Here is a 72,089-nt window from a genome sequence, read left to right as displayed (position 1 = left end):
ATGTACTTCTGTACTCATTAGTCACTTACATTAATATATAACTGTGTCTTCACACTCTGTTCCATATTGAGTTTGCCTGTGGCAGCAAAGTTGCTGGATTTTTTGGCTATGCTTGTGCTGATAAAACTGCTATTTTCACCAGCAGAGGTAGGAGAAGGATGGGGTTGGCTCCATGCATGAAAGCCTCATACTTCCACTAGTCTTATACAAAGCTATAGGATCTTTTCAAGAATAAATGCTTCTAAGCTTTTATTCTTTGGTCAGTTTTCTGAATTCCTAAAGGTTATTATTATTTTTTAAAAATTTGTCTAGTTTCATACATGTTATATGGAAAGCATGCTCTGATCTCTTCACAAGGTCAAGTTGGAACTCCCTTCTAAGACTGATTTTTAGGGGAAAGAATATCCTTGGCGAACCTCACCTATAGGAATTGTTTGAAACTGTATTATAAGGTAATTGAAATATCTGAGTCTGTATAGAAGATTGAATCTCCATGTTTATGTTCTGCTCCCTGCAGAATGTCACCAAAATAGCAGTAATGGAATAAAAAATAATAATAATCTACAAAGACAGAAAAGAGAAGAAGCAACAGAAAAGTGACTATAGATAACCCAGCTCAGTGAATACAAAAAGATCCATATTAAGGTCGTGTCACCAAAATTTCAAAACATAACATATAAAGAAATACTCCTAAAAGTTTCCAGAGAGGGGAAAAAAATATTCTGTAGGAAGTATAGAGAAATTGAATAACATCAAAAATTTTAACACCACCAGAAGAAACTAGAAGAAAATAGAACATTTTTGCACCACAGGTTGAAACCTACTTTCAACCTGGGATTCCATACCTAGCCAAAATATTACATAATTTCGAGATAGAATTATTGTGTTTTCAGAAGTACAAGATCTCAGAAACATATCTATAGCTCCAGCTCTATAGGAAATTAATAGAGAACATGTTACAGTAAAATGAGAAGTGAAAACTGAGAAGAAAAACAAAACAAAACAATGATGAAACCAAGAAAAAAAAAAGATGTGGATATAGAAAAAGGACTTGGAACACAGATATCTAGTCAATGGTGAAGACATATTCCAGTTGAATAGCTCTATCAAAAGCCAATAGAATATCCAAACCAGATGGAGTAAGAAGCGTGAGGGCTCCAGAAGAGGTATTTCTCAGAAAAGCAATGAAACTAATAGAATATTTTACATTTTCCGCAGAACTGACAAATCTCAAAGAATTAGTAGTTATTGTGGGATTGGTACATAGAACACTGTGCAAAAGAAAACAACCCAATTACTAAATCTTGTGAAAACAAAATTAGTACAAGCAACAAAATGTAATCATAATGCACCACATGATTGAGCTATGAATAACTGTTACAGAGTCATTATGATATAAACATTGAATATTGTATTAGTGATAATATTACTAAATTATAAAGATAAAGAAAGGAAATGTGTGTTGAGGGGGATGTAGGATTAAGAATGAAAGAGAAAGAAATCTCCGTGTTCCAAATTAAGAAGACAATGAACATCCAAATTGAATCAAATAAAAATCAAAAACATTAACATAAATTTATTTTAGAATACAGAAGAGATAAAAGAAGCAGCACTAAAATTATTAAAATAATTTCCCTCTGGAAGTAAGAATCAAGAATGGGGCAAGAACAGCAGGAGGCTTCTACTTAATCTCAGAAGCTTGTTAAAATCATTTTAAAAAAATATGCTTTTATAAATGTGAAATTTCAAAAGCAAACAATAATAAAATAATTTTATGACTGTGTTTGCTAGCATGTTGTTTTCTAATTATATGTCATTTTAAAATCTGTTCTACTAATTCCTATTTTTTACAAACTGCATTCAATTAACTCAAAAGAGAGGTTAATCCAAAAAGATACTTTTGTGAATGGACAAATACAAAACCAGGTCCAAACCTGAGGTTTATCAATTTGTCAGGAAATTCCTTCAGGAGAGGAGATTGTCATTTTGTTGCTATCCTTTTTCAACTAGTAAATCGTTCCTGCCTTATGATGTGCTGGTTTCATATCCTGTATTTTATCTCCCTCCAGATCATATAAGCTGAATGCATGATAATTAAAATGTACAAGAACAGATGTTGCTCAGTCTCTGTCGGGCACTGAGTAAATGTTTTGATGTGTCATTCCTTCCAGTAACTGTAGATGGATATCACAAGAATGGTGCCTTAATTTCCTAGGGTTGCTGTAACAAATTACCACAACGTGGTGGCTTAAAAATGAGAAAACCTTATTAATACGGTTCTGAAAACCAGATGTAGGAAATCAGGGGGTCAGGAGAGCTGAGTTCCTTGTGAAGACTCTAGAGGAGGGCTTCTCTTAACCCTGCTAGTTTCTGGCAGTTCCAGATGTTCTTAGCTTACAGCTGTAGAACTTCAACCTTTGTCTTCACACGGCCTTCTCCTTTTGTCCCTGTGCTTCTCCTTCGAGAGTCTCCTAAGGACACTTGTTCCTGTCACCCAGATAATCCAAGATTCTTTCATCTGAGATCCTTAGCTCAATTACATCTGCAAAGACCCTTTTGTCAAAGAAGATCATATTACAGGCTTTGGGGATTAGCAGGTGGACATATCTTTTATGCGCCTACCATTCGGCCCATGAAAAATGGGTAAAAGAATAACAGGGGAGAAATACCATGTATTATTCACTTTAGTGGCATGTCATATGTAGACAAGCACAAAACCAAGCCTGAAATTTCAGTGCCTCAGGAAATGGAAGACAAAAACATTTAAGAAAAGGTGGAATCACAGAGAGAGTTTCATAAGCCAGTCACTGATTTCTGTCTTGTTAGAATTACCATTAACTTCTTCCAATTTTATACCTGCTGAAAATTTGATTGGCTCATTGTCTATTCCCAAACCACATTTTAAAGAAAAAAGCAGTGTCACTTGTAGTTCTCAATGACCTTTGTTCTAAATAACTGAGAGTGGGTTGTTTTAAATCTCAATAAAAATCTTTTGGGACACTAGATATAATCACACACTAAGAAGAGTACGCTTAACAAAATTTGATCCCTTCCTTTCATGTATCCAATCATCTGTCTTATTTTAAAACTTAGGTCATTATTTATTCCACTCCTTATGTATTGGGTTATCAAGGGACCTACACAAAGTTCTTAAATAATAGCATCAGTATCATGATTTTGGTCCATATACATAACTTCTTCAATGATTCAGATAGGGTCCTATTAATACCTTCTTTACATTAATTTTCTTTTCTTCCATCAACAAGTTTTGGAAACTTAGTCTAGATTCCATTGCCTCACATGCCATCTCATTCCATTTTAACTGCACTCTTGTTTAAACACTGTTTAGAAACATTAAGAAAAAAACATACATTCTTAGGTGCTGAGAGTAAGAGAAAGTTGGGTCAATAAACACAAGCATTAGTATTATTGTTGTTTTCATTACTATGATTGTTCAACAATGACTTTCCCAGTGGTCATGGGACTCTGTCACTCTTTTCCTTTCATCTTTATGAAATCTCTTTTACTTATAAGGTTCTATTTGTAGAATCCCTCATTTTATGGTTCCATGCATTAATTGCCCTGGTTATATGTTTAAACTTCCTTGTCTTTTGGCTTCCATGACATTTTGCTCCCTCTCTGATTTATTTGTTAGCTTCTCCTCCTTCAGGTCCCTGAATATAGACTCTGACATTTATACTCTTGAACTTTACTCACTCAACATTCTACTTTCATCTATAATCTCCATACCTTGTAACTTTAAACCTGAAATCTCAAATTCTAGATTATCTCTTAGCATCAAGACCTGCATTCCAAACTGCCTGCCTACTATCTCCATCCTGTTATTTTCCTGACCCTTAAACTCACCCAGCTTCATTATTGTCCTCTCGAAACTAGTTCTTTTCTTAACCAAAGTCTCTTAGTGGCAATAGTGTTTTTCCAGTCACCCAGATTGTAACTGAAAAGAGATTTTTAAGATCACATTTCTTAGTAAATCCTAGCTAAAAGTAGAGCAGTTCTGTCCGGTTTATGAAAATATTCTTCTTCAAATATCCACCTCATTACAAGCTCCTCATATTTATCAGTCAGGGAAAAAGGGAACTATAATGTTTAAGGAGAAGAAAATATAACTACAATATATGAGATACTGTTTAAAAATTTCTCCTTTTATGTTGCTCTCAACATTCAGTGAGTTACCAAGCCACATACATTAGTCTTCTTCAATGTTCAAAAGGAATAGGCACGTAGATTGAGCTCTATGGGGTGCCAGGATAGCTCAGTCAGTTAAGTATCTGACTCTTGATTTCTGCTCAAGTTATGATCTCAGGATCCTGAGATTGAGCCCCACTTAGCACAGAATCTGCTTGAGATTCCCTCTTCCTCTCCCCCACTCATATAATCTCTCTCTCCCTCTCAAATAAATAAATAAAAATCTTTAAAAATGTTCTTTACAGTGTTACTTATATTAATAATATTAGAAACGTTTACTTTCCAACAGTAGAGCATTGGTTGGATATATAGTACTTTACATACAAAATGTGTGATGAATAATCGGTAGTAATTTGAATCTTAGTATAATGGTCTATTCATTCATATAGAAATATATTTATATGCATTTGTAAACGTTTTTTAGATCCCAGTTAGTTAACATACAATGTAATACTAGTTTCAGGTATGCAATAGAGTGATTTAACACTTTCATACATCACCTGGTGCTCATCACAAGTGTACCCCTTAATGCCCATCACCTATTTAACCCATCTCCCCCTCTTCACTACACCCCTTTTTATCTCAGTTTGTTCTCCATAGTTAAGAATCTATTTCTTGGTTTGCCTCTCTCTCTCTCTTCCCCCCCCCATGCTCATTTATTTTGTTATTTAAATTCCACATATAAGTGAAATCATATGGTATTTGTATTTCTCTGACTGATTTATTTCACATAGCATTATATCCTCTAGATCCATTTATGCTGTTGTAAATGGCAAGAGCTCATCCTTTTTCATGGCTAGAAAAATTTATATATATAATATATATGTATAAAGTGTTATATACATATATTATATATTATTTTGATGTAGTCTCAATAGTTTATTTTTGCTTCTATTCTCCTTGCCTCAGGAGCTATATCTAGAAAAATGTTGCTATAGCTGATGTCAGAGAAATTACTATCTGTGTTCTTTTCTGAGATTTTTTTCACATCGTCTTTATCCATTCATCAATCAGTGGACATTTGGGCTGCTTTCATAATTTGGTTATTGTAAATACTGCTGCAATAAACATAGAAAGGCATATATCTTTTTGAATTAGTGTTTTCATATTCTTTGGGTAAATACCCAGTAGTGGAATTACTGGATCATAGAGTAATTCTATTTTGAATTTTTTGAGGAACATCCATGCTATTTTCCTTTTTTTTTTTTTTTAATTTTTAAAATTTCTTTTCAGCATAACAGAATTCATTGTTTTTGCACCACACCCAGTGCTCCATGCAATCTCTGCCCTCCTTAATACCCACCACCTGGCGCCCCCAACCTCCCACCCCCTCATCCCTTCAAAACCCTCAGATTGTTTTTCAGAGTCCATAGTGTCTCATGGTTCACCTCCCCTTCCAATTTCCCTCAACTCCCATGTGGTTGTACCATTTTACATTCCCATGAACAGTGCACAAATGTTCCTTTTTCTCTACATCCTTACCAAAACTAGTTTTTTGTGTTTTTGTTTTTAGCCATTCTGACCAGGTATGAAGTGATATCCCATTGTGATTTTAATTTGCTTTTTCCTGATGATGAGGAATGTTGAGTATCTTTTCATGTGTCTATCGGCCACCTAAATTCCTTCTTTGGAGAAATGTTCATGTCTGTTCATGTCTTCTGCCCATTTTTAGACTGGATTATTTGTTTTGGTTTAGGTTTTTTTTTTTTTTATCTAACTTAGTTTTTTTTTTTTTATGCAACAACTGCTTTAATATACATTAAATCCTTGGTTCTCCCAGATTTTTATTTTTATTTTATTTTTTAAATTAATTTATTTATTTTCAGAATAACAGTATTCATTATTTTTTCACCACACCCAGAGTGCTCCATGCAATCCGTGCCCTCTATAATACCCACCATCTGGTACCCCAACCTCCCACCCCCCCGCCACTTCAAACCCCTCAGATTGTTTTTCAGAGTCCACAGTCTCTCATGATTCACCTCCCCTTCCAATTTATCCCAACTCCCTTCTCCTCTCTAACACCCCTTGTCCTCCATAATATTTGTTATGCTCCACAAATAAGTGAAACCATATGATAACTGACTCTCTCTGTTTGACTTATTTCACTCAGCATAATCTCTTCCAGTCCCGTCCATGTTGCTACAAAAGTTGGGTATTCATCCTTTCTGATGGAGGCATAATACTCCATAGTGTATATGGACCACATCTTCCTTATCCATTCGTCCGTTGAAGGGCATCTTGGTTCTTTCCATAGTTTGGCGATTGTGGCCATTGCTGCTATAAACATTGGGGTACAGATGGCCCTTCTTTTCACGACATCTGTGTCTTTGGGGTAAATACCCAGGAGTGCAATTGCAGGGTCATAGGGAAGCTCTATTTTTAATTTCTTGAGGAGTCTCCACACTGTTCTCCAAAGAGGCTGCACCAACTTGCATTCCCACCAACAGTGTAAAAGGGTTCCCCTTTCTCCACATCTTCTCCAACACATGTTATTTCCTGTTTTGTTAATTTTGGCCATTCTAACTGGTGTAAGGTGATATCTCAATGTGGTTTTAATTTGAATCTCCCCGAGGGCTAGTGATGATGAGCATTTTTTCATGTGTCTGATAGCCATTTGTATTTCTTGATTGGAGAAGTGTCTGTTCATATCTTCTGCCCATTTTTATATGTGTTGGTCTGTTTAGTGTAGATTGACTTTGAGGAGTTCATTATGGATCCTGGATATCAACCTTTTGTCTGTACTGTCATTTGCAAATATCTTCTCTCAAGTCTAACTTAGTTTTTTTTTTTTGTTTTTGTGTTCATTTGTACTAGTCATTTATATATTTTGGATACTAACCTCCCGTAGGGGTACAGCTAAGTGGTAGAGAGCTTGACTGGATACTAAACCTTTATCAGATTTGTCATTTGCAAATATCTTCTCCTATTTATTAGGTTGTCTTTTTGTTTTGGTGATTGTTTCCTTTGTTGAGCAGAAGCTTCTTATTTTTATGTAGTACCAATAGTTTATTTTTTGTTTTATTTCCCTTGCTTCAGGAACTGTATCTAGAAAAATGTTGCTATGGCCTATGTCAGAGAAATTACTTCCTATGTTCTCTTCTAGGATTTTTATGGCTTCAAGTCTCACATTCAGGTCCTTAATCCATTTTGAGTTTATTTTTGTGTATAGTGTAAGAAAGTTGTCCAGTTCAATCTTTTGCATGTAGCTGTCCAGTGTTCCCAACATCATTTATTGAAAAGATTGTATTTTTCTCATTGCATATTCTTGCCTCTTTTGTCAAAGATTAATTGACCATATAACTATGGATTTCTGTCTGGGCTCTCATCCTGTTCCATTGATCTAAGAGACTAAAAGGGGTGTCTGGGTGGCTCAGTTCATGAAACATCTGCCTTCAGCTCTGGTCATGCTCTTAGGGTCCTGAGATTGAGCACCAAGTCGGCCCCCCTGCTTAGTGGGGCATCTGCTTCTCCTTCTCCTTCTTCCCCTCCCTCACATTTGTGCATTTCTCTCTCTCTCTTGCTCACGCTCTCTCCCAAATAAATAAATAAAATCTTTTTTTTTTCTTTAAAGACTTTATTTATTTATTTGAGAGAGAGACAGTGAGAGAGAGCATGAGCGAGGAGAAGGTCAGAGAGCGAAGCAGACTCCCCATGGAGCTGGGAGCCCGAGAGCAAGCATTATCTACATGTTGCCTGCAAGAAACGTATTTCCAACACATACAGATTCAAAGTGAAGGGATGGAAGTGAATTTATTATACAAATAGAAGTGAAGAGAAGGCTGAGGTAGCAATACTTTGTCAGACAAAATAGACTTTAAGATGAAAACTGTAACAAGAGACAAAGAAGGACACACCATAATCATAAAAGGAACAATCCAACAAAAAGATAATAACAATTTTATGCATCCAACACGGGAGCACCGAAATAAATAAAGCACCTAACAACAAGTATAAACTGATAACAATGCAATAATAGTAGGGGACTATAACTCTCTATTTATATCAATGGATAGATCATCCAAACAGAAAATCAACAAGGAAACGGTGGCTTTGAATGACATATTGGACCAGATGGAATTAAAAGATGTATTCAGAATACTCCATCCTAAAATAGTAAAATTCACATTCTTTTCAAGTGCACATGGTAACATTCTTCAGAATAGATCACATATTAGGACACAAGAAGTCTCAATAAGAATCATAACAAGCATATTTTCCATCCACAATGGTATGAAATGAATAATCAACTTCAAGGAAAAAATCTGGAAAGAACACAAATACATGGAGGTTAAGTTACATGCTCCTAATCAACGGATAGGTCAACCAAGAAATGAGAAAGGAAATCCAAAAATACACACACACACACAAATGAAAATAAAAACACAATGTTTCAAAATCTCTGGGATGCAGCAAAAGCTGTTCTAAGAGGGAGAATTATAGCAATACAGACCTACCTCAAGAAGCAAGAAAAATCTCAAAAAAAACAAGCTAGACTTGCACTTAAAGAAGCTAGAAAAAGAAGAATAAAAAACAGAAAAGAAGGAAATAACAGGTTTAGAGCAGAAATAAATAACAGAAACTAACAACTAAAAATTTTAAAAGTTAAAAAAAAGAAATAGATCAATGAAACCAAGAACTGGCACTTTGAAAAGATCAACAAATTGATAAATCTTTACCTAGACTCATCAAAGAAGAAAAAGAGAGGGAGAGAGAGAACTCAAAATCAGACATGAAAGAGGAAGCATAACAATGGACACCACAGAAATATAGATTATAAGAGAATATTATGAAATATTACATGTCAACAAATTAGACAACCTAGATGAAATGGATAAATTCCTAAAAACATATAAGCTCCAAACTGAATCAGAAATAAAAAATTTGAACAAACTGATTACCAGCAATACAATTGAACCAGTTCTCAAAAAGCTCCCACCAAATTCCAGAATTATATGACTTCATAAGTAAATTCTACTAAAACCCTGCTTTCCATTACTCTGTCCTCCAGGTTGCTGATTCACTCTTCATCTTCCTCTAGTCTGTTATTTATTCCATTTAGTGTATTTTAAATTTCAGTTATTGTGTTCTTCATTTCTGTTAGTTCTTTTTCATGTTTTCTATTTGTTTGTTAAGGGTCTCACTAAGTCCCTCCACATTTTTCTCAAGTCCAGTGAGTGTCTGATGACCATTACTTTGAGTTCTTTATGAAGCATATTACTTACCTCCACTTCATTTAGGTCTCTTGCTTTGATTTTGTCCTGTTCTCCATTTGGGACATATTCTTGTCTCATTATGTTTAACTCTGTGTCTATTTCTATATGTTAAGAAAATCAGTTACATCTCCTGCTTTTGAAAGCAGTGGCCTTATGAGGCCACTTCCTATCTTCCTATCCTTTTCAATATAGCCTCTTCTCTACACTTAGCTGGAGAATCTGTTCTGCTAGTCTTTGGGTCATTTTTTGGGTTATTTTCATTGATGTCAGGGTTTACTAGGTGTATCTGTGGGGTAAGTGAATTTAAGGTCCTCCTATTCTGCTATCTTCCCTGGAAGTCTCTATACTTTGTTGAACTCAAAGAGAGAGAGAGAGAGAGAAGAAGAGAGAGAGAGAGAGAGAAAGAGGGAGAGACAGAGAAAGGTTAGAAAGAACAGGTATAGCATATCCCAAGGAAAAATACTAAGGACTATTATTTGCTTCAAATTTTCACCAGTGGATGTCTACATATAAATATAATGAATGTATTTCACTATGTGCCAGGGAATGCTTGAAAAGAAATGAAAGAAAGAAAATATATTTAGAATAATCTAAGCAACTTAAAAAATACCTATTTTAAAAGAATCTTAATTCAGAAAGTACATTAATTATCAAGTCTGAACTCACTTTATATGTCTTATGGCAATTGAAATTGAGTGATTTGCTCTGTATCATTTATCTGCTTACCATAGATGTAGAATTTGAGTTTCTCACACCATTCTGTGGATTCCTACTATTTTCCTATCACTGTTAATATGGCATATGCAACCATTTTGATGTTTTAAGAATGTGTGAAAATTAATGCATCTTCACAGCTTGAGCCTACTCACCTGTATGGAATATAAGTAGCATTTTATAACAGGAACTTTGGAAAAGAATTTACATTTGAATTTTTTTTGGGGGGGGGTCCCATTCTCAATTGGTGACTTTTAATCAGGGTTCTCCAAGGAAACAGACCATCAAGATATATCTATATTGATATCTGTATGTATCAATATCTATATCAAGAAAGAAAGATTTGGTAAAAGAAATTGGCTGACATGATTATGGAGGCCGAGAAGTCCCACAATCTGCCACTTGCATGGTGGAGGCCTTAAAAAGCTGGTGGCAAAGGCCTGAGAATCAGAGAAATAATGGTGTTAAGTTCAGTTCAAGTCCAAAGGCCCAAGAACCAGGGAGATGATGCCACAAACTCCCCAGTATTAGTGCAGGAAAAGGCCAATCTCAGCTCCACCAATGAGGCAGAGGAGGAATTCTTTTTTCTATATTTTCACTCTGATAAGCCTCTCAATGATTTCAGTGGGGTTCACCAAGATTGAGAAGGAAAATCTGTTTTACACAGTCTATAGATTCAAAAGCTAATCTCATCTGGAAACACTCTCATAAGCATGCCCAAAAATAATGTTTGGCCAAACATTTGGGCATCCCATAATCTAGTCAAGTTAACACATAAAATTAATGTTCACAGTGATGTTAAACAAATTGCTTAATTATTCTGAGCCTCAAGTTATTTGTCTGCAAAATGGGGGAGGTACTACTATCCATTCCAAGGGTTATATAAAGGCTTAAACAAGATACACTTAAGGGATCGATGCAATTTAGCACATGACTGTTCAATTAATGCCAGTTCCTTTTGCTTCCTCTCCCTGAATTGCTAATAAAAGGATCCAGTTACATCACCCTATAAGCCTGTTATGGGTTGAATCATATCTTCCCAGACCAAAAAAAAAAAAATAGCCTTCTAACTCTCACTACCTCATAATGTAACTGTATTTAGAGGTAAGTTGTTAAAAGGTTTTCTTTCTTTCTTTTTTTTAAATACAGTTTGGTTATTTATTTATTTTTAAAATTTTTATTGTGTTATGTTAGTCATCATACAATACATCATTAGCTTTTGATGTAGTGTTCCAAGATTCACTGTTTACATAATTAAAATTAGTTCATTAGTGGAGGGGTGCTAATCCATTATGAATGGTATCCTTATAAAAAGGGAAACATTTTGATGCAGAAAGACGGACAGACAGATACACACAGAGAGAATGCTGTGTGAAGATTAGAGCTGTGCTGTCATAAGCCAAGCAAATACCAGAAAGTAAGAAAGGGGTTTAGAACACATCCTTTCTTGGTGTCTTTAGAACAAGCATGGCTTTGCACCTTGATATTAGACTTCCAGCCTCCAGAATCATGAGACAATAAATGTTGGTTATTTAGGCCACCCCATTGGGGATATTTTGTTACAGCAGCCCTAGGAAACCCATACATCTGTATTTCTTAGATGGGCCATTACTTATAATGACATCTCATAGAAATAATTCTTCATTTGCCCTGATGAGGATATATAAGGTCTTTCTTTTCCAATCTCAAGGAGAGTACGTCTGAAACCTCTTCTGGCCTCTCAGTTAACATGCTTCTCAAGAGTAAAGAAGGTGTTCAAGCCCCGTGTTGGGCTCTTTGCTCAGCAGGGGGCCTGCTCCCCGCCCCCTCTGCCTGTCTTTCTGCCTACTTGTGGTCTCTGTCAAAAAAAAAAAATCTTAAAAAAAAGAGTAAAGAAGGTAAGGTAACTCCCTATTATATCTGATTTTAAAAAAAGATTGTATTTATTTATTTGAGAGACAGAAAGCATGAGAGATCATGAGTGGGGGAGGGTGGAGGGGTAGAGGGAGAAGCAGACTCCCCACTGAGCAGGGAGCCTGATGTGGGACTCAATCCCAGGATTCTGGGCTCATGACCTGAGCCAAAAGCAATCATTTAACTGCCTAGGCTATTCATACAGACCATGGGTTGATAGAATAGATAGGTGGATGGTTGGATGAATAGATGGATGGATGGAGAGAGAGATGATAGGTGATAGACAGATAGGTAAATAGAAGATAAAGGAAGAATAATCTGTATTTCTATCACTGTATATATGTCTGTATCTATATCTCTATTATCTATATCTATCCTACTTTTTAAGAAACATAATAATAGCATAAGCTTCTCTGCTCCATTTTGTCAAAACCTTGCTACAAATAAGCTTCTCTGCTCCATTTTGTCAAAACCTTGCTACAAATCTTAATAAAATTAATAAAATTTCCATGTCATACTCTCTCATATGTCTGTATTTACTATGATTTGCCAACCATAATGTGTTGTTAGACAATTAATGCCCCTTCCTCTTTTTGCCATATTTTCTCAAACAAAACTTTGTCCACATTTCAGAATATTTTCTTAAAATAGTGTACCAGAAAGACAATTACTAGACCAAGGTTATAAACACTTTTAATATTCTTGATACTTACTGCCAAATTGCTTTGCAGTAAAGCTGGTGTTCTTCCCTTTGGGGCTTAATCCCAAGACAATCCTTTGTAAAGAGAGAAGGAAATAAGTTAACACAGAGCAATAATGGGAGTGCTAGCATTCAGCTGCCACAAACAGTTAATGATTATTTCCTTACAAAAAAGCTCAAAGCCCTGCATAGTGTACCCATAACAGGCAGGTAATTTAAGCAATCTCTGGATCCATCTTTCTGGAACCCAACATAAAAATGCAATGTGGGATATGAAATTGTCAGCTCCTATACTGAACAGAAGTCATCTCTATCCCCTCCATTCTCTGGGTTGTTTCTCCTTGAGTGTTTAGCTCAGAGATAATTTTCAGTAAACTGTTGTCACTTGAAAATAAACAGTCTGGACAATGTATGGTCCATTTGGAATACTGAGAAAATAAACAACTTAAGATATGCTTCCTTCTTGTCTTTGCAGCCCTTTCTGGAATGTGTACTCCAGATACTTTACTTTCTTCCCTAAAGCAGAAGTTTTATTTAAAATAAAGCTACTTCTTTGGCACTTCTGGGTAATCCTTTTTTGAAGAACCACAGCAATGAACGGTTTTGGAGCCCTCCTTCGAAGAAACCAGTCCATCCTTCTGGTGCTCTTTCTTTTGCAAATTCAGAGTCTGGGTCTGGACATGGATAGTCGTCCTACCACTGAAGTTTGTGCCACACACACAATTGCACCAGGACCCAAAGGTGAGAAAAGCAAAGCAAAATGTTCATATATAATAAGTGAACTCTCTTCCCTCCTCCCTCAATCCTACTGTAACTCTGAATGACTTTCTCTTCTCCCTAGTGTTCTCCATCTTTCCTCCTATTTTGGAAAAACAATGGCCTATTATTTAGGTAAAAACCTTCCTGGATGTTAGGTAGGAGAATGTTGGCAGGGGGCGAACCTCACCCAGGGCAGGGGAAAACTCTCTCTTCCATGCTGTTCCAGGGGGAAGGTACACAAGCCAAGACCTTAGTGTCTCAGGAATGCTTTTCTTAAGACGCTCTCTATTCTTCAGCTGTTTTCATTCCAATGCCTTTCTAAGCACTGATTTTGGTAAAATTACCAGGCAAAATCCTCTGTACAGAGAAAATTAAATCTTTCATATATTTCATCAATTAGTGGGCTTCCTACAAGAAAGAAAATTTTTGTTGAGGATTGCAGATAGTGTATAAATGAAATTCCTTTATTGAAAGTGGAGTCTTTGAGGCCAAGTGCCTTCAGCTGAAGGATGATAGACTATTGCAGAATTTTTTCAAGTAGAGCCAAGGTCTAAATGTGCTTCAAGCAACTGGTTGATAAAAGATGCTGTTTTCCTGGTTTCAGTTCTGACCCTTTTGTTCTGAAAGTGGTCACTGCAGTGCACATTCGGTGCTCCCTTATTAGTAATTCATGCTATGTTTCTCCAGGCTATAGGATAGAAGAATTGCAGCTGCTTAAAATTTTAAGTAGAAAAAATGGGTCTTTCAGAAAAAAGTAGAAATACATCGCCCTATGCTTGTCAGTTATTTAAATGTGTATTGCTTAAAGTGCATTTTTCTTAATCAGTGAATTAATTTCCTCCAAAGATTGCAATCCAAGCTTTAACCTTTGATACCATAAAATAAATGCCAGGGATGAACAATGAGACCCTGGGGCTTCCAAATAATTTCTTGGGTGAATAAATGAATAATGTGAGGGCAAATGTTCAGAAAAGAGTTTTGATAAGAAATAAAAGTATTTACTTAAAACTATTACTGGACTTTCCAATAATATACCTGAAACTTTGTTATTCCTGGGATAGCAGGGAAAATGCTGAAAATTAAAGTTTTTCTTGTCCCTGCAAATGGGAGAGTCCATTTGAGAACTGCACCGTCAAAACAATTTTTCTTGCAGAGAAACTACAACTTTGAAGCTAGAAGAATGGACAAAGTATTGTCAAAATGACATCCCAAATATCCTGCATTCCAATACAACAAATCTATTTATTCCAATTCAGCCAACATATATTGAATACCTGCTAAGTACTGAGCATTATTTTAAACATAAGAGATGCATTAAATAACATATATTTAAAAAATAACATATATTATTGTCATGAGTAGTAGCGAAAGAAAAAATTTAGGAGGGAGGAGAGGGCAATTAATTTTTATTGGATACCAGCAGCCTGTTCATCATAAGTCTTCCTATCCTCATTTCTTAATGCAAAACTTCCCTCTTCCCGCTAGAAACCTTACTAAGATTTCAAATGATGTAAATCTTTCACTCTTTTCCTGAGCCTGTGTCCTCTAGAACTCTGGGGGTTCCAGAACGAAGTCTTCTGGGAATCTGGTATGATTTCTTCTTCCCCCAGAGTCAGAGGACTTTGCATCAAAATGAATTCTGAGTTCCCTTCTTCTTTTTATTTTATAAAATTATTTATTTATTTATTTGACAGAGAGATACAGCGAGAGAGAGGGAACACAAGCAGGGGGAGTGGGAGAGGGAGAAGCAGGCTTCCCGCTGAGCAGAGCGCCTGATGCTGGCCTTGATCCCAAAACCCTGGGATCATGACCTGAGCTGAAGGCAGATGCTTAATGACTGAGCCACCCAAGCGCCCCCTGAGTTCCCTTCTTAAAGAGATTCCACAATTCTGGAAAGGAATGTACAGAATACCTTCTACATCTCAGGCCTCATGTTAGGTGCTAAAATTAAAGCTCTTCTCCTAGAACTTGTCACATTTCAAACTGAGTATTAGATGGCAAACTCTTGGACACAGGGCTCTGATAACGCCCTTTTTTCCTGGCAAACTGCCGCTATTCGTGCGTATGGAGCGCCATGCGCATGCTCATTACCTCCCCTTTGCACCCCAGGCCTGGCGCGGGATGCCATGCCTACAAGTGAAAAACAAGACTTTGTATTCATCTCTACTCAAGGTAGAAACTGCCATCTACCCTACCTCGTTTGTTCATGAACGTGATAATAGCTGCTCCCTACCCCTGAACAAGGGAGATTTGTATATTTATTTCTACAAAAATAAAATGCTAATGATAAAGAAAAGGCAAAAAAGAAAAGAAAAAAAAAAAGCTTGATGGCCGAGAAAACATTTTAAAGAATGGAATCATTACTTCTGTTCAATGTATTTTTCCTAAGAGCAGGATGGTCTATATTTTTCTCTGTGGCTAATCATGTCAATACCATAGTTCCCGGCACTGTGCTCAGAAACTTCTAGAAGCTCTGAGAAACAATAAAAGGAGTTTCCCCTGAATTCATTTGGGAGGCTGGGAACTAAAGAAACTATTTAGAGTTGCCGGTGGAAAACAAGTAATGTTAACCTGTCCTATAATATGTTGCCCAAGATAGACTCACCATTTTCTTACTGCATTATTTCCCAGGCATGACTTGGTGGAAGAAAGATATTGAATTAAATCTGTTTGATCTTCAGTATGCTATTACATCTACTTGTGCTTTAGTTTCTTTATTTGAAAAGTGAGCTTCATTAGAGAACTGTTTTAAGAATAATATAAGCTAACAAATGTAAACTTTAAGCCGTGTAGACATCATAAATAGATAATCAAATTCTATTTATCTTTCCTTCTTCTCTCTATTTATCTAAGTCTGCTGAGTAACAATTATGGGAGTAAGCAATGTTCCAATTATCAAAACTTCTTTGTTGAAAGCCGTCTTTATTTTTCTCTCTATGCTTTAAATTTATTATTTTATTGCTGTTTAGTACAAAAATGTTCTTTTCCCACCTGCATCGACTCTTGAAACAATTCGTGTAAAATTCTGACCTCTAGTGGTATCCCTTGAAAACAGCAGTGGCAAGAAATTTTAGCAAGAAATGTAAATTTTAGCAAGAAAAGAAATGTAAGAGCAATAAGAAATATTTGAGTGATGATTCACAATTTCCAAAGCATTTTCAAGTACATTACCTTGTTTAATGTTCACAGTTGCCCTATGTGGTAGCAATTACTTTAAACTTCAAAGATAAGGAAATAATCTCAACAAGGCCAAGTGGAACTCTCAAGGTCTCTCACATACTTATAGAACAGATATGCAACTTGAAATTTAGCCCCGGCCTTCCGGCTCTGGGTCCAGTGCCATTCCATGACATCCACTGGTTTCTAGGAGAATGAGGTTTGAAAATATAGTCCACTGACCTTTATGTGACAGGAAATGGATACGACAATTAAGAACACAACGTTCAGGCCGCCTCATAGCTCAACATTGTACTGGATACTAAAATATGCTGAAGGTAATGAGATGCCCCCTCTCTGATAATCAACTCCACTATTTCATTAGTTTGTTTGGAAATTAAAGATATGTTGCCTTATTGCTTATGTTGGCTTCCATTAGCCTTTTTGTTTAGGAGCTTTATTTTTTTTATTATTATTATTTTTTCACAATGACTTTTGTGTGTGGCCTAAAAGTTCCTTTGCAATCCATCTGGCTTCTCCCTACTTCTCCCACATCAAACTACTTTTCTACTCATAGTCTGAATCAGGCATCCTTGCTTTGTCTCTCATTCCTAACCCAGAATCTTTGGACTTGATGCTCTTTCTGTCTGGCCTAAATTTTCCTTTGTTCCAAGGATTGTTCCTTCTCCTCATTTAGGTTTTAGCTCAAATGCCATTCACACAGTAGGCCCGTCTGGATACCTGCTCACTCTCTGGGTCCTCGCAATTGGCACAACCTGAGTTATTTCTGGGAATCTTCTCAGCCTCCAATGCAAACAAGCCTTTTCATAACTACCCCAAACAGATGGCCAGATATGCCCAGGAATGTGTAGATCACATTCACAGCCAAATTGGGAGTCTCACTCCTGTAATGTAACTGTCAGAGATAACTTGGTTTAATCCCAGTTATTTTTGCATTTGTTAAAGCTGAAGCCCAGAGAGGTAAAATCACTTGTTCTGGATCACACGGTAATCAACTGGCAGCAGGACTAGAACTGGAACACCTATTTCAATCACTGGGCCAGTCATCGGTCCATTCTGCCATGTTATATCAACATCCTCGCGTTCCATCTTTCTCATTAAGCATGAAATGATCCTTCCTTTAGTTTTTTAAATTAACATTAGAAAAGGAGTTCTGTGGGGTCAATGCATACACATTGTATGGAATTATTTTAGCTCGGTCACCTTGATATAAATTAAGTTGTTAATTTCTTTCTGGCGGCTTTATCAGAGAGGTTAAGCAAGTAGGTATTTTCCTAAGACCTTTATATTAACTATATTAATTCACTATATTCTTTCACTAAGAGTTTTATTATGTATTTTATGCATAAAGTCAGGTTGAGATTTTAAGTGGCTTGGCCAGGATGTTCTGAACCATTTTTTCCTCTCCTTTTCCCTTTGGGTAGATTCCAAGAAAGCATCTCAAGGTTAGACCAGAAAAGGGAAAATAAAAGTCTAGTCAACCAAGGTATGGGCAAAGATGAGTCAGGATATATGATATGATAATGTTAAAAAATTTAGCCTGTTTTATTTTAATAATCATGTATCCTTTACCCAGACCATACTTTCCCTCCACTGCCTTGCACAATAACTTGGCTAGCCAACCATCACTGCTAGGGCCATAGTAGTAGTTTCCCAAAAGGTACTTGCATGTTGGCAAAGATCATGGACTTTAAATTTGAGCTCTGCCACTTACCTGTCTATGAGACCTTAAGCCTCAGTGTCTTCATTTTTGAAATAGGGATAATGTTGTTATCCATCTCAAATGCTTAATTTGAAAATTAAAACGTGTAGCATATAGCTTAGCTATATTTTCCCATTAGCTTCCATTTTCCATTACCATAAGCTCCCTCTCTGCCCACATCCCTCATGAAAGGCTCACAGACTGTAAAGTTGGTTCCCCAAATAGAAATCTACCAGGGAAATGTCACCACCTTCTACTGCTTGCTGCAATTTCCTGCCTACTGTGGTCCCACTGCAAAGTCAACTCTCATTGTCCGTAGTCCACAAACTTGAGATCACCCTTTCTTTTCACTCGTGTTTCCTTCTTCTCCAAGTGAGTCTGGTGTTCTTGATCAATGGCATAGGAATGACAATGGTGTAAATACCGTAGGGATGTAATAGGACTAAATGAGTTAAAACCCACAAAACCAAACCTCAGTGTTTTTTGTTTTGTTTTATTTTATTATTATTATTATTATTTTGTTTTGTTTTGTTTCAGTAAGAAAAGGTAGAATGATAAATGTGACTACCTCGTTAGGGTCTTGGTGAGGAGAAATGAGTTGAGCCACACAAAGCACTTAGTGTTGTCCCTGACATATTGCCAAGGACCCTTGAAATATTCGAAAACCATGGATTAACAAAACTCAAGAGAAAATGAGAATGGTTTTCCTGCCTTCTAGTCTTTCTGTCTTCCTTAGGGAATATTTTCCTGTGCCCCATGCAGGCAGTTTTTTTGGCCTTGGGTCATCGACTGTATGTGTAGGCCTGATATAACTTAAGTCTCTCACTCTTTGTTTGTGTTTCTGAAATTCTATTTCTGTTAGAAATGATGTTTTTTGGCCTTTTTTGCCTCTTTTCTAGATATTCCAATCCATAAGCAGTCTGTCTGGTTTTTGCACTACATATTTGATCTGTAATAGTCTATAATTTTATAAAAATCTTTAAATTATATTCTAGAGCATTCTCTGCTCCTTTATAAATTATAAATATCTGCTGTGAAAATCCGATATTCAGAGATTCAACTGAAGTAGCATCTAAAGAATTTAATTGTTTTCAAATTATTTATTGTGATTGTTCTTGACTTGAAAACTCTAGGACCATTATTTCAAATCTCTTGTAGCCACTTGAGAATACTTGTATCTGTTAAGCAAATTATATGAGTATGAGTCTTTGGAATTTATGAAGGGCTTATCAATTATTTTTCTTTAGTTCCACTGACATACTACAGGAATCATTATCCCTATTTAAGAAGGGGGATAAACAGACAAACAAACAAGCAAACAAACATATAAGTCAAGGAACTAAAGCATACTTCTTCTTGCCCATGACCCTTTTGAAGGTCATTTATCTGACATTAGTCAGGGATGAGTGTATGTGCAAGACATTACAGTATGGAGTGCAGTAAAAAATAGTTTACATGATCTTGTTCTGCCTCGTTTGAGATGCACAAAAATCTAGAAAAGGGTTTTGACATTCAGAACCAAAGTACTGCCCCACTTCAGGCCACATGCTGAGTGACCAAAGAGGCCTTTATGTCTAACAGGAGCTTGGGAGATGGAGTGATGCCACAAGGGTAACAATATGCTGCAGACCAAAGTGTAAGTCCCCAAAGAGACAGAGGGACTTGGATATATTACAAAGGAAGGTCTTTAGAATGGATTTATCTTAGCTTGTGAAGAGCAAAGCTAGAGCTTGCCACTGGTGGTCTTGGGCAAAGTCACTACTGGCCCATAGACACAAACCAAATACACTGAAATAATGCTCACAGGGAGTGTACAAAGGCAACGGATATGACCTTAGCGGAACCCGAAGGGAGGTTATATCAGGTTGGTATTATTTTAAGGTGGCTCAGCCATGCTAATATGGAATTTTCTCTGGCTCCCTCTTCCTGTTTTTCTAACATTGTAGCTCTGCACAGATGAGGGTATGCAAAATTAAAATGCTTAGCATTCACTGATGCCAGGGTATTCCTGCACCTGCCTATAAGGCTTTACCATTGAGAAATGAGTCTCCCAAAATGCATCATTTTACTGCCTGTTCTACTGTCTTCCTTCCTGTGTAACTTTTTGTAATTAAAAATATGGGTGGGTGTGGGAGTCCTCTGTCATGTCGAAATATATCACTAATGCAACAAAGTTATTGACTTAATTTTCTTGTCAGTGGGGACATACTCTTGGAACAGGGTGTCCAGTGGAGGAGAAATTAAGTGTTATTCTACCTCCCTTTAGGTAATAGAATCAATCTTTTAATAAGGTGGAGCACAGAATGTTTTCCCTATCCTGGCTCTAATGTCTTCAATGTAAATGGAAACTTACTGCACTTTGTTACCCTAATTTTCATTATACCTAGGGTTTTCTTTCTTTGGTTTTCACAGCTATTCTATAGAAATTTTAAGACTGTATCAAGTCTGACTGGCCAAATGACTGTTTAAACCAGAAGAGCCAATGGAAGTCCGAGTAGGAGAATGAAGCAACTTAGTTTCTTTCTTTCTTTCTTTTTTTTTTTTTTTTTTTTTGGTCAGGTAGACAAATCTCTTGGCTAAAGATAGATAGATAGGCTGAAGGACTGAAAGGATGTGAGAAGCTCCTGGTGGGACATGAATTAAAAATGAGAGCTGAATTAGGGCTGTTGGGATAGGGAGAAAGAGGGGAGACGAAAGATTTCAGAAGCAAAACTGGCAGATGATAATGAGTTCTAAACAGTGTGAGCTGCCTCTGGACATCCATATGGAAAAGTCCAGTAAGCAGTTGAACATAGATATCGTAAATATTCTTTAGACGTTTCTTCTCTACAAAAACAAATTGCACTATTTGTCTTGACTCATGGGTTTTGTGACTTATCTCATTTAGCAGAAGCATCAGGGAGGACGTTGCGGTTCTCACAGATGGGCGGGATGTCCATGGATTGGGATGTTGGGATCTAACCGCATCGTTATTACTTATAATGCTATTCGTTTTCTTTCCATTAGTTTCTGTCCCACTTTGTACTGAAAGGAATTTTAGACAGAATATTGAATGCTACATCTACAGAGTGCTGTAAACGTTTCAAAGCCAGGGGCACAAATCTCTGGAAGCAAAAATACACATCAGCCAGGGAGTTGCAAATCTACACAGCCAAGGTATGGGCTAAAGAGGCATTGGCTGCCCTTGGCTACTTCTTTGTAGCCCTCCAATTTCTAGCGGCTAGAATTTCTGGGTGACCTAGTGGATGCTACTGCCATAACATAAATTTCTCGAGTGCTCAATGCATTCCAAGCATTGTTTGACACTTCATAGGCATTATCACATTTACTCTTCTCAATAACACTCTGAGGGAGAGATTTCCCTATTCTGGTGTACCAACAAGAACACTTAGCTTATAGAATTTCAGCGGGCTGCCAGTGAGCCAGTGGTGGGACCAGGACTTGGTCCCATCCCCCAGACCTTCCACTCTTAACTACCGCATTGTGCTGCAGGAGCACAGCACTTCGTCCTGGATGGATGGGATTCCTCCTAGCAGTTGTTTCTGCTGACTTGGCTGTGAATGCATTTTAATAATGAATGAGACGTGCAGGAGGAAGAGAACCTGCCCAACAAAACTTAATATTGTATTTTTCATTAAGTACAATGTTAGTTGTTTTCTTTTTTTCCTCCCTGTTACTCAGACATGCAAAGACGACAAAAGACTTGCTGGTTCCAAGGAGTAATTTTTCTTAAACCAAATAAACCTGAAAACAAGAGGAGGTGCTTTATAATTCAAGTAGGAAACACGGCAGGATCCTTGAAATCCTCACTTTTCTTTGCTAGGTTATACAGGAACTAGCTGAAGGGGGAATAAAGTTTATGGGTCTCTGAGATTGATGGCGCACAACAAAGGGACTGGTTGACATCATGGTCATGCACACCAACAGCCTGGGTTGATCATAGGAAGCATCCAGTAAACATAGCTGTTATTAATATTGTCGTTGATATTGTTGTTAGATAAATTAATCACCATATATGCCCTTACGTATTATATTTCCTTACATTATTTAACATATCAATACAGAAAAAAGATTTCTGTTCTATTTCTTTATTTGATACATTTTCTTATCATCTGAGGAGGGAGCATATAGATGAATAAAAGGCAAATCTCCTTATCAGGGAGAAGAAAAAAATCATTGATCTTTTCAAAATCTCACCTTGTTAGATGCCAACGACACACATGACAATTTCCCATTCATAATACTTATAACATTTATAATACCAAGCTTTTAGGCTTAGATCATGTCTAGTCAGAGCCAGTGCTGTATGCCTAGGACTCAACACAGGACTTAGTAGCTAATAGAGACTCAATAAATATTTGTTCAAGGAATGAATAAGTGAGCAAATTATGAATTTTTGAGAAGCTTTGAGAACAAGGTATAAAACATCTGCCCCCAAAACAAGCAACTTGCATTCTAATTAAGTAATTGACATTAGTACAAAAAGTTAAATAACAGTGCATTTTAAAATAATACTCTAAGGCAACAATTAGAGAGTAGTAACAAGGAACCAGATGGTGAATTACCAAGGAAACAATTCTATCAATAAATTTAGGGAATTTAGAATTTGAGACAAGACTAATGGGTTAAATTTACAAAAGGAGAGAATATCCACAGTTTCCTTACATTATTATTTATTTTTCAAACTGCGAGAGTATTTCATGCTTGTTGAAACACATAGCATGTGTGTTAACGCTAAGTGAAATAAGTCATTCAGAGAAAGACAAATGCCTTATGATTTTATTCATATGTACAATTTAAGAAACAAAACAGATGGAATATAGGGGAAGGGAAGGAAAAATAAACTAAGACGAAAATAGAGAGGGAGGCAAACCATAAGATATGCTGAACTCCAGGAAACAAGCTGAAGGTTGCCGGAGGGGAAAGGGGTGGGGGGATGGGGTCACTGGGTGATGGGCATTAAGGAGGGCACCTGATGGAATGAGCACTGGGTGTTGTACGCAACTGATGAATCACTACATTCTACCCCTGAAACTAATAATACAGTATATGTTAACTAAATTGAATTTAAATAAATAATTTAATTAAAAAATCCATATAACATGTGTAAATACGTACAGAATAAAGAAGTATAAAGAAAACACTAACAATCTCACTTTTCACTGTGATTCTTCCCTTTCCCGACCCATTTCTCCCATGTAACCCTCATGAATAGCTTGGTATTCACACATTTCTCTGTATTTTTTTCTGTTTATTTATGCTTTCTTCTAAATAGGATCATATGTGTATGACTCTCCAAGAGACATTCTTTATATACTAAAACATGGAGATCACACCTTCCTCAGAGGTCTTTCTCAAACTCATTAGATTTGGCAACCGCATGATATTTCTTCTGGGATTTCCATCAGTTTCATGATGATACACTTCTAGATTGTTTATGGTTTTTGTTTTTGCCACTACAAACATTCTCATACATATGAATATACACACAGGTACATACATTACTTCTTACAGATATTCTCATAAAATAGGTTCCCTATGGTAAAATGGAAGGTGTGGGTTCTTTAATCCCTATTGACAGACTAGCTTCCAGAAATGCTTTAGTAGTTCATGTTGCCAGAAGCAATGACTGAGTGCTCTCTGCATCTATGGCATCTTTGAATGCTATTAGTCTTTTTAGATTATTACTAAATCTAATGGCTACATTTCCACATGTACTTTTCTGACTAATAGTGAATATGGATAATATTCATCTATCATTTATTATTTATATTTTTAGATCATCTTTTTATTTCCCTTATTGTCTTTTTGCAAAAGCTTTTCACATGTTAAGAATATTAATCATCTTCTATGTCTTAATGCTTGATTTTTTTCCCTGTCTGTCATATATTTGTTTATAAATTCGATATAGTTATGTGACTTCTTTTACCCATATAGAAACTTTTAATTTCTCTGTGGTCATCTATGTCTTTCTTCTCTTTTACGACTTCTGCTTTTTTCCTCGGGAGAGTTGAAATTCAAACAGAGAGAAAAGCCTTTCAATGGGGGCATGGATTGAAAGACCTTTTAATGAAAAATGAATAAACAAGTTGAACAGGCATAGAAGGTTATGCAAGTCAATGTCAGAAAATAACACCAGAAAGTTGCAGTGATGTCAGTCTCTGAAAATCCAAATGCTAGACTAACCAGTTTGGACTTGGCCTATAAACCCAGAAGAACTGCTGAAATGTTTTGTCATGAAAATGTGATTTTATAAAGAACCAGAATGCAAGACAACTTGAAAAAGTGAAGCTCAGATCTAAGGAAACCAGTATTTCAATAATTATTCACTTCACAGACACTATTCTAGGCACTTGGAGTCACCAGTGAATAAAAATCCATGAAGACCATTTAGGGGCCACCTGCAAGGAAGAGGGTTAGAGCATGAGGACAGGGGGAGGTAGAATAATGGCAGCAGGGATGAGAGGAAAAAGAAAGGATGGATGTGAGAAAAAGTAAGAATCAGGGTGGGAGTGTGCAAGGAGGAATAACCAAAACCGATCTGGGGTCTGAGTTTGGGAGATGAGACCATGGCGGTGACACTGGGAGACATGAGCAAGTGTCCCAGTAATGTATTGGGAGACACGGGCAAGGAGGAAACAAAAGCGTGTGGTGGCGGGCAGAGCAGAGTCAGGCTGGCAGCCCTCCTAGGTTAAGAGCCTTCACACCTCTCTTGGCCAGCTCAGGTCCATTCATTAATCAGCCACTTGTGAGAATAAATTTTAATCAATGACTAATTTATTTCATTGTAGTAAGTTCACATTTATCAATCTTCACTTTAAGGTTGTTATTCCTTTCCTTTAGAGAACCTTCATTGAGGAAGTACCTGTTGCATCTGAGTGGCTGTGCCAAGTGCTGGGGATACAAAGGGAATAGTGTCTTCTCCCTGACCTGTCCCACCATCTGATGGGGGTTGGAGGGGGGGAATGGAGGAGCTGGTGTGGATGCTATGAAGTACAAGGGCTGTTCCCTTCAGGGAATGAGACTAATCCTGTTGGTTGAACAGGGAGATGGCAGCAGGACAGTCTGCACTGAGCAGACTCGTGGGGAGAGGAAGGCAAAAGTGAGTCAAACCCATAGAGATGCATGGTTTGGACAGAAGATACAAATCCGCACGAACTTGTATGGGTGAGAACGTTTTAGGACCAGCCTACTCCCATCCAATGACAAATTTGTACTTCAGCTTATTTTCTTTTTCACTTACCTGAAGTTATAAGCTTATTCTGGTGGAGCCCAATGCAAGGGATCCTATTTACTTCTTCCTGAGAAAGACTAGGGAAACGTTTCAGGTGTGAGCAGGAAGGGGCAGGTGTTTCCTCCCTTTTGCTCCCCCAACAGCTGCTCTCCCAGCACTTATGACAGTAGTCCTTATGCTTCCATGCCCATCCTCTCCTGAGGTTTCCATCTCTTCAGAGGAAGGCTCTTATTTTCTTGATCTGTGTCTACTAATTGTACTAGTAAGGAAACATGTTGGCAGGTGAAAGAAACCAAATACAAACCAAGCCTAACTGGTGAGTAAAACAAGCAAACAGAGGAGAGAAGGGGACTATGTAGTCTCCGTAACAAGGAGGGAGTCAAGCTGCGCTACATCTGGTCTGGGGTCAGGGGCTCGGGACTCAGTCTTCATACCTTGGTTCTGCTTTCCTCCATAATGACTTCATTTTAGAGAAGCTTCTCCCTTCATGATGGTAAGATAGATTCTGACACTTCAATAATCGTCTGTCCTCTCTGCTACCCTGCAGAAAGAGCAAGCCACCATTTTCGAAAGTTGTAACTGCTTGAGTTATGGGAGAGGCTTATCTACATATGGAGACTCCCTGGCTCTTACCGGTCATGGGCCCACTGCTGAGCCAATCACTTCGGGTTAAGTTCAAACCACATGGACTAAGAATAAACAAGTGTGGTTTCCTATGGAGATGTGTGGGGCTGTTACCAGAGGCCCAGATGGAGGATACCAAGAAGGTAAAACCTGTAGGTTCCCACTTTACACTTAATATTGAGTGGATGGATAAGGGCCCACTCGTTGCACAGGTTTCCTCTGCGAGCTCTGCCAACAATAATACCATTTAATCTTTGAGCAACCCCATAAGAAAAGGGTAACTACCTCAGTTTTCTAGTTTAGGAAGCTGAAGCAGAGAGAGTACTTATTGAGTATAATATTAAAGAGCTGTTAAGTGGAGATATGGGATTTCAGCCCAGGACTCTGGGACGATGAATGAGTTTGCTGGAGCTGCCATAACAAAATACCACACACTGGGTGGCTTCAACAACAGGAAGTCGTTGTCTTGCAGTTCTGGAAGCTGGAAGTCCAAGTTCAAGGAGTCAACAGATTTGGTCTCTTTTTGCTAAGCCCTCTCTCTCCTTGGCTTGCACATGGCTGCCTTCTCACTGTGTCCTCACATGGCCTTTTTAGGGATTCGTGCATTCATCCCTTGCATCCTTTTGTGTGTCCAAATTTCTTCCTCTCCTAAGGACACCAGTCAGATTGGATTAGGATTGTCCCAACAGCCAGAATTTAACTTTTAATCTCCTCTTTAAAGGCCTTCTGTCTAAATGCAGTTACATGATGAAGTCCTGGGAGTAGGGCTTCAACATATGAATTTTGGGGGTGAGGAAACAATCCAGCCCGTGACAGACCATAAAACTCCTGTTCTGCCCATCGCACCAAGCTTCCAAAGACCTGTGGTTCCAACAGCTGAAACCCTTGGCCAACTGCTTCTTGGTTGAGAGCAGCTTTCTTCCTCAGAAGAGTCTCCCTTGGACAGCTTTTCTCCTTAGAGACAGGCAGTTTCCTATGGACTGACATGAACTTGTTCCTTCTGTAACCGTATCCCTGCTGCAGGACCAAAATAAACATTTTTCAAGTGCTTTAAATTTATTAGAAAAGGTGTTAATTGTTTTATAAGGAGGGTCTCATTTCATGCACTCTCATCATAACAGGGTGAGGAAGTGTTAGGAAAGAGCCTCAGAAAATCTCTTAGAGGACCCCTGCCCCACTGTCATAGAAAGATTTTTTTTTCTATTAATAGAACATAATGTTCATTATTATGTTGTTTGTTCTTGTTGTTGTTAAGCCAGGTTAGCCAAGGTCTGGGTCTCCCTTGACCACAGGTCAGTTGCCTCATGGTAATGAAGATGGAAGTAATATCTACAAATCATTCTTCTTTTAGAAACCACGCTTGCTCATTTTTTATGCTTCCATTAAAAGAAATATGAAGAAAAACCCCTCAAAAAAGGAAAGAAGAGCCATGAGGAAATGTGACCACAGGCCTGTAGTCTCTTGGCAGTTTATGACCATTGCTCCCTTAGGGGGTCAGGGACCCATGCTTACAGAGGGCTGGTTTTAATTATAGATCGCCTTCTCCTGATGGTGCTGTTAACCAAGTGGCCGGCACCAGTTTAAGGGTATAAGGCCTTTGGAGAGCTGGAAAAATCCCACCTTTGGAGAATGGGCAGCGGGAGTCCGGGTAACGCTAAACATTCCTGGCAACATGTTTGACAGGGAAAAAAGGAATTAAGAAAACTTTTTATTGATTTCCTCCTCTACCAGCAATTTCCACCACAAAGCTATCACAATGAATCAAAGTACCGTGTGTCTCAGAGTAAGCCAACAGCCCTCCATTCGGGAGACAAAACAGGCAGGTACTCTAATTCTTTCCATTTACAGATAAAACAGAAATTTTATAATTTTAAATTTTATAATCCCACACCCAAGTTCACAAAGCTGGAAAGGAATATAATGAGGGATTGAATTCAGGATTTGTAAGATCGAAGCCCATGGATTTTCACCGATAGATCACCCCCGCTTCACAGGAACTACAGTCCTCAGTGAATGACCAGTAGACCTGTGTCTTCTTCCAGCCACTGTGGTCTTGGCAGTTTCTTGATTTATTAGTAGTCCTTCCAAAAGAAAAAATTGAATTTTTGTCATGATTTGTTTTCATCGAACCCAAGTTTACTCCTCGGAATGTCTGTTCCTCTTTCTAAGTGCTCATCTCTTTTTTATAATTTATATACAGCGCAGCAGTTTGGGCTCAAGATGATCAAGGACACAGAACTCTATAAAGGAGACTTTAGCAAATCCCCACAGCCAAGTTGAACTGAAGAGTGACATAATGATATTATGTGTACATAGGAGAATGTTCTTACCATTTTGAGATTTGCTGAAGTATTTAAGGAAGCTGTGCCATGAGGTCTGTAATTTACTTTTTTAAAAAATCAGTAAAAATACAGAGATGAAGCAATAGCAACATGTTAATGGCCAAGTCTCAGTAATAGGTATATATTAATTTCTATTTATCTTTAATTGTGTGAAAATCTACTTAGTATAGAGAGTCAAGTACAAAAGTAAGTGATGACTGTAGGATAAGGATTGAGGTAGTGAATAGAAAGGAAAGTGTAGAAGAGATGTCATTTCTGGTGATGACGATGACGATGATAACCATTCTTATACCTCCCTTCTGTTCTCAGTAAAAGAAGAACTGATCACTTCGCCAAGCACCAAACACTGTGCAGAACACTTTTCATGCATCGTCCCCATTAGGCCACAATAATCCTATGAAGTAATGATTATTTTTTTTTCCCATTTAATGGGTGAAATAGAGACCCAGAAAAAGGACATAACTTGCTCCAGAGCCCTCTTTACCAAAGAAAGGCTCTCCTTTTGCCTTAGGGAGAGCTATGGGTGAATGACTGAGTTGAAGGAATTCAGGATATGTAGGGAGGTAGGGAAAGGCACAGAGGGACTGGTAAAGTCAGTGAATGGAGAGAAAGTCAACATAGTAGGTCCTGAGGAAGGCTGAATATTTCAGTGAAAGGATGAGGTTGTGATCAAGGAAGTCAAAGCACTGGGAGATAGTCCATTTTACCACCATACGGATACATCTGGTATGTATGAGATGTCCAGGGAATAACTGATCTGACTAGAGAGCTTTCCAGGAGTGAGAATGCAAGCAGCAAGAAGGGGTAGCTAGAGATGGGAAGGATATATTTTAGGGGAGTCCTGATCCCATTAACAAAGCATTCCATACCATTTACTCCACTCAGTTCTAAGACTGATCAGGAAAAAAAATTGCTAACAACTTTCCCCTAGTCCATAAGATTATTTTGGCAGTGGGAAAAGGACAGATTCTGGCACATTTTCTTTAAAAATTTCCAAAACCAATTCACTAATTTTTAATAATTGCTTCCTTAGAGCAGGGGGTACTGACCTAGGTTAAGCTGTTTCATTTCAAAGTAGGATTTAATTTTAAAAGACTTTTTGCTTGTTGGTGGGGGGGGGGGCTTTGCCTGAGAAAAATTGGTCAACTGTGTGCTCCGCTGGAATTCTGCTGGAGAGATTATCCCAGCAAGCCGGTGGCCGGAGGGGTGGGGAGGGAACAAATCATTTTTGTAAAATTGAAATTAGTTCATTTCAATGGATAGCTTTTCATTCGATTTTAAAATGTAAGTAGCTATTTTTAAAAAGAAAAAAAGAAAGGCTAAATTGCACGACGAATCCAATGAAATATTGCCAAGAGGATGAAAGCGGACAACTGTGAGCCATGCGGGGGACCCTTTCCATAGCTTGCTTTTATACCTCTCTTCTGTTCTCATTAAAGCAAGTCCCAAAGATCAAATGATCCCAGGATACAAGCTGAAGGCAAGGGTACAAGTTGTTTACTTCATCTCTGCCAGCAGCCTGCTCACCACGAGGCTAGGAAGCAAGCACAGAGATCACAAGAATAATCCCATTTTCACCCACCCAGGTCTCCATCAGGAGCCACCAGGGAGCAGTAGATGACTAAGTCACTCATCTAGCTGCTTTCACTTAGATACTGGCTTGAAAATGAATGGGGAAGCTCATAGGAAGAAGTGGGGGGCAGAGGAGAAATCATGATGGCACCAGTAGTTCACATTTGTGTGGTTTCATGATTCACAAAATGCTTCCCATACATGCCTGCATTTGATCTTGCCCTTTAGTGAGCAGACCGTGCATCTTTGGTCCCATCCTACAGAAGAGCAATCCCAAACCCAGAAATGAATTTGTTCCCTATCATGGAGTTTGTTCAGAGCATGGACTTTGAAGGCAAATGCCCTGGTTTGAATCCTGGCTTTGTTATTTGCAAGCTACCCTTTTCCTCATCTGTAAAGCAGAGCTAAGAATAGTATGCATCTCAAAGGCTGTTGTAGAGACCAGATGATTGGATGCTTATCAAGAACTAGAAACCCCTTTGGCACTTGGTATTCTGTAAACACCACCATTGCATTTGTAAAATGTTTTATGGCTCACAAGATATATCTCGTTCAACTGTATTTATTAAGCATTAGAGACAAACACTGTGTCAGATGATGGGGAGGCTAGAATAAATCACTCTTGACCCCAGCCATCCTGCAAGTCACACATGAGTATAAGGAACAGCACAGAAAAATGGGCTCACTCAGTATAAAGTTCATTATTTTCAACAATGGAGGTAATTAAACGGAGAATTTAGGCCAGGCTTAAAGTGTTAGAGATGGCTCCTTAAAGGAAAATACTTTTCTAACTTGACCATTCCTAAAAACCCTCTGAAGAAAATGGTATTTTGTTCATTCTACGAATGAGTAAATCGAAACTTAGAAAAGGTCAAGGACTTCCCAAGTTCCCTCAGCTAGTGAGTGGCAAAGCCAGGTCTCGGTGACACCAAACTACTTCAAGGATACATTCCCTGTGAATTAAGTCATTGAGATACTAGGCTATTTTTTTTTTTTCTGCCCCAACATTTTTCTTTTTCTTTTCTTTTTTTTTAAAGATTTTATATATTTATTTGACAGAGAGAGATGAGAGAGAGAGTGCAAGCAAGGGGAAACAGCAACGGGAGAGGGAGAAACAGGCTCCCCACTGAGCAGAGAGCCTGATGTGGAGCTCAATCCCAGGACCCTGGAATCGTGACCTGAGTCCAAGGCAGATGCCCAACGACTGAGCCACTATCATTTTTCTTTTTAAAAAAGAAACAAAGACAGTCATTTTTTCTGGATCTCCCCTTTCCCCGCACCCTGAAAAATTTGGCACAATGTCAAATATCTGAACTCCAAAATCTGCTAAGGGTCACAGAGTCCTAGACTGGAATCCCTACAATTGTTTATACAGAATCCCTACCAATTGTTTATTGGTAGGGATCTGGAGGCACAGAGATAATACCTGTTGAATCCTAGTTCTACCACCCACAAGCTCTATGATAATGGGCAAAGAATTAATCTCATTGAGTCTGTTTTTCCACCCATAAAATGGCACAATAATAGTTTCCACCTTCTAGAATTAACAGCGTTGGAACACATTATAATTACTTCACAAACATTTGCTACTAACTTGATCTAAAGAAATGCCACTTAATCCATCCACTTCACCCCTCTGGTCTGATCACACAAGTCATCTGTGTGTTCTTTTTTGAAAGCCTTCTCCAGAAGGAGACTTTAGAGCCCCACATGTGAAGTGTTTTAATGCTTGACCAATCTCATGACTGGAAATTGAACTCTTCCATATTTGGCTAATGCTTTCATTTAGATATTAACACTCTGCTTTCAGAAAAAAATAGAGATTGGCTGATTATGTTTCTTTTCTGGATGAGTGAATGACATCTCCACTTTCCCTCGCCCACACTGTCTCATCCAAGGAACTTCACTTTGCCTTTAGAAGTCTTTCTATTTCTTTCCACTAGTGACGGACCGACTCCTTCCTGTCTTGAGACTGTGTGTGAATATGCAGATAGCTGATCATAATGTTGTGTGTGTGTGTTGTGCTCTTTAGTTTCAAAGCACATTCACATACTTACCTTGTTGATCCTAAAACAACTGAGAGAGGTAGGGAGGGCAGCTATGAAGTCCACATTAAGGATGAGGAAAAGTAAAGAATAGCAAGGGCTACCATAGCACAGTTATGTTCCATATCTTTAATGCATTTTATCTTATTAAACTTCTTACAAGGGCCCTCCTTTTGTAGGTGTTATTAGTTCAATTTGCAGGAGGGGAAAATGAGACTCAGAAAAGTGTGTCACATACCCAACTTTCCCCAGATAACGACTGGTCAAGCTGAGAAAGGCCATATCTGGCCTACTTCAAAGCCAATAAGCTCGATCATTGACTTTTGAAGGTTTACTCAGTCCATCAGTGTCTGACATGATGTGAGAATCCAGGGCTCCTGATTTACAGTCCAGGACATTTCTCTTTCCTTTTTTTTTTCTTTTGTAAGATTTATTTATTTTAGCAAAAGAATGTAAGTTGGGGGGAGCAAGTGAGGGGTCAGGGGGAGAGGGAGAGAGAGAGAATCTTAAGCAGACTCCCCACTGAGCACAGAGCCCAACTCAGGGCTTAATCCTATGACCCTGAGATATTGACCTGAGCCGAAATCAAGAGTTGGATGCTTAATGGACTGAGTCACCCAGGTGCCTCCAGGACACTTTTGTTAAGGCACTCATGCATTTTTTGACTGGGCAGGTGCTAGGGCTAGACCCATCTATGACTAAGTCATTGCTCACACAGAACTGCTTTGCATCCCCATTCTTAGCTGTCTTTTGTTCTTAGCTTCCTGGTTTATGCCTACAATTTGGGGGCTCTCAAGCATGCAGTCAGAGAGTAGTAATTTACAAAGGATAAATTATCATTTATATATTTTTATGTATTTAGATAATTATATAAAAATATATATTTATATTCTTTATATATGTATTACACATCAATATACATGTTTATACATGTTCATGCTTCTAGAACTGGCCAAATTCTCCAGCAAAAATAAATATTTGTCATACCAGATTTATATATATATAAATATATATTTATATATATGTGTGTATATGTATACACACATATAATGTATATGAATATACAGGTATACACACAATAGAATATTACTCAACCATAAAAAAGAATGAGATCTTACCATTTGCAAAAACATGGATGGACCTAGAGTATATTATGTTAAATAAAATAAGCCAGACAAAGACAAATACCATACGATTTTGCTTGTATGTAGAGTCTAAAAAACAAAATAAATGAACAAATAAACAAAATGTAGAAACAGATGCATATATACAGAGAACTTGTTGGTGGTTGCCAGAAGGAAGAGAAATAGGGAGATGGGCAAAATGGGTGAAGGGGATCAGGAGGTACAGACTTAAAGTTATGAAATGAATAAATCACAGAGATGAAAGACATAGCATAGGGGATATAGTCCATGCTATTATAATAGCACTGTATGATGTCAGATGGTGGTTACACAATCAATAGACTTGTCAGATCAGTATGTCGCATACCTGAAACTAATGTAATATTGTCAACTACACTTCAATTAAAAAAAAGAAGAAGATTTTCCAAACCAAATAAATTTCTCAGGAAATCTCCAGCAAAGATATGTCTTTAAACATAAAGTTAGTAGGTTTGAAAATTGGGAATTTCTTGCAGAAAATTTGAAACTGCCCCCCATCCCCCACCTCATACACTGAGGGCAAGGGGAGACAAGGGAAGAGGCAGACCAATCCAGATTGGTGGGTGGTAGTGTTAATAAGCAAGGGAAGTTACAGATGAGGCTTGTCTTCAGTGGTGGTAGGACAAGGTCTGCACACTTGCCTGCCAGAGTCTCAAAAGTTCATATAGAGCTTATCAGTATTCGGTCACGTACACCAGCCAGATGTCTCAAGAACACTTCACTCTCTCAAGGCTGCATCATTGAAATGGCTCCTACTATGGGAATGGTGGACAGCTTGTATGTTTCAAGAGAGGGGATGGGGTGAAGAGCTTTTAATCTATTGCCCAGGTCTAGTTCACAGGTCAATGGGCAGTCACATCAACTCAATGACCTCCCCCAACAATGTGGAGAAAAGTGAACGACAAAAGATACTGGGAGTGTCCTCTCTTTCCCTGAGTGTCCAGTCCATGAGAGCCTGTATACACATAGTCACATCAGAGTTATAAAGCAAGCGTTGGGCTGAGGAATGGATTCCAACCATGTTCACCATGTTCACCACCATATCCTGGGGAGGATGTGCTGTGTTATTATTTGAGCTGCTCCACTCTCATTTTCCATTTCAAAAGGAGATGATGGTGAAAAGGGAGATCCAGGAGAGGAGGGGAAACATGGCAAAGTGGGACGCATGGGGCCAAAAGGTAAGTGCAATGACATGAATTTGACATTCTAGTATTAAAATTGCTTTCCTCTCCTGGCCTTGCCCTGGAAATTAGCAGCTTTCGTAACATTCTCTGCTCCAAAGGTGAATGAAATCTATTTCAGACATGAATTTACTTGCCACCAAAGAGCTCCTATGACATTGTCCCCAAGACTCGGTTCATTTCTCAAACTGCCTCCTTAGGGTGGGCAGGAGTGGGACACTCCAGGAACTCTAGGCAGTAGCAGTCTCCAGAGACATCTAAGAGACGGTGAGTTTTAGAAACACGCTGGGTTGATAGCCGTGTGTCTTCTCAGAAGCCACTGCTAAGCAACTCATTTTGGCTTGCCTAGAGTGTATGGAGAACAATAAGAAGGAACAGAAAGAAGTTGTCTGATCCCTTGACTTATTCACCTATTTCCAAAATCTTTCAGCAAATGGCGGGGCGTGGGAAGAGCAGAGCAAAGATGGGAATGACACAAAGGTTGTTGTGATGTTTAAGTGTGTGTCTTCCAAGCACTGGACATATTTCCTGCCAACCACTACAAGGTGGTAGCCCTAGACCACTGATTTCAAAATCTTTAGTACGTTAAAGAGAAAAAAAAAAGACTCACAGGTCTTTGTGACCTCAATCGGAAAACTGCTGATTTAAACTCTTCTTATTCAATAAAGATGTACAATATTCTATAATTTTATACAATCAGTTGTAAAATTATTATCACAGAGATACAGCTTTATAACCAGTAAATGTTTTTTAGGTCATCATAGAAAAAAACAAAATCAATAACTATTTTGGTGGAACTCAGTGATCCCCGATTATATATATATTTTATAAAAACTTGGTGGCACAATATCTGATGTTCCTTTGATCACTAGGTTTTATGACATGTTCCCTTCCCTTTTTAAAAATGGCTAAGATAGTCAAATTTTAGGGAGGAAACAGACTCCCAGAATGAAACCAAAATAGATCTATAGAGGAACAGAATTAGAAAAAAATGCAAGAATTCTTCCACTCAGCCCTTTATTTGACCTTTAGATTAAACATTCTCTGCTATGGACCTTTTAGAAATACTGTGTTGGTAAGCATTTCAATATCACTAGGTCCAGGATTTTCATACTTATCCACATTTAGTTTTAATACATACACTATAATGTGATTAAAGTAGATAAGGAAGCCTAGGATATATGTCACATGCCACAGATAGAAGAATGCACTTTTTGGTATTTCCTTCAAGTGAATATCATGCATTAGCCACATCTTCAAAGGGAATATAAAACCTTAGGATATAAAGATGACATGCTTTGGGGTGCCTGGGTGGCTCAGTGGGTTAAGCCTCTGCCTTCGGCTCAGGTCATGATCCTAGGCCCCTGATCAATCCCTGCATCAGGCTCTCTGCTCGGTGGGGAGTCTGCTTCCCTTCCTTTCTCTCTGCCTGCCTTTCTGCCTACTTGTGATCTCTGTCTGTCAAATAAATAAATAAAATCTTTAAAAAAAAATGACATGCTTTGCTTTTCAGGAATTAAGGGGGAGCTGGGGGATGCAGGAGACCAGGGCAACATTGGCAAGACTGGGCCCATTGGTAAGAAGGGTAAGCTGCATTTTCCTTTTCTCCACTGGCAATTTGAAGCAAATCATGCATACCTTGATATATTCTGAAAGGTTCTGTATCATGAAAATGATCCTTTTTCTTTCTTGTAACATAGTTCTTCTCTTTCTTTGTGTCTTAGCTGTTCCTTTCATACATAAACAATGTGTCTAAAAAAATAAATAAAGACCTTGAACAAGATAAAACAGAAATTCAGGGACAGAATCAAACGTAAAGTTTTGGTACTTTCTGTATTGAACTATGTCCTAGAATCCTCTGGTTGTAATCCTTGATATAACTAAGATGGGTATCATGACCATGAAACGTGTTCAGTGGTAGAAAACAATTATTAAAACTTAAGGTAGCAAGTCAATTATCATATGGTTTCACTTATTTGTGGAGCATAAGAAATAACACGGAGGACATGGGGAGATGGAGAGGAGAAGGGAGTTGGGGGAAATTGGAAGGGGAGATGAACCATGAGAGACTGTGGACTGTGAGAAACAATCTGAGGGTTTTGAAGGGGCGGGGGTGGGAGATTGGGGGAGCCTGCTGGTGGGTATTATGGAGGGCACGTATTGCATGCAGCACTGGGTGTGGTGCATAAACAATGAATTCTGGTACACAGAAAAGAAATTTTAAAAATTTAAAAAATTAAAAAAAAACCCCTCAAGTTAGCAAAGGACAGTAGAAATTTCCTTCCACCTCTCTCTCTATCCTTCCTTCCACTTTCTTTCTTTCTTCCTCCCTTCCCCCTTCTTCCTTCCTTCCTTTTTTCCTTTTAAAGATTTTACTTTAGGAAAAGTAGGAAGGAGGAAGGAGGGGCAGGAAGAGGGGCAGAGGGAGAGAAAGAGTCTCAAGCAGATACCCCGCTGAGCATGGAGCCCAACCTGGGGCTCGATCTTATGACCCTGAGACCATGACCTGATTTGAAATCTAGAGCCATACACTCCACTGACTGAGCCGCTCCGGCATCCCAGTGTAATTTTCTTCTTTAACTGAGTGAAATAATAATGATTCTGAATCTGGGATTTAGTAACATTAGAAACTCTAAGTATATATATTCATACTCTTGTATTCTGTCCTGTCCCAATCCTACATAAAATGACTGCTTTCGTGTTATAAAACAGAGGCGGCCTCCTCTTTATTATCCAATTACTCCTTCATCTCGTCTTCCCATGAGCCCTCACAATGATAGCAGGTTCCAGCGGTCCCTGATGGTCAGCAGTCCATACTGGCGTTTCTCCACTTAGTTTAAAGTTACAAAACCAAATGAGAATCACAATTTTATCACAAGGAGCTCATAGACTACTTATGAAGCTAGGATATGGGACTTTCTCAGAAAGAATTGGAATACGGAGTAACTACATAACTACTATAGGAACCACGTGGGAGAGTAAGTAAGCCTGGATTGATATAAAGACCTCAGCGAGGTCTTGAAGAACAGCGACATGTTTATGGAAATGGGAGGAACTTGTGCAAACGTACAGAACTGAGGAAACTCAGTGCCACAGGTAACAGAATTCTGCAGCCTTGATGGGTACCCTGAAGCCTGCCTTCCACATATGCCTGAGCAACTACTTGATCAGGTGTGGCCTCCCCGTCACGTATGGTGTGTTCTTGGGCAGGCGGATTGGTGCAGGGTAAGCTGACGCTGTGGCTCTTCTCCTCGTCCCGTAGCTTAATATCTCCTTTCCCCCTGTCCTTTTCCAACTCATACCTTTGAGAATTTTCCTTCTGTCTGCATTCGAGGGCAGGAACAGAGTGTAGTGTCATGGTAAAGAATTTGCTGTACCTATTATTGTTTCAACGGCCGGCGCTGCATGTTCACCTGTGATTGAAATTCTCACAGCTGCGGATGAGCTAGATGGACTCCTCATAATGATGACTCTTTCTGTAATACGGATTTTGGGTGGTTTTACCATGAAGCTAATGAAGCCTTGGCTTCAGAGCCTAGCACTTACGTGGGTCCTTCCTAAGACCCTAACTGGAGCCTTATCAATGGACATGACCATATGTCTTGGCAGAGTTTGTAAAGTAAGGCATTGAATCCTCAACAGGGTAAAAGAATATCTCTCAACATTAAAAAAAAAAAGAAAAGAAAAGAAACTATTTCCTCCTTAACCAGTTTTTTTAGACATTTTTTTCTAATTGCCCTCCCCTATGAAATTTTAATACCACCCATGGACTATATATCTATTGTGCATTGTATGTATATTTTTGCTTTATGTATAAAAGAGAGTAAGGTTTTTCACCCCCTAGAACCGACTTTTATATCCTTGAGCTGATACTGTCCTCATTGAGAACACACAGCTTAACATTACTGTCTTCTTCGGTTCCAGCTTCCCTACATCAGACTTCTCTTTGTATGACTGATTATGGGAGTGGACACAAATATTTTGGGAGATCACTAGGAGGAACTTGAGAGGGGAAAACATTTAGTTTGGACTTCATGGGACAGGCTTACATTGGTTGCAGTTACTTCTATGTATAGTCACTGCTAATAATTTCAGTCTAGGACTAGTTTCCAAGAATACTCTTACCACTTACTGTGCAGATCTATCCAAAGTCATGGTGAAAAAGTGCAGGGCAGAGATCCGATCATCACAGGAATGTGTCTTGGGGGCATCCGGCACAAGAAATGTGTGAGTGTGGGAAAGAAATAATGTTTGAAATGTACAGGGTCAGAGCTAGCTAAATCCAACAGCTCATATATGGAAAGACCTTAGAGAGGTATTCTCAAATTTGACAATATTCTTAATTTACATAAATCATCAATGTTAAGTTGTAGAGGTGAAAGAGATTTCTTACACCATTAATAAAACAAAATTTAGATTTCTGTGCATAAGCTATGAGAAATTTACTTGCATTAATCCTTCTGCTATGAATGACCACCTGAGTCCAATAAAAAAAAAGGCAAGGCAAAACAAAAAAACAGATATTTTTTTATGAAGGCACAGGGGAGCTACCAAACTGAATAGGACTTTAGGGGCCTGATCTGGAGGAGACGAGAACCACACCCGGTGAGTGATGCATTCTGTACTATTATTCCTTTCAAGTCATTCACCAATTTATAAGCAAGGCAGTGGTAGGAGACTGAGAAGCTCAAACGGAAAGTTGCTCAAACTGAACTGATATTCAAGGCCTGCCAAAAAAGAATGACCTGGGAAAATGCCTCTCTTCTTCACTTCAAAAATAAACATTTTCAGTTAGGACTCCAGAAGTTCTGAAAAACATTTAATTAAACATACACTCTTTCATCTTTCAAAACATATTCGCAAGCTAGACATAGAGGGTACCATGTTTAATATGAAAGGGAATATCAACGACAACAACAGGAACTATTAAATATCATACTCAGTGATGAAGCCTTGACCACTTCTCTCCTGAGGTTGGGAATGAGATGAGCACGGATCTCATCACCAGTTTTCACCAACATCATAGCAGAAGCTCTAAAGTGCAAGAACAGGAGGTAAGAATCCCAATAAATGGAAACAAAGAAATAAAAGGATCATTATTTACAGATGATGTGAGTGCATATCCAGAAAATACAAATGAATCTACAGATTAACTATTTGTATTCAGATTTTTACAGTTCAGCCACACAAAGATCAATTTCCTTTCTATATATGAGAACCATCATAAATGAAATTAAAAAGATGCCATCTATTACAGCATCAAAATTAGTAAGTTTCTAGGAATAAAGCTAATAAAGAAGGCGTCTAAGCCTTCTACAACAAACATGACATAATGATAATGAGAGAATTTAAAGAATGTTTAAGAAAATGAAGGTAAAACTACATTCATAGATTGAAAGGCTCATTATGGTTAAGATGATCAATATGGTTAAGATGACACCCAATTTATGTGTAGATCAATGTTGTCTCAATCAACATCACAGAAATAGCTCTCTTAGAATTTAATAAGCCTATTCGAAACGTATATGGAAATGAAAGGAACCAAGAATACCCAAAGACAACCTTAAAAAAAGAAAAACAAACCTGGAAGGCTGAATTTAAACATTTGTTTTAAAGCTACAATCATTAAGATAGTGTTAATTTATGCAGAGATAGATAAATACACCAACGAAAGGGAATGGAACATGCAGGAAGACTCTTAAATTTGGTTTATGCAAAGTTGATGTTACTTTGCAAAGGGAAATGATGTACTTATCAATAACTAGTGCTAGGTCAATTGCATATTCATGAATGCAGCCAAACATACGCAGCCCATAAGTACAAAAAAAGAATCATAGAGGCACAAATTTATTAATTTAAATGTTACAATTCTTAGTGAATTTTGTAATGTGGTGTCTACTTTTAAAATTTAGTGATTTATTTTTATTTCTTGTCTTATAAACATTCATTTTTATACCACTTTTCCATTTGTAATTGGAATAATCTTTCTTAGAGAGGGCTCTTCAAATTGGGTAAGTTCAGATAAAATGCATCACGGATCTGCCCCTGGCTGTATCAGCTTCATGAAACAACTGATTAAGGGATGGGGAGATGTAGCCAGAAAGTGGGATGCTGCACTTTTAAGACTTCTGAGAAGTAGCCGTATTCCATGTGGTTAAGATCCCAAGTATTGCCCGGGAGGTGAGCAGACGTGGAGGGGGAGAAGGAGTCATTGTTATGAACACATCCAGAATTCAAGAAGTTCTTTTTTCAGTGAGTTATTCTAGATGGTACACTAGCCAAAATTTAGACGTGTCAGATACCGATGAGGCTCCAGCTAAGAAAGTTGGGAGTTTGTGATATTGAGTGAAGTCTTAAACCTTTCATAGAATAAGATGAGGTGTCTTGGGAGGGTGGTAGATAACAGAGACAGGAAAAGTAGATTTCAGTATGATTTTCTGAGCCTCACAGTGGATAAACTTCCACAAACGTTGAAAAAGTAACAGTCTGGAAATGATAGGGTTAACGAACCATGTCTTCTTCAAGCCAATTCCTTATTTGCACACCGCTATCATTTTTACTCATTGTCATGGCTTATTAGCGTGTCTTTTCCCCCTTACAGACTGTGAACTTCTAGAGGAAAAAATGAATGAAAGATTTATTGGATCTTTTTGCTTAAATAAATATGAGTCCTATGTGGGGATCCTACTTTTTAATCATTTTATTCTAATGCCTAATATACAGTGGAAACTTTCTAAATGTTTATTGCATTAAGAACAAAAAAGTGAATGATAAAATACATTCTTTTCTATGATGTATCTCTATTTCTACCCTTTATTTCTGTAAGTACTACTGTCTCTTAACACCAATTTCCACCATTCACTAAGATTTCTTTCTTCTCCAGAGATATGTCATCAAAATTTATGAACATGTCCTGGAATTTCAAAAAAATTGAGGGTTAGTGCTCTGGCTCACCTGGATTAATTTCATTTTTAATCTGTACTTTGAAATTTATTGTCCTCATTTTGTCAGTAGCCCTTCTAAATTTTTCACTGACTCAGATTAATCTCAGCTTTCTGGGCTGACCTTAATGTTGTCACTTTGCAATGGACAAGGTAGCTTTCTAGATGTCAATATTCCATTTTAGGAATAAGAGAGAATGATGTAGTATGGGCAAATTCAATCTCAGAGCAAAATAAAAGTTTTAACTTAAGGTCAATAATCCTTTTATAGTGGAAGCATTATGATTTTTTGTTTGTTTGTTTGTTTGTTTGTTTGTTTGAATACAACCTCTAATACTTTAGCCTTAAGACAGTTATCACTGACATGTTCCCACTCATGGGCCAAAATAAGTTTTCATGTATGGCTTTAAACCAGAATTCATTTTTGGGAAATAGGCACTATCAGCTCACCTCCTCCATGAACCAGCTAAGTATGTGGCGTGCTTTCTGGCAAAGTGTGTGGCAGAAGCAAATATTGGTTAACTATTCTTTATGACTCAAGCACAGAGTTAATACCAAGAGAAGATGACGTGATCTAATTTATCCTCCGTGATATTCCGATTTTAAGTACCATTATTTCCACTGAAAAAATGAAGAAATAGAGGTTTAAAGAAGTTGTATAACTTTTAGCTAGTAAGTGACAGAACCAGAACTCAAGCCATGGTTTTTCGGACTGCCGAAAATGGTTGTTCCTTCTACTACAATGCTTTGACTTTACCATCTTTTAAAAAAGGAATAAAATTCATGTGAAAATACTGGAAAGTAGGGCGCCTGGGTGGCTCAGTGGGTTAAGCCTCTGCCTTCGGTTCAGGTCACGATCTCAGGGTCCTGGGATCGAGTCCGACTGGATCCTGGGATCATCTGACTCTCTGCTCAGCAGGGAGCCTGCTTCCTCCTCTCTCTCTGCCTGCCTCTCTGCCTACTTGTGATCGCTCTCTGTCAAATAAATAAATAAAATCTTTAAAAAAAATACTGGAAAGTAGTCACAGTGCTTACACCCTGTAAGACAAAAAAGCCATTTATCAATTCAAAAATCTGTTCTCCACACTATTAGGATCCAGCTGAAGCCTCTTGCTTCAGTGAACGTCTTCTCTACTCTGATGCACGGCCATTTTTGCCAAATAACTGGCAGGCACTTCTTTTATTTACTTCGCTCTGTGGTAGGTAAGAGTGATAGTGTCCCATTTCCTTGGTCTCCGATGTGTGCTTTGTTTTCCTGAAAACCCCCATTATTTTTATAAAACAAATACTCCCATTAGGCTTCTTTGATGTCCATTATTGTGTTTAGCCCAGAACTAAGATCGTAGTAGGACTAGAATCAACTTTCAGCCCACATTGAACTGAAAGGGATCCACATTTAAAGAAAACACACTGTTTTCAAAAGATAAAATATTAAACTGTATCATAAAATATTAAAAATATTTATCATATATTATATATTATAGATATATAATATATATTATAGATCATATATATATGATCTTTAAGTCCATATTGTTTCTGGTAGTGACAAGGACTTGGCGTTCCTCTCAAGTACTGATAAGATATTTTTGAATACTTTGCTTTCATTCATTAAATCATTGGTTCACTCATTTGGGAAACACCATGAACTGGGGAGCCAGAAATGGTTGGGTTTCAATACCAGCACTGCCATTGAATTGCTAGATGTCCTTGAACATAAAAGTTACGTTGCCTCTATGATCCTCCATTCTTTCCATTGCAGAATAAAGATAACAATAATACCTAACTCAGAGGATTTAATTTGATAATATCTATAAATAATATGATAATATCTATGAAGTACCTGGAACTGTACTTATGAAACGTATACCCTTTCTTCCATTAACATATTCTCAAAATCTATTTTTATCTTTAACAAGTTACATATAAGAGAAATTGAGAAATTTTCAGGACACAACTTAGGTGTGAGTAGATCAATCTTCCTCATCAAGATGCATGGCATATTTCCATGCTTTTTTCCACCTTGTGCATTGTCTCCTACCTTGCTTCCATCTTCATCTGCTGAAGGTTTTTAGAACTGAGCTCCAGTGCTATCTTCCCAGGAAAGCCTTCCTTCACCCTTCCAGCAGAAGCACTATGTCATCTACCTTCCTCCCAGAGTCTATTATCTCTTTTCAATGTCTCTCTTACAGTATTTGCTACATTCTACTGTCATGGATTTCACCTTTGTCTTATTTCATTCAAGGGCCAGTTCTGAGGTTTCCTCCCACATGTTTAAACTGCATCCTGGATTTCAAGGACCTCTCCTGTTTGGGGAGCTCATGAATATCCACCATCACTGTAAAGAGAAGTGTCTTTATGGTCAAATTGACTTGGGTCGGTTTGGAAAGGCTTAGCAAATTCTTGGTGCCCTGGCAAGCAGGCTTTCCTGGAAGATCAACCGTCAATATGTGCAGGACTCTTAATGAAAAGCACTCAGCAGACAGTAATGAAAAGAATGGGTAATGAGCAGGCAACATGGGCTACCTTATGGGTTTTAGAGTGGCTCCTATTTTTTTCCCTTTTGCTGGTGAAGGATGGGGACAGGCAGAACCTCAATCCTGACTCTGTTTCCCCTCAAAATGCCCTCTCATGTTGCATGTAACTAATGAATTTCCTGGTTTCACCACACTCCTACAGAGGTAACCAAGCCCCCATCTTCTTCTAGCCTGGATGACCTTCATCTTATATTCTTTCCTCCCAAATTCTTTTTTTCTTTTTCCAGCTCTCCATTGAAGCACAAACTCTATTTTACTTCCATCAGGGTCTTCTCTTTTGATTCTCGAGAACTTCAGCCAAACATTTCCTCTTGGAAATCAAAAGCTTTTGCTTTCAATTATTGTGTCTGATGTAGGCTTCAAGGGCTTATTTTGAAGTTGAAAAAAAAATCAACATTTCTTTCTCTCTGCTTTAATAATCCTGATTCTCTGAGAATTATTTTGTGGATGCCTCTGACTGAATAAGAAAATGGCCACATACAAAGAAGAGCAGAAGGGAAAATTATCAAGGTTGATATTTCAGCATAATATATTTGACACAACTTTATATTACAGATATTTGCATGCATCACATCTTTTCAAAAAGTGTAAATCCCTTCAACTCAGTTTAATCTTGTCTCTTTTTATATCCTCTCAAAGTACCAAGCCTTTTATCTTGCAGAGAGTAAGTAATAAGAAGTAAATATTTGAATTAAATTGAAAAGGCACAATATATGTTTTTGAAAATACAAGGGTAAAGCCATATGGAAGAACTTGGGGGGGGACAATAAATACACAGGCACTGCAACATGCTAATCAATTAATTCAGATATACAAAACAATGGTACTTTGAAAGTTAAAAACATGCAGAGAATTGTATTAGCCTTTCTCAGAAGGCCATGTTAGTAGGACAGGTGTCACAAATTTAAATAATTCTTTGCTCCCCCATCTGAATTCTACATCCCATCTAAATAAATTAAGACTTGCTTGACTAATTTTACCTGTGCAGCCAACTCAAAATCAAATTATTTATATAAAACCAAGGAATATTAGTTGGAGATAGTGCAAATAAAATTTAAAAACTCTTTCTCATGTTTTTAGGTATATAAGCTATTGTCTGTCAGAGATGATTCCACCATTTTAGTTAATTGTTCTTTTCATGACTATTCTTTTTATTCAGGTGACAAAGGGGAAAAGGGTTTGCCTGGGATACCAGGAGGAAAAGGTAAAGCAGGTATGACTTGTTCATTTTTCTCTTAAATTTCTAGCATCATTCCAAATGTATTCATCTTTAAAAATAAATACATTTTTATGAAAAAACAATAGTCCTCTAAATTTTTTTTTAACTTGGCTAGAGGGAAGAAAAGAAGGGAACTTTCCTTTCTATCTGCTGGTGACTTTCTGAGCCCTAGGGTAGGGAATGATGGCACATTCCATCCTAGTCATGCTTAGTGGGAGGAAGCAAACCCAGCACATCAGGAAGCAGCCTTCATTGTCCTAGGCAGAGGAAAATCCACTATTGTCTCAACAGGAGGACTACACCAGCATGTCCTACATTCCACCAGCATCTCAACCAAACAGGGGCCAGCCCTGTTTGCCCACAGCAAACTGGTCCGATCCGGAAAGACCCCATGGATACAGAACATGCCTTCAGTGGTCAGGGAGTGTCTCCCTGAGTCCTGAAAGAGTTTTATTTCCAGTGCTACATGCAGGGAAAGAAAGTAGATCTCCCCCTCTCTGGGGGAGATCACAGAGGTATACTGAAGACTAATTCTAAGAACTGTTTTAAATTCCATATATTTAGCTGTGAATGTGAATAAATAAAGCCACAGATTTTTCCCCCCTTTGGCTAATAAAATTCTTTTTGCTTTTCAACTGCCAAAGAAGAAAGCAAAAGGGACTGATTACATGAAGCAGCCATTAAATAGAAAAAAGAGAATCATTTGAATTTTGCATCATTTTCCTTACACTTCTTTCTCTGTCACAATATCAGCAGGTAGTTGGAAAGGTAAATGAGCAAAGAGGGAATGAATGGTAGAAATTAAAATCAGCGTTAATCCACAAATGGGACAACTGGCTCTTGAAATTAGAAGCTGAATCTATTCACAAGACTTCAGCTTAGTCCTTGAAACATTCAAGGATCATTCAAGCTGTATTTGAAATGGATAATCAGAATTATCATTTGGTTTCATCATGAAAGTTTTCTTCTGTCTTGGGAGAGTTCTATGAGCCAGTGAGCAATACAGTTAGGAGAAGAGAAGACTGACTAGAAATTTGTTTTAAGAAAGCTGTAAAGATTTTATTTTGAGATTGGACAGGCGCATTCTGTGTTTGACAAAAAGGCCAATTGTCCAGAGTATGTGTGTAGGGGTTGGCCATATTTATTCTTCTCTTTACAAATCTGGTTTAGAGCTGTGTTTTAACTCATCCAAAATACTTAAGAAGATATTTTATAAATTCCTAAAGACAATGAAATGTGGAAGCCTTGTTTTAAGTAAAAGACTAAAAATATAGCCATTCACACAAAGATATGGCCAGCTAGGAAGAGATAGTAAAGACTGAGAATAGAGCAAATGCCTTTTCCAACTGATCTATATGTGCACCAACACGAATTCACAGTTTTTGTCTTTTAAAAGGCACCGTCTGTGACTGTGGAAGGTACCGGAAAGTTGTTGGACAACTGGATATTAGTGTCGCTCGCCTCAAGACATCTATGAAGTTTGTCAAGAATGGTGAGCATATCCTTTTTGCCTTGTGCCATCTACCAGTTTACTCTCTTTTGACGTTACAGTTCCAGTATGTGTAGTGGGAAATACCTGCTGAGATAGTGTCACCCCTGTATACGTCCCTCAAAATGCTAATGATCCGCTCAGACTCCAGGACACTCTAGGACCCCTACCTACATATATTCACACGTATTGCATTGCCTATGAGTAGAAAAAGATACTTTCTGGAGAGAGGGGAATGGAGAAAAGGGTAGAGTTTGGCAAGACATGCCTTAAAAAGAGAAAGGGACAGGAATTGTCAAAGAGAGCTAGCATCTCAGAAAAAAGAAATAACAGTAAAAACAATAGCTATTTTCTTGAGTACTTGAAATAATACCTAGGGTGTGTGTATCACGATTACCCTGAGGCTTAGAGAAATTACCTTGCCCATAGATACAGAGCTAATTAACAGATCAGGGATTCAAATACTGGTTTCACTGATGTCTCTACCCTCAAAACACCTCAACAGAACATTGTGTTTCTCTGAATTGTGCAACTTTCCACATTAGCCATTTTTGTTAACTTTTCCCATTTCCCCATTGTAGTTAACAGTGAAGCCCTTCAGGTGGGCTATGTATTCTCTTCTGAGACAGGATGAATGAGGAATCTATTGTAGTTGCAGTTGAAATTGGTCTTCTTTTGTTGTACTTTTATTTATTGTAACCCAGCTATGTTTGTTGTACATCATTAGAAACAGACATAAGTCATCTTGCGTTCTTCACCTTGTAATACTCTTAATTATAACTCTGGTTATAATTAGTACTGAGATGCCGTCTCTGACATGACTCGGATTCTCATGAAGAAAGCCAGACCCTAGAGGTTCCACACAGAGCAGTAGTTTTTGACATTTATTGTGTGGTCACGGATTTCTTGATAAATTTTTATTTTTAGACCCAAAGAAATATATGTAGATGCTCTCAAAACCTAAAACACATTTAACATATTATGAGCTCAGGATGACTCTGGGTCCCCAATTCTGTCCTGAAGATTTTTCAGTACTTCGTGTATGTGGAGTGAACATGGACAAGCTCAGTCTATGTACATGTTAATAGCCCAGGAATTCAACCCAAATGGGACAAATTTCTATATTATTCCTATGTCTATTCAATAAGCATTTACCATCCAAAGCACTTTTGCGGGCTCTGAGGCTACAGAGTGGTAATGACATGGTCCTTTTTCCTCAAGACATTCATAGTTTAGTATGTGAGGCATGCAGACCAAAATTAGATTAGAATGTGTTGAGTGATGCAAAAGAGGAAGAGGAGGGAGCTATGGAAACATGGGGGAGTGTACACAAGAGCCCTATGCCTGTCCAGAGACATTGGGAAGGTTCTTATGGGAGAAAATACTTCCTCTGGGATCTAAATGACAAGTAGGAGTTTTCCAGGTAAAGCAGTGAGAAGACTTTCCAAGTATGAAAGAAGTCATGGAAATGGAAGAGAGAAGGGCTTGTTCTTGGGACGCTAAGTATGGCAAAGCATAAAGTAGGATGGGAAAAGAGTCTGAGAGGAGTAGTGCGGCAAGACATATAGCATACTTTTGTTATGGTATAACAAAGCATACCTTTGTTAAAACATAGCAAACCTTTGTTAAAATAGTCTCCTCTTCACAATTGTGTGAGGAGTTAAGGAGGAAGGACAGGGAAGACATATGGCAGGACTTTGTTCTCCATTTGATAACTACAAAAGTGATAAAAATATTTAACTAGTGCCTACCTCATACTAGGGACTTGCAAAATAATTGTTGAACATCAAATAAGTGAAGTTAAATCCAACAATATTATATACTTGCTTTTTCTTTTTTTGAGATGCCTAATCATGCTCATCTTTTCCTCTCTGCAAAGTCATAGCAGGGATTAGGGAAACTGAGGAGAAATTCTACTACATCGTGCAGGAAGAGAAGAACTATAGGGAATCCCTGACCCACTGCCGGATCCGGGGTGGGATGCTGGCCATGCCAAAGGACGAAGCTGCCAACACACTCATCGCTGACTATGTGGCCAAGAGTGGCTTTTTCCGGGTGTTCATCGGGGTGAATGACCTTGAGAAGGAGGGACAGTATGTGTTCACAGACAACACTCCCCTGCAGAACTACAGCAACTGGAGAGAGGGGGAGCCCAGTGACCCCTACGGTCATGAGGACTGTGTGGAAATGCTGAGTTCAGGCAGATGGAATGACACAGAGTGCCATCTTACCATGTACTTTGTCTGTGAGTTTGTCAAGAAGAAAAAGTAACTCTGCTCATGCTACCCATTTGTTACTTCCTCTGTGACTGTCACTGCAGTTATTTTTATACATCCTCTTCTTTCTAATTACGCCAAATTCATTCTGACTCAAGACAAGTAGAAAACGCTGAGCTGGGGTTTGGAACCCCATTGCCACGGTCTTCTTTGATGATTTTGAACATTTTCATACACAGTATATGATCAAGCCAATAGCTCACCAAGTTCCATGGATCCACAGAGAGAGTTTGAATTACTAGTTGTGCAGGATGTGGTTGTCTATGTGTCAAATGAAATGTTCTCTTGCTATTCGCTCTGCTGCCTCTCCCTAGATCCTGAAACCACTGTCTATTTAGCCCGGTGGGTAATTGGACAGTTGGTTGGTGATGATTAGGCTAACTTACCCTTGCTCAAAGCCAGACATATGAGAAGGCCTTCTGTTAGGAATGCAGAGATATTGTCTGTCTTTGAAGCCAAGAGTCTCTGTTCTTTGACTGGTCACTCACCAGGGCTATAGTCACACTTGAAAGGTCCTCCTGTTTGCACAGATATAAAAGGGCTTCAACCCCAAACCTCTATTGAGAAACTTCTGGTCTGTGACCCATTCCAGACCATATGGAATCACACAGACAACTTCCGTGCTTCTCATTCATTATGGCCTTCAATGAGGTCTACCAAGGATTTGCCATGGCCTCTTTCTATAGGCCCACAACTGCATCCCAGGGCTCTAAGTTTTAATTCTGATTTGTGGAAAGGGAAAGATTAGAAATTGAAAGAGAGAGAGAGAGAGGGAGGATTTTTTCCAAACACTATTATCTATAATCTTCTTGTTAAATTGCCCCTTGCTACTAATATGGCCCCATTATTCTTTGTCTTGGGTTTAGCCTTATCAATTTTTCTCCCCTTAGGCATGGGGAATGAAGGAAGGAGTTTGTGAAGCTTTCAGAAAACTCTAGAAGCTTCAAGATGCTACCAATGTCAAGTCACCATGTTCTCTCCTCCTTGCCTCTAATACATCACTTATGGTGACATTACATGGGAGGCCTTTTACTTTCTGTATTCATATGTTGTAGAGAACCCATACCAGGGATGCTGTTTGTAGTACTCTGACATCACATGTATGTGGCAGGTGTGGAATTTGGAACATGCCTCTGACTCACACTTATCAAATGGTAAAATTCTACATTTTACCATTTTACATTGTAAATTTGATCTACAATCAAAACTCAAAGCACCTTTCATTTCAAATTTGAAAATAATATACAGGGAAAGATAGAGTTCAACAGAACTCTAGATTTTCCCCTTAAAAATTGCTGCTCCGGTTATAGTTTTTGACATATGATTACACAGTTTAAAATGCTGGCAAATGGTTAATGAAATAAGAGAAACAGATCAACAACATATGTTCACCTTAAACCATCTGTTCACCCATGATTTCACCCATGACTAACTGGTTATGAGATAAGATTTAATTAGGTTATTTCTGTGGGTTTATCCTGAGCCACAATCTCAAGTCCTACAGGGGCCATACAAGATGACATAAATAAATCAAATTGAATGGATGGGGATCCTAGTACTGAACACAACTTATTCTAAAGGAACTAGCTTCCCTCCTCTCCACTCCCACACCAGCCCCCTGCACTGTTATGTTTGCTGTAGAGGACCCAGTATCACTATGTGCCTTGATATTTCAAGAGAAGTCAGAAAGCTGGAACTTGATGATATATATTCATATTTTTAAATATTGGCAACTAGTTAGTCTTCGGCTCAAGTTTTAAGTCACACAAAATAGTCTGATAGGCTAAAAAAAGGTGGGGGGAGTTTTCATTTCTCATCTCTGGGGAAAAGTTCTGAAGGTTCTAACCATGTCGAATGTCATGAGGATACCGTGACATCAAAGTCGAGGTCTCCCACTTCTATTTCAGTCAATTCAGCTTAATTACAGGAATTTGTTCAATGTTTGCCATTTGTCAGGCTAATAAACTAGTTACACACTCAAATTTTTGAGAACGTGGCCTATGATATGTTGAAGGCAAGTCAGTTTAATAAGAATTACAAAGCAGAACACTATATCAAAGCCAGTAACCTTGCGTAGAATGCAAGCCAGTCAAGACCATGAAGAACAAGAACCTAGGAATGGTTGGAGGAAGAGAAAGGGATAAGAGGAAAGAAGAGAAGAGATGGACATCAATCATTGCCTAGAGGCGTGTAGCAATGGGATCCATGTTCTGATCTGTTCTGGGTGGCCAAAGTATGAATATTTATTGTGTGTACTCTAAGTACTATTATTATCATTATTAAAGCATTTCTTGTAATGACTCATCTTTGCTGCCAGTGCTTCCAAGAGAAGATGACAGAGTATCTAAGGCACCACACACCTGATTAGATTTACTAAAATTTTGTGAAGCCCTTTGTGCTTTATAAATATCCTCACACATCTTTTCTCATTTGATCCTGATAAACTTCGTGCAGTAGGAAGGGAATGTGTTCCTACTGCCATTTTCCCAATGAGAATACTGAGAGCCAAGGGAGCTAAGCAATTTACCAAAGTTGACTCATTTGGGATAAAAGTAGACTCCAGCCTGCTGATCAAAACTACCAAGCCAGTGTTCTTTCCAGGCTGTTGTTCATTAAATAGAAGCTCATCCATGATTCTCTCATGATAGCAGGAACTCAACTAATCTCTCTTGATTACTTTCCAAAGCTAAGCATTAGAGTCCATTAACAAAGATACGGTGCATTTGGAAACTTACAAATTTGATGTTCCCTGGTTTGTTTCTGAATTCATTAATGTCTAAACCTGGCATGAATGTTGGGGAGGTGACTTAGTAAAGCCTCACTAGTTCTGCAGATAGCTACAGATACAGGGAAAGCAAAACAGATATATGAAAATTGAGTTTTGCTCAAAATAAAAATGGGGAAATAATTTTTTTGCCCCATGAAATTCATGAGCATTCTCTTAAATAATTAGCATTTAAAATCAATTTTATTCTTCAAAAGTTGAATTTATACTTGACTTTTCAGGGATATACCTGTGTACCTCTCAAGACTGCATAAAGTTTCCAAGGGAAGAAAATTTTAAAAATATATTTACGACCTCACTTCCCAAAGCAACACATTCTATGTCTACGGCCATACCACCCTGAACGCGCCCGATCTCGTCTGATCTCGGAAGCTAAGCAGGGTCGGGCCTGGTTAGTACTTGGATGGGAGACCAAAGCAACACATTCTATGATGAGGTAAGAAATATCTTTTGTCCAGAGTTATTGCCCAAACACTGTGGAACGGTGTATACCCAGTGTTGAGACAGATATAACAGACATTCATTACACTTTGGACAACTCACCCATAAAAACTGGTGGTACTTAAAAAAAAAAAAAATATATATATATATATATATATGCATATATATATATATGTATGTATTACTGCTTAGATCTATATTAACCATATATGGGCTGATTTATTATTAACCAACTAATTTTCACCTTTCTGGATTGCATAATTTGAAAAAAATAAGATATTTTGTTGACTAGGAAAGATTAATTAAATAGCAGTATCCACTGCATTATTAAGGGATTGAGACTGAAAATTTGTAGGTATTCTTTCTAATAAGAAAATTATGATGGTAAGATTCCATGCAGTACTGTGCAACTGTAAACATATCACTTTAAAAATCTAGATTTGGTGTCATGATGTCATCAATTCCAGTGCCAACTGTGCCACTTACCAGCCCTATTAGGGGAAAATCTCCATGCTCTGAACCTTGTTTTCCTCATCTGTATGATTCCTCCCCACAGAGTACTGGCATAATTAAAGATAAAACATGTAATGAGTTAAGAAACAGGGTACCAACCAGACATATTACATGGGGTAATAAAACTTAACCATTACTACCAGCTACCTGTTGAAAAGAAACAAGTCATATTTTAAAATACAGGGTTCCCCCTATTCTTGAAAGTAGAGCATTCTATGAAACCTTTACTAACTGAAATGGTGTGAAGCTAAGAAATGATTACCATTAATTTATATGGAACACTTTTTAGTATCCCCACCCCACCCCCGCAAAATCACCTCTCAGGCTTTCCTGATACCTTAGGACACATGTTGCTAAAGATGCATGAAATAAGTCAAGATAAAGCCCAGATATCCATAGACACAGATCAGAACTCTGGCAGTTGATGCCAGACCAGGAGTGTGGGTCCCGGGGAAGGAGTTTGGTGGGGCAGCTGTGGTTGCTTGGGGTACAGCTTCCTTTATCAGGGCTGCTGCCAAACCAACACTGAATCCTGTGTTCACTTTTGGGCTTTTCCCCATAAAAGTAAAAATTCTCTTCAGATGTCTTTCAGTTAGTGAGAACAGGCTCCAAGGCAGGTCTTTCATGAAAGTAAAATGGCGCCATGCAAACTTACACACACAAAAATGACTGAAGGGACAAACTGTACATATCTAGCACATAACACTCTACGTATGTATATACGAATGGGTTGTACATGTGTCTTTGTGTGTGTAAACACAGACAGGTCACTTTTCTCATCCTCATTTCTAGATACAATTCTTACCTTCAGGGCAGGGAATACATCTGCCGAAAGTTGCACTGCTGGTTGGAATTAGCGTTGAGATTGATTCTGAAACCATTTCTACTTTTGGTTGATTCTAAACCCATGCCTACTCTTCCTAAGATGCAGTTCATCTGAACCCATGCTTATCACATAAAAAGTATTTTTTAAAACGTAAAAATGAAACCATCAACTTGCACCACCTTGAGGTTGTCAGACCCTCATAATCTAGCTGGTAAAATTTGAGGGGTCAAAAAGAAGAAGGAAGATGAAGGAGAGGAACCGTTTACCACAGATATTGGATACACAGATCTTTTTATGAATATAGGCATTTCTTTCGCTGCACTCCTATCAGTCATGTAATTTATATTTGAGCATTTTTGGCAATTTGCTAACCCCATTAGCGAAATTTTCCTGATGGTGAACTAAAATAGGTTTCCTTCTAATTTCCACTCATTGTCCCTGTTCTGCTCTCTGCTGTTTATAACTCTGAGAGCTCTGGCCCAGAGACAAGCTGGAGCAGGCTCTGAATGGAAGTACGGGCCTGGGCAAGGAGAACTGTCCTCGCTATGGCACTGACTACTGAGATGGATACCCACGTTTTTGGCCTTTTTTTTTTTTAAGATTTTATTTATTTATTTTTCAGAAAGAGAGACAGAGAACACAAGCAGGGGGAGAGGCAGGCAGAGGGAGAAGCAGGCTCCCTACTGAGCAGGGAGAACCCTATGCAGGACTCAATCCTAGAACTCCTAATCGTGATCTGTGCCAAAGGCAGTCACTTAACCGGCTGAGCACTCCAAGCATCCCAAAAATCCAATTTTATATGTCTCTAAACCTAGAGGGTATGCCTCATATCCAATGAATTCAAATTTTGTTGGTAAGGTATGAGATGCACAGAGGTAGAGTATGAATGGTATTCAAAGTCATCTGGGGGCATCTCAATCATAAAAAATCAATTTATTAGGAAGTTGTATGGTAGATAGGGTTCAACCCCCCCAGAGAGGAGGTTGTTAAAAGGTAGATGGTTTGACAAAACTTCATTGAGAGGGCTCAGGGCAGGTGTCCAGTGCTAGTGGGAAAGTGAAGTCAAAATCAGAGTCCACGTGCATAAAGCCTACAGAAGGAGCAACTGGCGTGGGCAGATAGGAGAGTTCATTAATTCATTAAATGCAGTTGTGGAGCATCAGACATGTGTTAAGTGGTACCATGATAAGGGCTAATACACAATGGAAGTGAAGACAAATCAGATTTCTAGACTTGTGGGCAGAACTCCCCTCAGGCTCACTGAACATCAAGCCTACCATGCTGAGGCCTCAAATTTATTCCATTATCATGAATGGAATACATAAACCTGTCCTATTTTTGTATGTACTTCCTCTTCAACATAACACCTCTTCAAAGATACATTGAGATAAGTTGGACAAGGAAATTTTTTTTTTTTTTGGTAACAGTACCACATTACCCTTTCTCAAAGAGCAACATAGACACCTCTCTTTGAATACATTTACACATTGAGTCACTTTGATATGAGCAAAAAGTTCTTATATCAATGTGCATACTCACCCACACCATTTTCTAGCAGAGATAGAATGTATCCTTGTGGTTGTGCACAGATGAGCATCGACACCTCGTAAATATTCTCTTGACTTATTTTTTCCTGGCGACCTACACCAGACAGTCAGTGAAACCCAGACTTTCCATACATTGTCATTTTCATAGTAAAGTAAGAATAGACAGGAAGAAGGGAGAAGTGAGTCAGCCATTTTACAATTTGTTAAAATGGGTGTACAGCCACCCCAAATTAACCACCATGTTGGCCTCTGCATTTCAGAGATAATGGAGAATAATGTGTGTCCATACTATTTTAGGGCTATATAACCCTTTGGCATGTGTAGTTTTTTCACTTTATAACCCTTAAGCAAAATAATGTATTATTAGTTAACACTTATTCTTTGTGTAAAACTAGCTGTTGGGTCTTTGGGAGAGGGAAGGGAAATAAAGACCTGAGGACTATCTAAATCAAATCCTGCATATATTGATAGAATGTAAGCCCCAGGAAAAAGTACTCATAAACTTTCCCATGATGTGTGAAAAGCCCAGGAAGGCACAGGAACATTTTCTAAATCTTAAGAAAATAAGGTAAAAAGAGATGTAATTGCAAACACGTTTAACTTAAATCCAATAAAGTCTAGATGGATATTTCTAATATGTATAGTGAGCATAACATAGAATTATGGGAGACTCTTCCCATAGCGGATCATAATTTCACATGGATATTTCCTAAATCAACTTGGAGAAGGTGATTCTGAAGAAGGCTACCAGGAGAAACATACAGGTTTTATAATTGGATGCTTTCTGGCAATGTTTATGTTTAAAAACATTTTTTCCCAATTTCCTGTTTTGTATGATCTTAGCTTTGAACTTGTCAATGTTGGTGCTTTTCAGGGACACAACCTCCAGGATGGGTGAGGATTTCTGTACTGGCGCTTATGAGCACTGTAATTCTCTCTTCCATAGAATAAGGATATCCTCTTTGCCCTAAAGGACCTTAGGACTTAAAGAACAGAGTGGACAAACGCAAGAAGCTATTTCTAATTTTGGTCTTGACATCAGAGAAAAAGGAGATAAGTTGATAAATCTAAAAATACATATTGAGACATTAAGATAAAATATCAAAGAGCACAGTTTTTAAAGAAGCTTGAAAATATTCTTTCTGGGTTTCCTAACACCAAACACCTATGCATAGAGAGAGTTTATAAAAAGAATATGGAAATAAATAAATAAATAAATAAATACACACACACACACACACACACACACACACACACATATATATATATAATTTGTATCCCCACCTTTGAAAGTACAACAGGAAAAAATAGCTAAGCTCTTCTTTTTTTAGATACTCTCTTATTGGGAATGGGATGGGGCATGATAGTACTCCTTCTCTTTCAAAATGTTGTGTCACAAGTTGCCCTCATTCCTACATTTTCACAAATTCAGTAGCTTTATATACACTAATGCTCTTGCCTCACTGATTCATATTCCTATGAAATATTGAGATAATATTTACAGAGTGAAATTATACACAGTAAGGAATGTGTTCCTCTGATCACCACAAACAAGCCTGCAGATCCATATGGACAAAAATTACATGATATTTGGGTCATATTATGCAAACTCCTTATACTAGAAATACTTACTGTTACATTATCTACAAATGCTCCTAAATGATTTAGTATGCTTGGGATTCTAAAATATCCCTGCATTTAACATAATCCCTATTTCAGGGGAATTCCTAGCCATGGTTGTTGGAAAGTATCTTCACCCTTTTCTGAAATATAATTATCACATAGATATTGGGATTAAAACACCTTAGTTTCTTTACTCTTTTTTTTAAATATTTTATTTATTTATTTGACAGAATGAGATCACAAGTAGGCAGAGAGAGAGGAAAAAGCAGGCTCCCTGCTGAGCAGAGATCCCGATGTGGGACTCGATCCCAGGACCTTGAGATCATGACCTGAGCTGAAGGCAGAGGCTCAACCCACTGAGCCACCCAGGCATCCCAGTTCCTTTACTCTTAATATGGTTTCTTCACTGGCACCAGTGATGATGAATTTGTTGACACGAAGTCATACCGGAACTTAGCCTGAATCTCAGGAGTATGATGTAGGCAGAAGTCAAAATAGAGTTGGGTTGATGAAGAAATGTGTTGTAAGAAGGTAGAGATGGTATATATAGTAACATCCAATACACAGAATTCCTGAAAATAGACCTTTTTTTTTTTTTTTTTTAGGTTGGGCAACATACATTTTTATTTTATTTTATTTTTTTTGAAGATTTTTTTCTAATTTATTTATTTTCAGAAAAACATTATTCATTATTTTTTCACCACACCCAGTGCTCCATGCAAGCCATGCCCTCTATAATACCCACCACCTGGTACCCCAACCTCCCACCCCCCCCCGCCACTTCAAACTCCTCAGATTGTTTTTCAGAGTCCATAGTCTCTCATGGTTCACCTCCCCTTCCAATTTACCCAAATTCCCTACTCCTCTCTAATGCCCCTTGTCCTCCATGCTATTTGTTATGCTCCACAAATAAGTGAAACCATATGATAATTAACTCTCTCTGCTTGACTTATTTCACTCAGCATAATCTCTTCCAGTCCCGTCCATGTTGATACAAAAGTTGGGTATTCATCCTTTCTGATGGAGGCATAATACTCCATAGTGTATATGGACCACATCTTCCTTATCCATTCATCCGTTGAAGGGCATCTTGACCATTCTCTTACACTGTACACAAAGATAAACTCAAAATGGATAAAAGACCTCAACTGAGGCAGGAATCCATCAGAATCCTACAGGAGAACATAGGCAGTAATCTCTTCGATATCAGCCACAGCAACTTCTTTCAAGATATGTCTCCAAAGGCAAAGGAAACAAAAGCGAAAATAAACTTTTGGGACTTCTTCAAAATCAAAAGCTTCTGCACAGCAAAGGAAACAGTCAACAAAACAAAGAGGCAACCCACAGAATGGGAGAAGATATTTGCAAATGACAGTACAGACAAAAGGTTGAAAATAGACCATTTTTTAAGGTGCCATGTGAGAAGTATATTTAAAGTTAAAACCATGGGATTTAACAGGAAAGGAAAGTCATACCTTGTGATCGAAGAAAATATTTTTAGGAAGCTTACTATAAAGGAGAGTTGATGAATACCCAACTTTTGTATCAACAGGGACAGGACTGAGGAGATTATGCTGAGTGAAATAAGTCAAGCAGAGAGAGTCAATTATCATATGGTTTCACTTACTTGTGGAGCATAAGGTATAACACGGAGGACATTAGGAGAAGGGAAAACAAAAGTGAATTGGGGTAGATCAGAGGGGGAGATGAAGCATGAGAGACTGTGGACTCTCAGAAACAAACGAGGTTTTGGAAGAGGGAGAGGGAAAAGTTGACTTGGTGGCGGGTATTAAGGAGGGCACAGGTTGTATGGAGCACTGGGTGTGGTGCATAAACAATGAATCTTAGGACGCTGAAAAAATAAAATTAAATTAAAAAACTAAAAGAGAGTTGAAGCAATAAGAGCAAGAGTGGTGGTTGGACACGGTCAGTCAAATAATGGGAATGACTGATATAACTTGAGTGTAATGCTAAGCATTCGACATGTTTTAATTTAAGCCACAAACCAGCGCTATGTGGTACAGACTACTATTATCTCTTTTTCCTACAAGTAAATTGGGGCACAAAGATTAAATTCACCCTGCTGGGATTTCAAGGCAGACTGTCCAGTCCAGTGTTGGCATTATTAACCACTGCACTATTCGGTCTCACCATGGAATAATGGGCACATTTGGAAGGTCCAGAGTTTCTGTCTTGCTACTTATGTTCTGTGTGGCTGCTCACAACTCACTTAAGTTTTCTGAGCTTGTTATCTGCGTGTGCACATATGCACATACGTGCACAATGGATGCATGGAAAACAGGGAAAACTGTACAAAAACATGACTGTTTCACAAGACCTCCATCAGTCATGAACAGTTTGGAAACTTAGGAACATCACATTCATTCTCCAAAAGAAATAAACAGATATTTCAAGAATTCTGAAGACAGCTCCTTTTTTTTTTTTTCCTGTCCCTTAAGAAGGCAAGGAAAAATACTGCCTCACATAAAGGAGGAGATTCTAATAGAGATAGAGTATTCCAGGGGGATCTGGTTGAAAACACTTGAAGTCAAACATGAAGTTTCTGAAAAGAACCTTGAGAAGCAATTGCTCTGACTGAGAGAAGGAAAAATGACATAATCGGGGTCCTCTGGGCTGAAGTGGTATGATCCTGGGATGGAGAATGACAGGAAGATGGAGAGCACAGGATCCTCCTACAGGACATGGCCAGTCCCTCTGGAGGAAAGCATAGCCTATGGGTGCCAGGTGGTAAGGACGTCAAGTCCTCTGTTGAGATTTATGAAAACATTCAGGTCTCTCTGCTGTAGAGATAGTATTCTCAACTGGACGAACAACTCCCCAGAACTTTTAAATGACTCCTATATTCCACTCTTATTTTTGTGAAGTATATAACAGGATATGTTGTTTTTATTTAATTTTAAGAATGAAATATCAAGTATTCTACAATGGCAACAATTTTTTATCTTTTGCAGGTATACAATCACTTAAGACTTATGTCCAATCCTATCTCCCACTCTCACAGTCCTATAGAATAGAGTCACAAATTCAAGACATAATATATTACCCAACATAGATGTTTGATGAGTACATACTCTTCGTATTGTGACTTCTGCCATCTTTTTAAGCTCCTCCTCTTGATACCCACTTCTGGGTGCATACCTCCAAATGTACACATGTGCTGTAAGTTTCTACAACTGGTTCATCTCTCTGATTTGTGTATTTTGCCCATATGTATCATTCCCTCTTGTCTGTGCAGCAACCTCTCATTCATCCAGTGAAATGAAATTTATGATCTCAGTTTCCCAAAGGCCCTCAGGGCTCCTCCCTCTGATCCGTAAACATAGCTCTACATGTTTCTGTCATGACATTTTCCGTTGAGGACAGGCATTAAAGGCAAAGGCAAAGTGTCTAGAATTTAAGAAGTAACCGGTGCGTGCTTGTTCAATAACTACCTCATAAGTGGCGAATCTAGGAATAGAATTCAAGGTGTCCTAGTGCCCCCTGGTCCTATTACATTCAGGGCAACCCTCTAGAAGCAAAAGGTGATTTAATCAAGGTCATTACAGGAGAGATATGGCACACATAAATGAGGTAATTGAGAAGAGTAGAAAGGGAAACCTTATATAAAAGTATAAGCAGAATTTAGGGAAACCATCAAGGGGTCATGACACATGTAGGGCAACAAGTGCACAGCCTGTAGGGTAGTGTTAGCAGGCCTAGAGAGAGCCACATGTGAGAGCTACCTGATGGGACCTACCACCTTAGCAGTGAGGGAACAGCCTACTACTGTGATCCCAGGGAATCCAGGAGGTCATTAGCTGATTCATGTCTCCCACTGCTCTCTGTTCTTCTACAAGTGCTTCCCATTGTCCAGTCCCAACTGGAAGCCAACAGGGAAAAGGCCCAGTTGTTGGAAACTGTAAAATTCAACCTCCTGAGGCTTCCAACATGGTGGAGCCAGACAGAGTTGGAACTGAAGGTCAAACAAAGATATTCAGCTCAGAGAGTGGAGTCCAAACTCTCTCCTTCAGCAAGCAGAGTCTCATGATGGCTTATTACGGATTCTGGGAACAAAGACGAGATGAAGTTGGAAAAGCTTCAATATTAGAAAGGCAACAAACAACAGACAGCCAGGATTAATAAGGGCAGTCCTAATAAAGCATCAGAGTGAAGAAGGCAGAATGGTGGAAACCAGATATGAGGTAATGGGACAGGAACCCAGAATTGAACAGGAGAATTTTAATGAAAAATAGGAGTGACCAAGAGAAATTCTCTAGAACAACATTGTCGGTTGTAGTGCCTTTTTCCAAAATATATGCAGATTTATTCATAGATGAAGAAGGGACTGGTGGATCTGCAGAACCAGTTTTGGCAGATACCAAGAGGGCTAAGGCATGACTCCTAACTTTAGGAACTCTAAATTTCTAAATCCAAACGAGCCAGACATAATTGAAGAGTGCTGCCATCCCTTGGCATATTCTAGCATCGGATGTGGCCTGTCGGGTCTCTCCTATGACCCAAATCCTTCAGAACTATTTTTGAAGATTTCCACAAGACTCTGAAATTCCTTGACATCATAGCCATCTGATTATGAAGTAGAGATATATATGTATATGTTCATATACAACAACATATAATATAATAAGAAAATAAATTACTAATATATACCAGTCAATCATTAATCAAATCATTATAATCATTAATTAATATAATTATTAAGTATATATTAATTATAACAATATATGGTTATATGTGTTATAATTAGAAATGTAAATATAATTATGATTATTATAGTTAAGCCTAATTATACCATATATAATTATATTCTTATATTCTTCAAAAAAATTGCCAGTAAGTTGGGGTTTTTAAATGTCTATCTGAATTCTAATAAAAATCTCAGTACCTAAGACATGACTCAAGATTTTACTTTCAATCACAATCAGTTCAACCTAGAGAAAGGCCATTTGGAAGAGTCATGGTTATTTTAGAGCTGTATCTCCCTGTTCCTTCTGCACCACCAGTTCTTGTAGACTCCCTTTTATGTTGCTTCAGCCCAGAATCTTTTAATGGGAAGAAACAGAAGCTCAACTCAGACTAACAGGGAAAGAAAGGAGGAAACACAGGGCCACAGCTGGACTGTGGCTTATCTGGACCTGGGCCCTGAGATGGCTCCCTCCCCTGGGTTCTCTCTGTTGGACCCCTTTCTATAGACTCATAGGATAGGAAAGATGATCAGCTGTAAACCCAGACCCCATCCTTCCACTTCACCAACTCCAGAAAAAATAGGGTGTGCCCCTCTGTCTAGGACACAGTGTCCTGTTGTTGTCCCCAAGTAGTGCAGTCTTGATCTTGTGCTGCCACTGTGGCAGGAGAATGGGCAAGATGGCGGCAGGTAGGGGGAGAGTAATGATCTCATGAGCTCATGGAATTGCTTTCTCTGTGCCTTTCTTTTTCTGTCTTTCTATCCATACATCCACCCATTTACCTACCTATAAACAAATACACCTTTGTTTAGAGTAGTAGCATTTTGAATTATGCCAACTTGAATTGAACTGAAGGTTTAAAGAGAGAAAGGGGATAAATGAAAAGAGATAAACAGCACAGGCATGCTGTTTCTCCACCTTCATCCTGCCAGGAGACATTACACATCCTAATTACTTGGAACATTTACTCCTTAGAAATCTCAGGCCTGAATTTTGCTCTTCTTTCCAGTGGCCTAAGACCACCAAGATTTCAGATCTAAATATCAAGAAGCACGAAAGAAAACCCATTTTCTTAAATTGCAAGATGCCTCCTACATCCCTCCTTCCCTCTGTTCCCTCTCACCTCCCAGCTTCTCGTGTAACTCAGACTCACAAACTCGTCCCTGCCAAGTGATTCAGACCCTGGGAACTGAAGCCTGTTGATGAGGCAAAAATAAATTTATTTGTAGTTCTAGATCTTATCTCAAAAATTCATCTAAATGTTACAATCTAATCTTCAGTGCAATGTGTTGGTTTTAATGTGAAACAATGTATCTACCAGTCATCTAAGTAAAAATGGCAGTGGAAAAATACAGCCATATTTCTTCTTTGCAGGGCACCTCCCCATCCCCAGCACACTGCTCTGAATACCCAAATCCAACAGGCAAGGTTCTGCTTACTCCCTCACAAAGAAATTAAACTTGGGTAGGCCCATGGGGGTAGAACTGCCAGCCAAAAATCAATCCTGTCGTTCTAATGCCACTTTCATATTTACTGAAATTTCAGTTTCCCTAAGTGATTTGACAATTAGTAGAAATTTCCCAAATGAGGAAATAGCAATTATAGTTTTTCCAAAAGAAATGGCCATGAAATATTTGAAATTATTGTAATGTCATGGTGATTTGACTGTTACATTTTTTTTTTTAATCAGGTTGGCATTTTTGAGATGGAAAGGGCTTTTTCGAATGATTTAAAACAAGATATTGCTGTGAAATTGACACATTGTACCTGGCAATAAGACAGGGCCAGCAGCCAAGTTGAGGACGTAAAGTTGTTCAGGCTGCAGGAATAAGTGTGTGTGCCCTTTTGTTCTGCTGACCCACCAGTCTCGTTCCACTCCTAGCGGTGATGGATTTGATCATTGTTCTCTCCCACCTCTGCTTTTCTCTGCAGGAAAGTTCCTCCTTCTTCCTCTTGATCCTTGGACACAATCTAATGTGGATCTTAGGGACCACACCTTCTTCTGGGGGTTTATAAACTTTGAAGTCTGATTCTATCTTGAGTGTCTCCTAAAATCTCATCTTTAATTAGCTGGCATCGTCTAACACAGCAAGACCCCAATTTCCAGAATCTATTCTTTTTCAATTCTACCTAATGCTAGGCAACTGTTTTCTGACTTTTGTTTTGTTTTGTTTTGTTTTTAAGTAATAACCTTGCCAAGGCAGCCAGCAGTAGCCAGTAGACACACGTTTTCTTATCAAATTCATACACTTCTAAAAGTACAAGTTAAAGATATTTACTCTGTCTCCCAAGTTACTAAAGGCAACAGTTTTGGGGCTGCAGTTTTAAGCACAGTATAAAATGGATAGCTAGTTTCTTATATGTCTTCATCTCTCATATTGACTCTATTGTTGCCTAACAATGAAGCCAATGCCATATAGTATTGTTTTACTTTAAAGCAATTTGATTCAAAAGAAATTGAAAATATCTTTGTTAGCTCACACTAAGCTATATCTGAATAAATGTACCCTTAAATTGTAATAGTTTAATGCCATCAAAATTTATTTCTTGTTCCTGTCACAGTTGAAAAGGGGTTGGGCAGCCCTTTGCCATCTCATAGTGGTCCCTCTGGAGCCACTAGCTTCCTAAGTTGTCGGAGCAGAGCTGGAGAACTGCTCGGGTGATTTCAAAGGCCAAACCTGGAAGGGGGTTCCATCATTATTGTCTACATTGCTAAGGTCAGAACTCAGTTATTGGGCTCCATCTAGTTGCAAGCTAATCTAGGAAATGCAGCCTTTCTGTGGGATCTGAAAGAGGAGGTGTAGTAAACACATAGACTTTTCTCTGCTGTTGACGACTACAAGCTGGTGGTTAAGGCTATAGTTTCTGACTCACCATGTACTGGCCATTGAGCAGGTTACTTAACCTCCATGTGCTGCTGTTTCCTTCTTTGTAAAAGGAGGGTAATAAAGGGATAACTACATGTGGGGTCATAAGTTTTTAAGTTTTTATGTTTATAGGTTTTACCATATATATATATATATGGTAAATATATATATATAATCATATATATATATATAAATAATATATATAAATATATGTATATAATATATATAAATATATATAAATATATTTATATACATAAATATATATATATATAATCTCAATGAGCCTGGCACACAATTAGCACTACATAAGGTTATATAAGTATTACATAGAAAATTGTTACTATGTTGCTACAGACACACTGGAATAATCAGCACATAAATGTGCTATTTTATAGAAAGCCTATTTGATTAGAAAGCCAGACATTTTAATATCCTAGTCCACATAGCTATAAGGTCAAAATAGTGCCTACCTTCATGACTCATGTTGTGTCCTTTTACTTGAGCTCATTGCAATTTTGCAGGATTTATTTCAGACTGTGTGCTAAATCAATGGAATGAGATATTATTGAAAGTTCCTCAGATGGGTTCTCACTCAAGGAATATTCTTTTGAAACATTCTAGAGGAATTACCTGATTAATGATTGCTTATTTTACCAAGAAGGGAGTCTGTATGAGAAAAATTGTCTTTTCATTCATAAAATAATGTTTTCATATATCAAAACTTAACAAGCATTTCATATGTGCCGGACACTGAGTTTAAAATATATATATATGGATTCTTGCCATGGTAGTAGAAGATTGTGCATCTATGCAGTAGCCTTTATTATTATCTACATTTTATAACAAAGAATGTGGAGTTTGGAAAGGAACCATCGATTCTCTGAGTTCTCCACTTCCTACAGGAAAGGGTTAAGATTTGCATCTGGGACTGTCCCAATCAGAAGCCATATACTTTTCACTCCTCCAGCATGTCAGCCTGAATACTGGCAGGAAACATCCAGTCCATTCAAAATAGGTAAGTCAATGTGAGTTCTAAAAAGGGACTACAGATAAGAATGTGGGCCAAGTATGAGGAAACACCAAGGATCATGTAGTGCCGTACGGCTGGTAAAATCTGATGACAGTTCCTACCTGGAGGTGTGAAATGAAAAGAGAAGGAGTAGTTACCAGGAGCCAGAGAGAGAAAGCAACCTGTCAGAAAATGAGAATTTTGGTCCAGGAGTGTAGCGAATCTAATGTGATCCCACTAGGAAGGAACCAGTGCAAGAAATACTCAATAAAACCTCTGATCTCCTGCCAGTGATTCTCACTGACCAAAATAAACAGAAGTCAGAGATCGGGGGAGTACATTCATGAATAAGTCCCTATGAGTCAGCCTCCCAAATAACCAAAGAAGATGGGAAAAGGAAATAACAGTGAATTTGAGGGGGGCATCAGAAGGTATCACAGGTGTAACACGGAGGAAGCTGAGTCTGAGGGGAAAACAAGATGGCCAACATAACCACTTTAAAATCTGTGCATGCAGGGTTCCTGGGTGGCTCAGTCTGTTAAGTGTCTGCCTTCAGCTCAGGTCATGATCCCAGGGTCCTGGGATTGAGCCCTCATTAGACTCCCTGCTCAATGGAGAGCCTGCTTCTCCCTCTCCCTCTGCTTGCCACTCTGCCTACTTGGGCTCTTTCTCTCTATCTCTCTGTCAAATAAATAAACAAAATCTTTAAAATAAAATAAAATAAATAAAATAAAATATCTGAGCATGCACCTAATTATACAGCATTTAAAAATTGTATTAGTCAAGATTTTACAATGGATTTAACCTAATTTCCACATCAACAACTCTCCTCTACTATTAATATTACCTCAATTTATTAATATTTAATTATTTTATTATAGTAATAGATGAACTGGCAAAACCAGGTTCAGGAACAAACATATTACACATTTGAGTTTTTGTAGGCACATGTGTCATTGGCTAACAGCTGAAGCATGCAGAGGTAACACAGGTGCCTGGTCTCTGCAGCAATTCACTGGCCAGAGGAATGGGTCTTGGCGATTTAGCAAGTGAGCAAGTACATACGCAAAACCAACAAATCGGAATGGAAGGACAGAAAAGAGAGCTTCCAGTGAAGTTCTATGCCGAGCATCTACTCTGCTTGGAACCTTAATGGAGAAATATGTGTCCATCTAGAATATTCTACAAGTCATTTTTCCTAATCTTTTCTTCCTGGTGGTATCAAAAATCTTATTGAAGCTGTTTTGGGTAGTTCACATCTGTGCAGTCCTCCTGTCTGAAAAGTTCATGGATCAGTGTCTCCTCCACTGAATGCAGGTCCATTTTAACAGACCTGTTTTGCAGGCAACAGAAATGATTAATGAATCCGGGGTGGTGAACTAGCAGCTTGTTTGGTGTTTCTGACCCAGGTGCTTTAAAACTCATTACTGGTACCTACCGAAGCTTTTCTAATGGACCTAAAATAGATTTCACTACTGTTAACATGATTCTGCTCTTGCGTGATCTTGATTTTCATGTTTATGTGTTGTTACTTGTCATTGTTAGGCACTATCAACAGGCCTACATTTTTTAAAAAGTCGATCTGCCTTCAAGTTGGCAATTTACGTGTTCCATTTAGAAAAGAAAAGCATTTGCTACAAAATTGCAGGTTTAAACCATGGACATTTGACACAAGATAGCACTTTTTAAAATGCAGAATCCGTGAGCTTAACATTACAAACAAAGTGCCCTGGAGTAGTCCCCATAATGGACATCAGTAAAGTGCTCAACACTTCTGTGTGGCTGCGACCCAGCCAACAAACATTAATTAGCCTCTTTCTCACTGTGGGGGTGGGGACAAGTCCTCAACTGGCCAATCAGATCAACTCTTTTCTCCAACTACTGTGATTGGTTCAGAAAGGGACATGTGACTCCAGCACAAGGCCAGTTCCTTTTTTCAAGGTTTAATAGCGGATGGGGGGAGAGATTATGGGGGGAGAGATTATGCCTCTTCTCTGGGATTACAAACAATGAAGGTTATGGAAGCAAGAGCTATCACAGAAATCTCTCTTTCGTGCGTGAAGGAAGCCATCTGCCCTAGGGAAGGATGGGAATAACTCATAAAAGATAATCACCTAATTAGTACATGAAGAAAAATATATCACCAATCCTTTCCCTTGTGGAGGGCATAAAATCTGTATCTTCTACATTCCTATATGACTCATTTATGCAAATTTACACTTCAGTCTTTGAGGCTACTCCCCCCCCCCCTTAGCTAAGGAGGGCCAAGGAACCCTAATGGACAATCCCCACCATTGCCCTTAGTGCAGGTTTTACTGAGGGCAATTGGGGTTAACAGAAGGAGGAGAAATAGATGTAAATGACCGGGGGTGGGGGGGTGGGGGGAGTAGAAGAAAGGAAAAAAAGAAAATTTGAAAAAAAAAAAATGTAAGCAATAAACCACCAATCTGGATTGAAAACCAAATTATAATCAAACTTGGTGGTTGTGTAAAAAATTAAAATGAGGGGCGCCTGGTGGCTCAGTGGGTTAAAGCCTCTGCCTTCGGCTCAGGTCATGATCCCAGGGTCCTGGGATCGAGCCCCACATCGGGCTCTCTGCTCAGCCAGGAGCCTGCTTCCTCCTCTCTCTCTGCCTACTTGTGATCTCTCTCTGTCAAAAAAAAAAAAAAAAAAAATTAAAATGAACAAAAACAGACATTAGATGATGATGATGATGATGATGATGATGATGATGTGTGTGTGTGTTTTAAAGATGTATAAAGGCTTGTGTTTTTAAATTTCAGGGTTCCAGAAGGGCTGGTGGTATCACTGGCCAAGAAATGTTATAGTCATTGTTATAGTCATTCAGAGAAATTGGGTACGTTAACAGAAAAGACTTGAGTAAATGGAATTGCACACCACAAATGGAAGATCATATAATCTACTCATATTCTTGACTATGGAGTAACTTTCAAAATACAATGTGTATGATAAGAACTTCTAAATCTTTGTCATTCACAAAGTATGACAGACTTAAATTGATACCTCATTGAACAGCAGAGGCAAATCTTTCTGTGTATGGATGCTTAGAACACTGTATTTGTTTAAAGAAATCTCATCACCCAGATCCAGAAGGAAAGAGATATTTAGGATTAGTGCCCAGGAAAAGAGAGTGACTGTCTTATTTACACAGATACTAGGTAATAAAGTATTTCAGAGGAGGGTGTCAAGATTGATGGAACTTTCCCTATGCAGTGATCAAACTCTTAAACAGTGTTAACAATTTTGGAGGACAACTTTATACACTGAATTATTGTAATTACATTTCTTCTTCAAAAGACCACATGAAATGTAGAAACATTTTTGATAGTTGAAGTGATTAGTATGAATATAAATTCTGGTATTGTATTACAAAATAAGAATGCCTTGAGGACTTCTAAAGTATTTTCCCTAATCCAGATGTCTATGCTTTCAGAATTTTTGTATCTGGATATTATTATTATTGTCATCATCATCATCGTAATCATTAGCTTACTTCATGTTGAGTTACCAGTTATCCATTCCTATTATTGGTTTAATGACTTAACAATGTACCTGGCTGTTCAGTACCATTTAGTGCCTTTATTTTCTAGGGAAGAGGAAGTGTGTGGGAGCTGGAGTTGAAGACTGAAAGCTTAAAGCCACCTTGTAGTCAAGTTCATTGGCCTTCTAAGTTGTGCTATTTGCCAGTTATTTTTGGTTCTCAGTAAATATAGCTCTCTGTCTGTCTGTCTCTCTCTCCTGGACACTTGTTTGCTCATCCTCATTTCTATACATCTCACTGTGCCCTGTTTATAGAGTGAGCCTTTATTTGATGTGGAAATATATTTGTGTGTGTGCATCCTGTGTGTGTGTGTGTGTGTGTGTACTGTGTGCACACACACGCATAGCATGAGGCATAAAGCATATATGATAATGAAAGGAAGGAGTGGTAGCTTATGATTATAATAAAAGACAATTATAACTATATTTATATGCTTGAGTGTATAGTAAAGTGACAGATTAAGAAAGAAATGAAGACAAGGACTTTGGTGGAGAACTATGAAACTGATGACAGTTCTATTTCAACTATAAAAGAATTGTAATGCAAAAACTGAAAATTATCTGAAGAAATATTTGGCCCACACTATTCTACAGTAGTCTAAATTACATGAAATTACATGAATTACATGGTTTCAACCATGAAAATTCAGTGTCTTTGAGCAAACAAATGACTCACATAACTTACGATGTTTAGAGAATGATCTTAGTTGTAAAATAATTGTAATAATTGTAAACCGCATGAAGTCAGGGACCAATCTTGTTCATCTTTGCCTCCTGTCCACACCTAGCCTAGGACTGCATACAGCAGATGTTCAAAAAGGGCTTTTGAAAGAATTACTGTCAACTCTGCATAAACTGAAACACATGGCTGGGTGCTGGTTATGTAGATGAGCATATGCGTACATGTATACATAAATATACTAGAAAAAATCTTTCATTAGTTATTCAATTAATTATAAATAAAATCACTTCATTCCTTGCAAAGATATTCATTTACTGTCTTTAAGTTAAATGGATCAGTAAGACAGACTCTGCCTTAAAGAGGATTGTAATTCCTTTGAAGAATATAGTATATGTTATTATAGCTAAGGATTGTTTATTTCTGCACTATTTGGCAGCATAGCTATTTTAAATGTCAAGTAAAACTGAAATTTATAAAATTTCATGATTTTATTTCTCACATTTATTTCCTAATTTTTATTCAAAATAGTTGATGTGGTGTGCTTCTAATTATTTTCTGTTTTGAGAGAGAAAAATCTTAGTAATAGAGATAAAATATGCCTTGCCAAAGATTATAAAGTCAGTATCTGACAAATCTAAAATTAAAGAATGTATTTCAGGATTGTACACTCATAATTAAACTTCTATCCTGCTTACTGAATTCATTTATTTACTCATTAAGTGCACTGTTCTCTCCAAAGTATGATTCAGTGGTGAGAAATTTGTGTCTGAATTTCATTCATTGACTTTGTACATTCTGATTAAGTGAGTAACATGGTTCAGAAACTTTTTTCTCTTATCCTAAGCTTTTTAGTGTCTGATTACCAAGGTAAGTCCACTGCTCAAAGGTTTTGTTTTTAAAATAACACAGGCAAGAAGTGCAAAAGTTTCCTTGTATAGGAGAGATAGTCTGAAAGACTATTATCAAAATGAATTAAATAACTCAGTTTATGCATTGCCTGGAAACTCATAAATCAATGGGTGACAGCTGCACCTTCCCACCGTACCATTCATTTCCCCAAACATAACATTGATCAAACTTGTAATCTCTTGTTTAATATTTACATTCATGGTTAGACTCTCAACCCCACAAGAGCTGGGATGTATTAATACAATTTGCCATTTGGTGTCCATTACCACACAAAAGTGTCTAGCGCAGAATACTCAACCCAATAAATATCAGTTAAATGGAACCAAATTGAACAGGCGAGGCAGTAGAGAAGTCATTTCAGTCATCTATTGGAAATATGAGAAATTCCTTCTGCAAAGGAAATGAAAACTATATCAAAGAAAATGAACTAAAATCCTTAATATGTTTTTATGTGTTATGTAGATATACAGATATTGCTACCTAAATGTGTGTTCATGTACCCATTTTGATTCTATCTCTAGATTGCCATAGAGTTTGAGTGAGTTGAGAATGTAATAATAATAAGGTGAGGAACCACAAATAATATATATGAACATTTATTGAGTTCTTACTATGTGCCTGGAACTATATGCTTTACATGAAATATACATGAATGAAATCATTTGATTCTCACAGCTGCACTAGTAGATAATTACAGTTCCATCCCTATTTTACAGAGAAAGAAACAGCCTAATTCTATAGGTACTTTAAAATAAATGGAAAACAATGTCACCTTTACTGTCTGACAAGCTTCTTGTATGACCACAGGAAAAAAGAAAAAGGAAGGGAAGGAGGGAGGGTGAGAGGAAGGAAGGAAGGAAAGAAGGAAAGAGAAGGAAAAATTCCTAGCCAGAACTTTTTTTTTAATGATTTTATTTATTTATTTGACAGATGGAGATCACAAGTAGGCAGTGAGAGGCAGAGAGAAGGGAGGAAGCAGGCTCCCTGCTGAGCAGAGAGCCTGATGCAGGGCTGGATCCCAGGACTCTGGGATCATGACCAGAGCCCAAGGCAACCCACTGAGCCACCCAGGCGCTCCTAGCCAGAACTTGTGAAATATACATCAGAACAGACCATTAAGTTAGGAATTCCTTTGTCCCACCTGTTGCAGAAAGAGAAGGGAGTTTAACTGAGTGTGGCTCTGTCCTATATTCACTGCAGCACATCTCATGGATCACTGTTTCTTTTCAACCTCAGCCTTGCTTTTTGGATTGTATAGAGTGGACAGCAATGACTCAGTAAGTTGCAGTAAGTTATTTCAAGATTTCAGAGATGCTAAAGACATCCACAGAATCAAGCTAAGTCTATGAATAAGAGGTGAAAATATGTAATTTATTGATCTCTTTGGTTGAGCCAGGCACCATGTAGAACACATTTTATTGATTGTTTCTTCTAAGGCTCCTCAGTGCACTTTGACAGTAGGCATGGTTTCCTCGCTGTGGAGATGAGGAAGTCAAAGTGAATACCGATCCCAAGTCACACATAATAAGTGGCCAACGCTAGCTCCCATGTCCTCTTGGGAAGCCAAGCTGCATTTTTTTTTTTTTTTAAAGATTATTTATTTATTTATTTGACAGACACAGAATACAAG

The 72,089-nt window shown here is 38.1% G+C and overlaps 1 protein-coding gene across 1 annotated transcript; it reads left to right on the top strand.

The window, feature by feature from the left end:
- The first annotated feature begins 13,325 nt into the window (after positions 1-13,325).
- Positions 13,326-48,988, top strand: COLEC10 (collectin subfamily member 10). Its single transcript, XM_044247085.1, has 6 exons — positions 13,326-13,473; positions 34,457-34,528; positions 36,045-36,116; positions 45,169-45,222; positions 46,625-46,720; positions 48,597-48,988. Exons 1-6 carry the CDS (start codon positions 13,326-13,328, stop codon positions 48,986-48,988), a joined length of 834 nt encoding a protein of 277 aa, XP_044103020.1.
- The last annotated feature ends 23,101 nt before the right edge of the window (positions 48,989-72,089 follow it).

Source organism: Neovison vison, chromosome 4, assembly GCF_020171115.1.
Source record: "Neovison vison isolate M4711 chromosome 4, ASM_NN_V1, whole genome shotgun sequence".
Lineage (NCBI taxonomy): Eukaryota > Metazoa > Chordata > Mammalia > Carnivora > Mustelidae > Neogale > Neogale vison.
Note: the sequence above shows the minus strand (reverse complement) of the source record. Positions and strands in the feature narration are given on the sequence as shown.

What these genes read in the sequence shown, in the direction of transcription:
- COLEC10 (XM_044247085.1), top strand. Translation starts at nt 13,326, where the DNA reads ATGAACGGTTTTGGAGCCCTCCTTCGAAGAAACCAGTCCATCCTTCTG. An exon ending in AGGAGGAAAAGGTAAAGCAG is followed by an intron (nt 45,223 to 46,624) that starts GTATGACTTGTT and finishes GTCTTTTAAAAG; the next exon opens with GCACCGTCTGTGACTGTGGA. An exon ending in TATGAAGTTTGTCAAGAATG is followed by an intron (nt 46,721 to 48,596) that starts GTGAGCATATCC and finishes CTCTCTGCAAAG; the next exon opens with TCATAGCAGGGATTAGGGAA.